The 71,890-nt window shown below is 40.8% G+C and overlaps 3 protein-coding genes across 5 annotated transcripts in view; all 3 read left to right on the top strand.

Annotated features, from left to right (window-relative positions):
* The window catches only part of cass4 (Cas scaffold protein family member 4), a 13,919-nt gene extending 3,443 nt beyond the window's left edge, over positions 1-10,476 (top strand). Inside the window, 7 exon segments of the mRNA XM_054616422.1 lie at positions 5,353-5,775; positions 7,127-7,210; positions 7,313-7,366; positions 7,473-8,667; positions 8,670-8,758; positions 9,449-9,532; positions 9,764-10,476. Of these exon segments, the coding sequence (XP_054472397.1) occupies positions 5,353-5,775; positions 7,127-7,210; positions 7,313-7,366; positions 7,473-8,667; positions 8,670-8,758; positions 9,449-9,532; positions 9,764-10,180 (2,346 nt within the window). The 3' untranslated portion in view covers positions 10,181-10,476.
* A 2,828-nt stretch (positions 10,477-13,304) lies between these two features.
* On the top strand, positions 13,305-36,227 carry LOC129106101 (constitutive coactivator of PPAR-gamma-like protein 1 homolog). The gene is made up of 17 exons (XM_054617430.1): positions 13,305-13,860; positions 15,363-15,609; positions 15,704-15,786; positions 19,481-19,609; positions 21,160-21,250; positions 23,173-23,261; positions 23,354-23,589; positions 25,198-25,291; positions 25,384-25,605; positions 25,818-25,989; positions 26,673-26,922; positions 27,063-27,177; positions 28,502-28,711; positions 32,984-33,173; positions 33,292-33,430; positions 33,510-33,606; positions 34,767-36,227. Exons 1-17 carry the CDS (start codon positions 13,387-13,389, stop codon positions 35,064-35,066), a joined length of 3,138 nt encoding a protein of 1,045 aa, XP_054473405.1. The 5' UTR covers positions 13,305-13,386; the 3' UTR covers positions 35,067-36,227.
* Positions 36,228-37,758: 1,531 nt separating this feature from the next.
* phf2 (PHD finger protein 2) lies at positions 37,759-70,023 on the top strand. Of its 3 annotated transcripts, none has more exons than XM_054616275.1 (22): positions 37,759-38,042; positions 49,063-49,148; positions 49,333-49,447; positions 49,814-49,974; positions 51,377-51,518; positions 51,630-51,816; positions 52,461-52,623; positions 53,718-53,805; positions 54,125-54,231; positions 56,454-56,545; positions 56,631-56,720; positions 57,639-57,992; positions 58,181-58,297; positions 60,115-60,230; positions 60,436-60,614; positions 61,813-61,880; positions 63,112-63,278; positions 64,116-64,429; positions 65,278-65,373; positions 65,467-65,576; positions 65,658-65,973; positions 67,970-70,023. In XM_054616275.1, exons 1-22 carry the CDS (start codon positions 37,945-37,947, stop codon positions 68,056-68,058), a joined length of 3,255 nt encoding a protein of 1,084 aa, XP_054472250.1. In that variant the 5' UTR covers positions 37,759-37,944; the 3' UTR covers positions 68,059-70,023. The 3 variants fall into 3 exon arrangements, with proteins under 3 accessions (XP_054472250.1, XP_054472252.1, XP_054472249.1); XM_054616277.1 differs by having other exon boundaries at positions 63,109-63,278; positions 64,137-64,429; XM_054616274.1 differs by having other exon boundaries at positions 63,109-63,278.
* The last annotated feature ends 1,867 nt before the right edge of the window (positions 70,024-71,890 follow it).

The raw sequence follows: 71,890 nt of genomic DNA, 5'->3' as shown, positions 1-71,890 counted from the left end.
TGTTGTGGTGACTCTCATATTTTAATAAAAAGATTAGCTGTCGATGAGGAATGTTTACTAAAATGTCCTTGGAAGTTTGTGTGTGTGCTTTGGTTTATGATATTTTGACATAGTTCTCACCAGTTTCCATACAGGAAATACCAGGGCAGCTGTAGGGAGTCAGTGTCACTGCCACGGAGCCTGAATCTGTGTCATCTTGGATCCGTTCAGGTTGGCAAAGGTGATTTTCCATGGAGCACATCTGAGGATCTTTTAAGATGATAAAATTGATCGACCTTTGAATGAATTCCCAGAATGTCAGAAAATAATTTACGGGGAAACCAAATCGCTCTCCCAGTGTTTTTCCCTCTATTTGTCTGCCCCCCCCCCCCCTCGTATCTTAAATACTGTGGGAAAGTTTATTATGTCATATTTACAGGATGACTTCCTGTCTGAATTCATGAAATTATCACAAAGATTATCTCAACTATGTGCTCTGCCTCATCTTGAACACTCTGCTCCCTCCGCTCCATCTAGGGAAAAAATAAACTTTTTCTAAATTTTAGTGAACCTTTAGTCGTGTGTGACGGATTGGATCACCACCACCGTGGGTGTCTCCCTGGGCCCGGCATGTGTCTGAATGTATAATGGATGAGATGCTGACCTGACCCCCGGGGTCCTGCCCAGGCTGTCAAAGGGCAAAAGGCCAGTGTGAACCAAGAGGGAGTCGTTCCCACACTGGGAACCACTTCCTGGACTAGTTCCTGTTCCAGTGTCTCTCTGGGATTGAATGCCCTTAGTACGTTGACTCTATAGTGCGTTTTTACAGGTGCTCTCTGATAACATTTTTGGCAATTAACCAACAGCATTGCTCTTTCATATATAGGGACAAACAAACTTTCAGTGAGTTGCTCCAAAACAATTTTGTTAACCTATCAATCGCTTTAAGCTTTAGTATGATAGAAGAAATGACACATTCAAACAGGGAATTCATAAGCCATAAAACATAATCGAGTCCATCTCAACCCATCTCACAGGTGAAGCAGAGTCTTTTTTCGGCTTCAACTAAAAATGCACAGAAAAACTGTGTCGCTGGCCGCAGAGCAAGGGCTGAGCAGCAGATAGGCACTCAGATGTGTGTGCACTGGTAGTTCCGTTAGCTGTTAGCCAAACACATCGTCCAAAACAATAAACCTGAGCCAACTGATTTCCCCCACTATGAGAAAGTGTGGAGTACTGCAGCCACGAGAAGACCTTTAATGAGCATCAAATATGATGCAGTTTGGTGCAGCAGTATGCAAGATTAGATGTGAACAGACACAGAGATGCACGCATATGCACACACACGAGGTGTTGGCGTTACATATGTTACTATGTTTCACTGCTTTATTTTTTTAAATAAACAATGAACAGTTGATTGATTTTGAGTTGTAACAATAATCAGCAGATTAAATCGCCTATGAAAATAATCTGCAGCTGCAGCCATACTTGAATTTTTGGTGTATTGGAAAAAGTTTGACATCATATAACTGCGAGTTAAAACGAAAATCGTCGTGAATACAACAATCCACTCCACATCCACTGCTCTACTGAAGTAACTTAATTTGGGCTGAGGTGATTTACTGTTTGAACAGAAGCTTTTGAAAGTATTTCCTGGGCCGACGTTAATTTGTGAACAGGATGAAGCGGAGAGAGACGGGAGAGGCAGAGACAGCTGTGCAGTTCAAAGTGCTGAGGGCCAGCTGTCAGAGGGCTGATCCACACAAGCAGGCGTGTGCAGGAATCCAAAAGAGTCACAGCTGAATCTGACTTTGTTACTGTACTCGCTGATCAACATGCAGACACACACACAGGGGCAGGAGTAAACACAGCAACAAGTGGCCTGAATTCAATGGGTGTATAGCAAATTTAGACAAAGAGTAACAGAAAGAAAATCAGATCAATAATCAATCAAAAACACGAAACTATGGTTGTTGGTTTAAATGGCCCCTGCAAAAACAGGTGACTGAAACTCATGGCCTGGATTGATAAATTTCTAGTATGAGTGTTTAGTGACGATCAGGAAACCAATCGGCTGCTAACGTCCTCTTTGGGTGGTGCACTTGGATGATTCCAAGGAGAAAGTACAACCGAGTAAATCCTGGTGGTGCGGTCGCTGACTGTCATTTGACCCCATGTATTTCACTTGCATGTCTGTAGCATGACCCTGAGGACTAGGCCGGCCGTTTGCTGAGGCTTGGTGTGTGTGCTGACGGGGGTGGGGGGTGCTGGGGGCTAGTCGGCTGCGGTCAGAGTGCTCCACAGGCCTGCATCCCAACAGGTGCTGAGCGTGTTGGACTCTGATGGTGAATGGGCTCTTTGTTGCAGAAGACAGCAGACACACACTTACACTCATCAGCTGAGGGGTGTGTGTTTGTTTTGCAGAAGGTCTGTCTGTACCATAATTCCTATAGTTTGTTGGATCTTTCTTTATCTCATTCTTGTAGTAACCATGGACCTTTACAAGGGTACCTTTACTCAGGAACTGTTTTCTTTTTTTTTTTATAGTTTTGACAAAAGAAAATCATTGCTTTTTAAGTGATAAACATACAAAAAGCTCACAGAACATATGCCCCCTCCCCCATCATAGAAAAAAATCATAATATAGCAATAACTAAGTGAAATTAAAGAAAACTACAGGGAGGATGGACTAATTGCAGCAAACTCAAATAATACAAGTTTACATGCCCAGTACATGGTGACAACTTCAGTATAATCAATTACACTGAAATAATAGCAGTGGAGTTCACAATGTAAAATAGAGAGAGAAATAACTAAAGAAAAAGGAGAGAGAGATAACTAAAGAGAATTCAGGAGAGACAGTTTTACTCTGGAACTTACAATTCAAACCACTTAATGCTTCAATATGCTTGTACTTCACTATGTTTAAAGGGCCAGTGTGTGGGGAATCTGTTAGCAGAAATGAGGATAATATATATAAAATAACATAACTATGTTCTCATAAGCGTGTCATCACCTTAAACTGAGAATCGTTGTGTTTTCATTAGCTTAGAATGAGCCCTTCATATCTACAATCAAAAGCTTTACACTCGGCGGCTCACTGTTACAAAGTCAGCCACACTGCTAAATGCTACCAAATCCTAAACACTGTCCCTTTAAGAGGAAAATATTCTAGTTTTCATGTATTTGACAGTTATTGTTAGTAGTTCCTTCAACAATTGAATTACCAAACTGTTTAAATATTTACTCAAATTAGCTCCACTACACCTGCAACATTAAAGATCTATTAATGCATCATTAATAATAATGAAATAATAAATATACAAGAAGCTATTGAGCAACATTGGCACGATAAATGTCATTAGGTTTGCAGCTGTTTAGTCATAAAAGCAAAGTATTACAGCTTATCCAGTTGAAAACACAGATGTCTGTTTAGTCATTAAGTAAGTATCGTCTTAAGTTAGTAAGGAATAATGAATGTACAGAATTTTGTGCAATACAACTCCAGTAAAAGTCGAGATAACCCAGTGTGGAGCAAAATGGTTGACCCACCAACCAACAAAGCGTCCCCAGAGCTCTGCCACTATAGTGTGGCTAAAAATGTTTCGTTAATGATTGAACTAAAAAATGGATAACAAAGACTATCAATGAATCAGGCCTCCCAATGTGTAGTCATGCTTTAGTAATAATTTCTTATACTAGCAAGCAGATGGAAGTAAAGTATATTTTAGCTGTACTGTATTACACTGCTGAATCACAATTAAGGCTGCAGAGTTCACTAGAAGTGATTGTAAGTACAATTTGAACACAAAAATATACACAGCTAATATTGTGAGCTGTTGATTTAACTGATATTGTCAAGTAGCTGTTTTGTGTGGACTGTTCTTTGTAGCTACCATACAATTCATAACATATATCTTTTTTCAAATAAGATGTCTGACAATATCCAGCAGAATGCGAGATTAGCAGTGGACAGACAGAGATGCACACGCCCGTACACACAACTGAAAACATAATCTCCTGCTGAAAGAAAGACTCTCTATGTGCTGTGTCAGGGTGCGGTATACGTTACCTTAAATCATGTGCAAGTGGCAGCAGGCCGATACAGAATATACACACTAAGAGAAGCTTCTTTCTATTTATTGAGCTGTTGTGTCAGTGTGATTGGCTTTGCACTGATGAGACCAGTGTTGTGACTGACAGTTTATTTATTAATCAAATTAAAAAAGGTCAACAAGATCAACCTCCTGTTACGCCAAACACACAGCTGGCTCACATTAACCTTAACATAGAGGTTGTTCGTGAGAAGTGAAATAGATGCATCGATGAGATAAGTGTGAACATCAAGTTATCTCTGTGTGGTGACACAGTCAGTCAGACCACAAGCTGCTCACAGCTAGGGGCTGGGCTTTTGAGGCACATTTCATCATTAACAGCTTGTTTCTCATACTGACAGCCTTCACAAAAAGAACCACAACATACAGATGTAGTGCAGACAGCGTGGTTGCACTGGAGCTCCTGGAACAGGCTGGTCTGTAAAAAGAATTGATCTTTCCAAGTAGTTTCTGATTGCTTACTATAAACCGAATATTGTGTAGTCAGGTTCCTTTTTTTTTTTTATCTGCCCCCAAAACTCATCTCTCTCATGGGTTTCCTTTTTTGGGGGTAAAATAGTCAGTAGCAATATTAACAAAATGTTATGCCTATTCTACATAAACTACTCTATAAAAACTTAAAAAAACAAAACTATAAAAACTATTCAATTTCAGTAATATTTTTTTTTATTGTCTGTGGTATGTTTGTCATATTCAGATGCAATGATGATTGTTGGGTTATATGTACGTTTGTGTGGGCGTGTTTAATAACATGTAAATAGCGTGAACAAGGGTCCTTAATAGGCTTTCTCAATGGTCCAATCATAAGAGCGTGCACTAGGGTCCGTCTTATCAGCGCGCACTGGGGCCCGTTGTAACTACCATATGCCAATGCAGCTGTCACACGTTCAATCTGTTTTAAAAGGTGTAGAACAAAATTAACTTGCATTTGCACATTAATGTATTTTTTAAAGCGATGAGATAGGATGCTCGCAAGCCTGCAAGAGGAAGAAGAAACTGATATACCACTTACGTCAATGTAGAAATAGGAAGTGGAATTGTATGATGGCTGAGACTTGTTGCAACATTTTGCAAGAGGAAATGTTGTCATTGGCCTACAGCGGCAAAAGAAATGCATTACGGTTAGTTTTGAGTAAAAACACATGGTTGTGTCAGTTTCAAGTATCTTACTTTAATCATTTAAAGTTTGCCACACACTATCTGCCTACAGGTTTTAACTTCTAATTTTTATTTCCATTATCTCTGTTGTTGATTTTAGAACAAACTTGCGAAGGCGCTCTATGACAACACTGCAGAGTGTGCAGATGAGTTGGCTTTCAGAAGAGGGGACATCGTCACGGTGATGGATCAAAACGTGGCCGGCACCAGTGGATGGTGGATGTGTTCTCTTTATGGACGGCATGGTCTGGCCCCTGCGAACAGGCTGCAGCTTTTACCACAAACTGGAACCACTGCAGGCTCATTACTCCATGACGTAGAAAAAACAAAACTAACTGATGATGGAACTGAAGACAACACGCAAAATATCTACCAGATCCCAAGTGTACCCCGACCCTCCAGCAGCCCAGCTTATGAACGCATGGACATGATCTACAAGGTCCCGTGTACTCCTTTATCAGCTTCAAAAGTTCCATTCCTGCCAGCACTTAGAGACAGCACAGAAGGACCTGATGGATCCAAGGTACAAATTGTTTTTTTACAAGTACTGGATTTCTGTTGAGAGGAGCAAAAGCCTCAATGTATTAGTCAAGGTCTTTACACACTGGGCCTTTTTTTTGTGCGATTAATTCGCGAATTCATATATTTTTAAGTGTATAAGTGTTTTTTACACAAAACACAAATAATTTTTTCATTGGAACCAGGTAGATTTTTCTGAGCTTTCGCACCGAGAACTAAGTCAACAACCAATCACGTTGTGCGGCACAGGTTGAGTTACACATATAATTATGAGGATTACAAATATACAACTCAAAGGATCCATTGACCAAAGCCAAGACGGCAAACTCAATTACTCTTTTAAATCTTGTCAAAGGCAGCACAGACCAAATCAAGTCCTCTCCTTCTTAGGATACTCCGGGGATATGACTAATAAACACGTCGACTTACCAGGGCTTTTATTGTGAAAAGCATGAACGGATTAAGTGGATTTGGTCTGCCGGCCATGTCAATATTAAAAGGAGTAATAAAGTTTACCTTCTTTGTTGCCCCCAAGTTGTTGTTTCATAATCCTCATAGATATAGGCATTACATCAACCTGTTCTGCAAAACGTGATTAGTTATTGACTTTCTTTGCGATGCAAAAGCTCAGAAAAATCTACCTCATTTTGTATTGTACAATTGTATTCATGACATACAACATAAATTCGATAAAATATATTAACGTCGAATTAAAAAAAACGGGGAAAAAAGCTCTCGATGTGTGAAGGCCTTAAACCGGTCTTGTTCTCAGGGGTCAAAGTTGGGCCTCTTCCTTGGGAAGTGTTCACCCTCATGATTAGAGAGGTAGACTGTTGCAGAAATGCAAAGCTGTGAAACCCCTGCTGGAAAAAGAGCTTACAGATGGGGACCAGGGGCCTCTCCATGGGACAGGCATGCAGCACCGGGTCTTTATGAGCCCATAAAAGACCAACAGACACAGACTTCAGACACTTTTAACTACAAACAGCAGCTCATGCCGCCAGGGACCCCAGAAAGACAGAAGTGTCTGTACGTGTGCATGTGCGGCAGAAGGGTGGGGAGAAATAAACCCACATGTTCACGATTTCCTTTCCTGCTCCGGGGGAGTCCTGTTCTCTTCTGCAGTAGCCACCTAATATTCAACGAGCAGCATGGTTTCTATTACAGAGCTGCGTTAATTGGCAAAGTGCATGCATCATGGGGTTATCTTCGGGACTCCCAAAGGAATTCAGAGCAAACACTGTCCCCATAAATGTGTTGATGCAGAGGTCAATGAGGTAGACGCAGCTTTGATCAAAGCAGTGCAAGTGTTACCAGTCAACCCTAATATAACAGCCTGTCTGTCTCGTCTGCAGCCTTCATTCTTCAGTATGGCGTCCCGTCCAACTGGGGAGGTTTATGATGTCCCGAGCCAGGCGAGACGAGCCTCCCTTTTAACTGTGAGCTCCTGGGAATACACACCAAACAAAATGCATCAAACATGTAGTTGCAGTTTGAAGATTTGCTGACCCTTTACTGCTATTGTGATGTTCTATGTGCAGGTGTCAACAACTCCAAGAAATGTGCCGCAGTGCAGCAGTGCAGGAGAGTCTTACGTAAGTTTAAGAAATTTAGAGGGAGTAACGAAGCAAGGAAACTATGATGTGCTCACTTTTAAATGAAGTCAATAGGCCTCTATGACAACTTTGTTTTCATGCGCAGGTGTATGCAGTCCCGCCGCCTTTGCCTCAGGACCCAAACTATGACATCCCTGTTCCCTCGGCCACAGAAGCCCAACAGAAAATGGTGGGTGGATACAATACCCTTCCCAGTCCCCGCAAGCCTGAGTGGATCTATGATGTGCCAATGGGTCCTGAGAGGCAAAGTCCACCCCAAGGCTCCTATGACCCCTCCAAAGCCATTTGCAGGCAACTCTTTGACACTTTTCCAGCACGTGCTTGGCCCATTCAAAGAGGCAGTCCAACTATCCTCTATGATATACCAAAACCCAATTCGCCTGACATCTCAAGTCCACCCAGAGTGCTGCCAAGGGTCTCCATTTACGACAAGCCCCCAACTCAGAGGCTTACAGAGGAGTTGGTTTATGCGGTTCCTCCCCAGGAGGAACCCCTCACTCGACTAATTAGTGATCCCCCCAGTGATCATATACCCCTAGAGTGCAGGGGCGACTCAAGCAGTGCTCATGAACTCGCAAGTGTGCGTCTGCAGCGAATGAGGAACTTCCTGGCCTGCACGACGTTCCGTGAACTTCCTGGAAGCAGGGAGTCGCTGGTGAAGGAGGAAGACGAGCGAGGTAGAACCCTGCGTCTCTCTGCAGCCGACAGTCAAAGGATCAGCACGGCCTCCAGCTCCTCCACCAGCTCCTGTGACTCTCTGCCTCTGAGCTCGTCCTCTCCCGAGCCTCTGCGAGAGGTGATGCTCAGCCAGGACGAGGCCTGCCGCAAACTTCTTGACCTGCGGGACTCCGTTTGCAGGGCCGTGCCCAGTCTAATGGACTTTGTCAGCAGTCACTGGAGGAGCAGAGAACATCTGGAGAAACACCTGAAGGAGATCAAAGAAGCAGCAGAGGTGATTGCATGTTCTTTGTCGTGCTTTCTGAACTTTGCACTGGACGTTAAGGGCAACGCCAGCCATTTGACAGATGCCAACCTTCAGACCCGGCTCTGTAAACAGCTGTCCATCGTAGAAGACTCAGGTGTGATCCTACAACAAACAGTTAGTGCTCTTAACATGGCTGGATGGCCCCTCAACTCACTCTGTCAGGACCCTGGGAAGATCCAGAACCCTGACCAACTGGAGCGCTTCGTCATGGTGGCGCGCACTGTTCCAGAGGACGTCAAGCGCCTGGTGTCCATCATCAATGCCAATGGCAAGCTTCTGTTCAGAGCCCCTCAAAACCTCCAGAGCCAGAGATGAAGAAAAGTCCTGATGAAAGTGAACAAGGAGAGGACTTAGTAGAGGATGACAACGACTACGTAGAGCTACAGGTATGAGCTTCTCGTCTTCTAAGGCCCTGATCGGACAAAGCGTTTTAGCAACCAGGGGTGACTTTTAGTAATTGTTTTCAATGAGAGTGAAGGGTTACGCGTGCTGCAATTGCATTTCTGAGCACCTCGCATTTTTCCGCTTTATGCGCCTCGCTTTTTTGCAGGAGCGCCCTCGAATTAAAAAAAAGTTAAACTCGGAATGGAAAAGCGTCCAACGTCATAAGCGTTAATGTCTCTGAGTGGTGACTTTTGCTGGATACGTGGACCTATTTGACTTTACCAACCATACCTGCCATGATCTGAACAGAAAAAAGCCAGAGGCAAATTAGTGCGGTACTTGAGGTTTCGGGTTAAGTTGTTTTAACTGTAAGTCATTTAAACTGTACAGTTCATGGTTTGCCTTAAGCAAACATTAGCACTCATTTCAGTTGTTGCCTAACAACAATTATAATAAAAAAGACGCAGCAAACAACAACAACAACAACAAAATGGCAGTGCGGTGCGCTTTGTATTTTCAACCTGTAAAACGCTCCACGTCTGATCAGGCCCTGAATCAACACACTTATCGTGAGTTACTATGGTAACTGAATCATGATAAATTATTCAGTTATCATTCAATCAAGGAAAAAACAAAGCATATTTAGTAATATAACTTTAAAACTAATTCATTTGATTTTGACTTTTCCTCAGACTAAGAATGACTTTGAAAAGCAGCAGAAGGAAGTGCCGAAGGAACCAAAAGAAAATGTCCCACCAGTCTCTAACAAGGCACAGGTTGGTATCTCCTATTATTATTATATTATTATAACAATAGGGATATGTTCCTACTTAATGTGCATGACCAAACCACAAAACACCTTTGCCTCTCAGAAAATGTGATCAGCAATGATGATATTCAGGATTTAGGTTTTTCTTCTTAGTCAGAAAAAGACAGAAAACACTGTGGTCCATAAGACATAATATGAGGCCGTCTTCACCTTCTTTTTCTATGTCTCTACTGCTTAGGCTGATAACAAGCGTCACTCCTCCGAGTCCGGCAGCGGCACCGAGGAGCATCAACCAGCCTCCCTGTCAGAGCACTGCCGGCTTTACTTTGGCGCTCTCCAGAAGGCCATCGGGGGATTTGTGGGCAGCCTTCGGGACGGGCAGCCGCCGGAGAAGTTCATCTCGCAAAGCAAGCTGGTGATCATGGTGGGCCAGAGACTGGTGGACACCCTGTACAGGGAGGCCCAACGGGGAGGCTCCTCCCAGAGCCTCCTGTGCAAGAGCAACCACCTGTGTGCTCTCCTGAAGCAGCTGGCCGTGGCCACGAAGAAGGCGGCGCTGCACTTCCCCGACAAGCAAGCCCTGCACGAGGCTCAAGAGTTTGCAAAGGAACTGGCCCAAAGAGCACAGCACTTTCGGATATCGCTTGACCTGTGAGCGTGCACATTTCAGGAGCGCTGATTTGGTTTTACAGCAAAAGACATTGGTTTATTCAGCATCAGTTTCCTTTTACATTCATGCCATATTTAACTATGTTCAAGCTTCACTAGCCAAAAAGATGCTTTCTGCTGAATGCTATTATTTTAATGACTGGTTAAAATGTTAATGATGTAAAAAAAAGGTGCTGGGACGAGCAGAACAATTGAAATATGGAGTTGTATTTTGTACTAGAATAAGACGACTTCACCACAGTGGAGGTCCAAAATAAGTTGCACATTTAGGATACTATACTCAAGCCAATTTTAAAATGCAATTTAAAATATGTAAAGTATAACATAATTTGTTTTATATAATTTACAACATTTTTGTATTTTCTGAATATTTTTTGTTATCTGGATGCTTTTTGTATTTTATTACTTTATTGTGTAAGAGGTACACTCTCCAGGGTAGTAGTTTGATACATTCTACTTTTTATGAATATTTATGTAAATATTCTAAAAAACAAAATGTGTTATGCATTCCCAAACAACACATGTTGGATTTTTATTGATATTAAACTTAAAAACTGAAAACTCTTAATGTTATTTTGTGAATGTCTATCTGAAGCATACAAAGATGCACTTTTAGTGCTCTCTGTAAAAAGGATATAAATGGCATTTAGGTTTACTAGTCATGAGTACTATTCAGTTCATCTGATTATGTCCTCCCAGTAAGTCACCGGAGATGCTGTTAGTGGCATTATGGGAAATGTAGGATCCAGTGTTTTTGGCTCTTGACCCAAACTAGGGGCTAGTTCGATTTTGTCCGTTCTTTTTTAGAAATCCCTTGTGTGTTCCTCATCTTTATGAAAGTGCAATACTAAATAAGTGGAGTTTAAAAGTGTGATTTGTTGTAGCTCACTGTAGTGGAAATATTTTTTTCCACTGTTCCGCCTCCACAGGAAGGTAAGAGGTCAGTGTCATTTCAGAACAGGAACCCTGGTGTTGGTGTAGCTTCAGTTTTGTTGCGTTTTGATTAACCTTTTAACACCCACGAGATTCCAGCACTATGTCAATCAAATGATAGAGGTACAATGACAGCAGAGCAAACAACGAAAGTATGAAATTTGAGGTTACTCCCTACCTTAAAGGCCTTATGGCAATGAATAACCCCTTGAAATGTATGATTTATGAAACTTTAAATCTAAGCAGATGACCCCCTGAAAGAGATGAGTGTTTAAGAGTTAAAAAATCTTTTAAAAAATGTTGCGGCTCTCTGAAAATGTCTGTCATTAAGGCTGCTACGAGGAACTTTCATTTTGTGTTGATTTTGGCGGTCCTTGTGGACAAAAGCGGTAGTGTTTCAGATACCCAGAATCCCTGTAGAAAATCTCTAAGTTTACTGCAGCTGGGTCTGATAGTCTGACCTGCTCAGTCCTGGTTCTGGTTCTCCCGTGCCTCCCTTCCCACCAGCAGGCCCAGCAATTTGGTCTGAGTCTCCTGCAGCGTGGTGTCAGTGCTGGCTCCCAGAGAGGACCAGAGGAGCAGAGAGGGAGGAAATAGACAATCCTCGCTGATGGAGTTAAGAATAACATATAGAAATAGACAATCTTTTCATTATGGTCTACATTATCCTGATGTAGGTCATATAGAGGATCATCTAATAAATTGATTAAACATGCACTGTTTCATTTTGCATGATTACATTAAACATGATTTATGGTGCAAACAATTATTTACATGACATGGACACATGATCTTTTAAAAACAGGGCAAAATGGGTCCCTTAAAGCCCCAGGTTCAATTTGTGTGAAATAGTTGATTCTTTGTAAGTAGCAAGCATTTATATAATGCTTTCATATCTCCCATTTTCAGCCTTTCCAGTACCCATGCTGCCATTCTATTCAGTATGCCAGAAAAAGATTTAGTAAGATAATACATAAAATACCAGGATGTTCTTTTACATCTTGAAGTATGCAAGCCAGCAAGATTTTCTGGCTATTCTGACCCACGATCATCTGCGCTGCAAATAAATGAGCAACAGGGTCAAAGTTCAAGATGCAATGTTATGAAGAAGAGTTTGTCCCAGTTGAATGCATACTGCATGCAATACAGCTACAGTTTGCAATAAATAAAGAAGTCAACCTCTGACTGACTGCTGCACACACAAGCAGTTCCTTACTGCATGCTGCCCTCTAGCAGTGCTGTGTGGATATGATTCTAAACGTGCACGCTTTTTTTCAGGCTAAAGGACATTCTCATTATCTACACTGGATATTTAGAAGTAACTTCACGACTAATCATGTGTACATATCACATTATCCAGTTGTCTAAATTTTTTGGACTGATACACGATGAGGAGATATTCCAGGAAATGATAAAGGTCAAAACAATTGGTCATTGAGGGCTTTTAAAAAACAGCTAAACCTGTTGCATAGCTAGCCTGCCATGTCAAACAGCAGACACATTAAGTCACTTTTAGGTGTGATGTTAGATGACATTAATTACACTTTAAACTATTTTGCCATTGCCGTTTGGGGAAACCGCCAACTTGATGATTGGTTGATTGGCACTAAAAAAAGTCTGAAGATGATCCTATGACCCCCAACCACAAATCAGAAAAAACAACACCCTCAAACACAAAGATTCAAACTTATCAAGATAGTAAATAAACGGGATTAAGTGTTCTGCTTTGTGGGGTTAAATAAATCAGAAAAAACACCACACAGTTATTCATTTGACAGAGTCATATCCACTGACAATAATGCCATGATGTCTTTTTTCAAAAAAACTATTATTGTTTGACAACTGACAGCAGTGCTTTGAGCGCAGGCTTCTGCTTTATTTGGATGAAATCAACTGCGGAAGTTAGCGGCAGTGAACTCTCTTGTTTTCCTCGAGTGCCTCTGTACGTGCCTGTACGTCATGTCGTCATGTGTTTCACTCTCTCTCTCAGGGCAGACTCACAACCTCTGCCATGGCTCCGTGAACCAATACATGGCACCAAGCAGCCATGAACCCCAAAATAATAACTCACCAACAACTGAAGGCCATTAAATAGGATCCTTACTTAGTTTCTTTCAAAATTATTCCACCTCCTGCAATATCCGCAGCTACAAGCCGGCTGTTAGTCACTGTAGGCGGGGGAGAGAGGCGCACTGACTGCAACCACCTTTGGTTTAATTTCTTCCGATATTTCGCTTTGAAGTTTTCCTCACGCTCACCATGGGAGTTCACGGTTTCCAAGAGTACATTGAAAAGCACTGCCCCGGCGCTGTGGTGCCGGTGGAGCTCCAGAAGCTCGCCCGAGGGAGTATTGTTGGAGGCGGCCGGCAGGGACCTCCTCAGAGTCCGCTGAGACTGCTGGTGGACGCCGAGAACTGCCTCCACCGGCTCTACGGAGGCTTCTACACCGACTGGGTCAGCGGGGGCCAGTGGAACCACATGCTGGGCTACCTGGCCGCCCTCTCCAAGGCCTGCTTCCACGGCAACATTGAGCTCCTGGTGTGCTTCAATGGCGCCCTGGAGAAGGGCCGCCTTCACGAGTGGGTCAAGCGGCAGGTGAACGAGAGGCAGACCGCCCAGCAGATCATCAGCCACGTCCAGAACAAGGGCACCCCGCCGCCCAAAGTCTGGTTCCTCCCTCCCGTGTGCATGGCCCACTGCATCCGACTGGCGCTCCTCAAGTTCCGCGTCGGGGTGAGTGATAACTCCGGCCTGGCAACGCCTGTTGAGCGGAGCCACTCCGGACCGCCGCCGACGGACGTTAGCCGGCTTTCTGGTTAGCCCGCTAGCTTGCCCACCATGGCATCTCTGCCAACTTCACCCATGATAAAAAAAAAAGCCGTTTCCACCCGCGGCTAAGCGAACCAGTGTGCCGCCATGAAGACTTAGCATTGGAGTCATTGGCCTGCTTTTTAATACTTCTCTTTTAGTGACCTTACCTCAGACTGTGAATGCATGTGATCAACATTATTATCGGGTTTGATCATTAATCAAAGAAACGACTGACAAACTGAACTGTCCCAGTCTCATAGAGCCAGAAGGGGAGTTTGCAAGAAAAAACAAGTCCACCTAATCATCTTAGTATTTTTTTTTTTTACCCTAATTCACTGCCACAAGCAGATTTTCTTAGCTTTCCATGAAAGTGAATTCACATATATTTTGGGCTAGTCATTTAGAAAAAGTCTCCTTTAGCTGTCAGAATTTTTGATGCTCATCTTTTCACTATTTTCTGAATTTTCTTTAGGCCAAAATGATTAATGCGGAATAAAAAATGGCAGATTAATTGATGTTTTGAATATTACAGAAAAACATCCCCTAAATTTTAGCTATGTAGGACCACTGCAAAATAAAGGAATTCATATTTTTTGTTTATTATCTCTATAAAACAGTACTGCTGCTTCTTTTTCTGCACGCAGAATTATCGAACTGTTATCACACAATAGGGCAAAGATGTGTTCAGATCTTTTCACAATTTGCATGTAAAGATCAGGGAGGCTCCTGTTTACCGTATATTGGTACAGGGTTGATACTGATCTTATAAAAGGATTAATTCAGCCACAAAATGACCATTTGTATAACAATTACCCCTAAATTCTTTGAAGAAAACTTGCAAAAGTGTCTTAAAACTTGCATTCTCTCTACTGTCCATCAGGGGGTGACTCCTCCGGTTGTATAGAAGTCTATGAGAAAATGACCCTACTTCTCTCTTGATTTATTACTACCTCAGTAAACATTGTAAACATGAGTTCATGTCAATTCTTCTTCAATACAGCCTGATGTTCATTTAGTAAATTATGGTCCATATAGAGTCAAATAGCCCATAAAGCAGGGTATGCTTCATGATGACTTAGTCCACTTATATACTGTCTATGGTCGTGTGCTCACTACCGACCAAACACGGGCATCTCCACAAAACCGTTTTTCACACGAGTTTACACTAACTCGTGTGAAGCTCTTTTGTCACATACTCACGGAAACACTTCAGATGTATAGCTTATTATTTCTCTCTTTCATTTGGTTATCCAGTTGACTGCGTAGAGTTTCACACAGAGCAGCTCAAACTAAACCACACCTGGTTTGTGATCCTCTTCCTGTAGCCTGCTCTCAAGTGGCTAATACAGCATGTCTATGTAAGAGGGTTTAGTTTGAGGCTTAAATCATCTTAAGGCCTAATTCTTGTCATGTCCACTCCTCAGGTGGTCCAGAGCATGGAGGACCACCACCTGGAAGTGATGGCCTTATGCAGGGAGAGCGGCGTCCACGGCCTGGTTGCCTACGACTCTGACTACGCCCTGTGCAACATCCCGTGCTACTTCAGCGCCCACGCCCTCAAGCTGAGCCGCAACGGCAAGAGCCTCACCACCAGCCAGTACCTAATGCACGAGGTGGCCCGGCAGCTCGACCTCAACCCAAATCGTTTTGTTGTTTTTGCATCGCTTTTAGGTTGGTGTGATACTGCTGGACAGATTATAACTAGAAAGGCTTTGTTTAAAACAAGGCTAACTAACACCACGATGCTGTTGCATGTTTTTTCTAGGAAATCACATACTGCCTGATGAAGACTTGGCTGCCTTTCACTGGAGCTTACTCGGTCCAGAGCATCCATTAGCATCTCTGAAGGTAAAGATTGAATGGTGTTTTCTCTTTATCATCACAGGGCTGGTAATCTGCTTCGAAATGTACTGTGAGCTTTGTAAGTGAATTAGAGCAGCAGTGGGACAGTTTTCAGCAAGGCGGCACCATCCGATTCTATAAAGTAAAGCCAATGCAGAAGTGCCTTTAACTTGCACTTTCTCTAATGGCCGACAGGGGGCGACTCCTCTGGTTGTATAGAAGTCTATGAGAAAATGACTATTTCTCTCTTGATTTATTCCCTCAGTAAACATAGTAACCATGAGTTTATGGTCTCAATCTCTAGTTTCAAGTCTTCTTCAATACAGCATGATGTTCATTTAGTAAATTATGGTGCATTTAGAGTCAAATAGACCATAGAGCACTGTATGCCTTAGGGCGGGGCTACCTTGTGATTGACAGGTTGCCACCAGAGCGTTATCCAGGTTTTGGGAGTTGTCCGTGTTTTTGTTTTACAACTTGAACCCTTTCACAGTGTGTTTTCAATTCTTGAAAGTTGATTGTAACCTCGCCTATTAATATATTCTGTTGTACTTAGCTCCGTCCTCTTATGTCACATCTGTTGCAAAAACAAAGATGGCGTTGGCCAACAACCAAGATGGCGACAGCAAAAGGGCCAATCTCTCATACTTTTCCCTTTAAAACACCATCTGACTGCAGTATTTAAAGGTTCTATGTACAATATTCAGAGCTATAATACAGCATCAAACAACAATTGTCCATGTAAAGACATAGTGGAGTGATGTCTTATCTGAACTGAGAATGATGTCACTCTCCCTCTGTGTGTGTGTTGTAATCTAAGTTTCTCTGTGCTTTGTTTACATTGCTGCGCCTGTTAGTGGATGCAGGCGTGCACCACTGGCTAGCTAATGGCTCTGGTTCCCCTCAGGTAAACAGTGTCAGCTCCTTTGCCGTTGTTTGCATTGTTAGGGCTGAAAGCGCCGTTAGCTGCTAGCAACCAGCTCAGCCTTTTGTGGAGGCAAAAGATGTGCTCTAAATTTCAAATTGAGCATCCTTAAATAATGTGTAGGTTATAGGCTTTTCTAAGATGGCCATGAGAGCTCAACCCACTACCAATTAGAAACACATTCAAAGAGACAAATGACAGCCAAATACAGAACTGTGTTGCAAGAGGCTCACGGGACATTGGGAAAACTGCAAATTCAAATATCTGACTTAATATACACAACAAATTGTGAAACGGGTGTAGTGTAGCTCCTTTGGGGAATGGCTCAGTGCGTAGTGAGTGTGTGGTCGAGACTGTGGCTCAGAGCACACAGGTCACTGGGTAATTATGTTAGCTATAACATTAATAGTTATCAGAAACGGTAAGAAAGGGACGAGCAGGTTAAACTTCTGGTAGGTTTTGCTGACATGACTTCTAAACTCACTTTGCTTTTTTTGTTTATCGGTTAATTCAATATTTGACCGTTTTTTCATTTCAGAAAGGATTGGTATACATTTTAAATATAATTCATGATGTCAAACTGCAGCCTATTTTGAGTAAAAAATAGAAAACAGACTGTCCAGCTTACTTTGAAGGAAGTCCTTGAATAAGTTGGCAGTCTGAAAACCATCCGAGGTACTCTGATTGAGAGTTAAATGTCCTTTATTAAATCATGGGTCATCGAGAGGAAAACTTATTTAGTTTTAAACCTTTAATTAAACAATTTGCTATTTCTGTTGGTCCTTGAACGTTACTTGATGACAAAACTGAAAGTCACCATAGCCAGCTAACATAATGTTAGTCAGTTTTACAATTAATTGGGTGTAGCTGGACAAATAATTTGAGTTGGCAAAAGGCTCACGCGCCAATATCTTCCAATGAAGTTGCAATAGAGAACCATCAAGAATTTACGTAACATCAAGGCGCAGGAGTTGCAAAAAAATTATACCAAAGATAATTTGATTCACATACAAAACATATGTGGTTGTCAACAAATTGCAGTCTGCAAAATATGTGGTTCCATAATTAAAGAAGGAGACGTTGATGGCACGCATATGGTGAAAAGTGCATTAGTACTTGTTTAGTTTGAGAAACTTAAAGTTAGAATTAGGGACTTGACTTGAAACTTTCCACTCTTGACTTGGGACTTGACTCGGGACTTGCCTGTCTTGAGTTGGGGCTTGATTTGGGACTTGTCTTTCTTGACTTTGGACTTGTCGGTTTTGACTAAGGACTTGACTTGAGACTTGCCTGTCTTGAGCTTGGATTTATTTGACTTGACTTGGAACTTGGCTGTCTTGAATTGGGACTGGAGCGCTACGACTTGAGATTTACTTGTGACTTGCAAACAACAAGTTTATCCCACTTCTGCTCGTTGGACAACAAATCAATCTGAAACTGTTATGGATATTTTTGGAAAAGAAGATTTAGCACCGCTGCATCTCCAAAAGTTGTAAATAAGGAGAACGCTGGGAGCTTCATTTACCACCAGCTGCCAGCACGACTCAGTGACGTTGCTAAATGTTCATGCATGGCCGATGCAGTGCAGGTTAGAGGAATATGATAGTCATGGTTTGGTGAATGGTTGAGTCAAACAGTTGCATGACAGCAGTGCCGGACAGTTTTAGGGCACAGTGTGTAAATGGTTCAGCTGTTAGTTTTGAAATGACTGGCTGTGATTAAACAGAAAGTCATCTGGTTCACATGTGCAGCCTGACTGAGGCTGACCTACCCTCCATCGGTGGCACACAGTCAATCTTAAAAACTAATAATGATAAAAAAAAAGTAGCGTGCAATTTTTACCAAATACAATTTATTATACCGTCATATAAACTTAAAAATAAGCATGGAATTTAAAAAGAACCAATAAATATAGTTAATAGCCAAAATAAATACTAATTTACATAAACATAAATCTCACTTTATTGGCTGCTGTAGTCTTTATTCAACCTGGGACATAAAAGCTCATCAAGAAAAAAAAATATTTCTCATCACATGGACACTGAAAATATTGGTAACCAAAACCGCTGCTATGTTGATATCGATGAAATGATGGCACTCGAGGCGTACAAAGTGTCTTATTCTGCAGCTGCCATCGCGTGGACAGTTGTTTTTTTCATTAATCTGCTTCAGTGTGTAAGGGCTGAGTCAATGAATTTAGCGCTGTTCAATTTCTGTCATTTAGCCAAACACACCGGCCAAGCAAAGTGTGGACTTGGATGCTCAGTGATATGTGGATAGTTACGAGAGGGCCGCAGAGAAAAGCACACGGTTTGTTTAAAACTGTGGCTCGCTGGCAGAACACTATGTCACTGTGCAGGCCGGTGAAATAATAATGACATTTTACTGATTCCTATTAATTCTCCCTACCTTTTTCATCTGTTGTTATTTGCCAAATGTTTATATCTCATATCTGAGGGATATTTAGCAGAATCCCTCTTTTTTTGGAGAGGGGGGTTCTTTTTTCATGTTGTCCGTCCATTTTAGGGTTGGAGGGAATTTCTTCAAATTTGGCACAAACGTCCACCTTGACTCAAAGATGAATTATTTTACAATTTTGTGGTCAAAGGTTACTGTGACCTCACAAAACACGTTTTTGGCCGTAACAGAAGTTTAAAACAGATGTCTTAATAGGTTAAACTGATGAAATGATTTTGGACAGACATGGATGTAAACTGCAACGTATTCCAGTTCTCCCTGTACGACTTAAAAGGTTGACCTGTGATCGTTCCTCAGGTGCGTGCCCACCAACTCGTGCTCCCACCCTGTGATGTCGTCATCAAGGCTGTGGCTGACTACGTCCGCAACATCCCGGACATAGCCGACCTCGAGGCCGTTGCTAAGGACATCTTCAAGCACTCACAGGTATGAAACGTAGCTGATGTGTCAGTGGTGTAGATGCTCACCGTTTGGACGAATGGCTGTAATGCGGGCCGATCACTGACTTGTTGTGGAATGAACTTCACCTTCAAACCTTGTGTTTTTGCTGTAATGCTCTGAGCAGGATGCATCTGAAATATTCAGAAATGAGCTGAATAGATTTAAAGTTTTACAGCACTGCAGAATTATGTAACACAATGAGAAAGAAAGAAAGATCAAATTTAGATTTTTAATTTACATTTTCCATCTGTTTTTTTATAGCACTGCTATGAAACTTCATCTTTGAATTTATACTAGTTCATGTGATTCAAGTGTGAGTCCTGACCCATGCCTTAGTTGTATGACCTTGCTTCATAATGTATACTGTTCGGTATGAAACAGTTGTTGCCTTCACCTATATCGTTAGTTTTGTTGCCTAAACCTATAACGTTCGTTTTGTTGCCTCCGGGAGCTAATTGTTAACTGAGATGTAGGGCTGGGTGATAATTCAATATGATAATTTATCATATTTCATCCACGCCGCGTTTTGGCTTTATGGTTGTGGTTGCCTAAACCTGTCGTTTGCCTAAACCCAGTCGTTTGTTTTGTTGCCTAAACCTGTCCTTTGTTTTGTTGCCTAAACCCGTCGTTGGTTTTGTTGCCTAAACCCGTCGTTTGTTTTGTTGCCTAAACCTGTCCTTTGTTTTGTTGCCTAAACCCGTCGTTGGTTTTGTTGCCTAAACCCGTCGTTGGTTTTGTTGCCTAAACCTATATCGTTCGTTTTGTTGCCTAAACCTTTATCGTTCACTCTGTTGCCTAAACCTATCGTTCACTCTGTTGCCTAAACCTATATCGTTCGCTCTGTTGCCTAAACTTATATCGTTCGTTCTGAATCCTAAACCTAGCGTTTGTTTTGTTGCCTAAATCTAAATGTATGTAGTTATTTTAAGCCCAACCATGATGATTTTCCAAAACCTAACAAAGTGGATATGTGGCCTAAACCTATCTTATTTTCAACGTAATAAAAAAAAATATTTCTGAACGACACAAAATATTGTGCTCTAAAATACTTTTTATTTACCAAGTATTTAAATCACACAAGAGTACACAAAGCACTTACATAATATAGACTATCTATTTATCACATTACCAGAAAACATGCTATATCATGATATAGACGATCATATTTTAGGTTTTGTCCATATCACCCTATGGCAAAGTAGTCTCCTGACGAAACAAAGATAAGAGTTATGTTATTATTTCAACTTTAGATTGAATCCACTAAACATATTATAAATATCAATATGTACACAGACCGTACAACCTCCCGTTATTGTCCCAGTAAACACAGTTTTGCGGATTCTTTACCAGCTGATGGTTAGTAGTTGGATTTCTTGTTAAATAACTGATGACTGTAAATTTAGATTGTATGGTCCCAGTAGTAAAGGAGAAACTCTGAGTCATATTTCTTTAAAGCATTTGAGTTGTTTTTCTTCTTCTGTGGTGTCCTCCGACTGCTGCGTGTGTGTTCATCTTATCTATTGTTTTTCTTTTAGACGTGCACCGATGACAAAGTCCTCCGCTTTAAGAAGGCAGTGGAGTACTACTCGGTGGCCAGAAGCTCCTCCCACTTCCCTCCACAGTTAGGTGGGTTTCTGTCTAATGATGCTGCTGAATCCTGTTGCTGGTGTTTGTTTGTTTTTATACAGAGAAGCTGTCAGATTTGGTCTTTGTTGACCTGGCTAGTACACAAGTTGGATGAATGTGAGATCGGAAACAAACACAGACTGATAAATATCAGATGCCTTTGTGGTGTAAAATGACTAAATATACTCCACTTTCTTTTATGAAAGTGTGCTGGTCATGCCCAAACAAAAAGATCTTCGCAAATAGTGTTTGCTTAATCGCATTCAAACCGTCATCGAGATGTAATGCAGCGCTATTTTTTTTTTGATTGATTTGTTTTTCTTTGCAACAGTAGAGTCTCCATGCTGCTTCCTTAGCTGCAGCAGGAATGCTTAACAACACTTTAACAACCAGAGGTAGAGACACAGTCAGTGTGCACTTTAGTTTGTGTGACTCGTTACATCGCTGACATTTAGATTCATATTTAAATGTTCACACTGGGCCTCTGGTGTGGTAGATTTTATTTAGAAGGTAAATGTGACCTTTGGGCTTTTAGTTATCAGAATATGTTTAGAGTGATACAGCCAGAGGTTCTTTTTGAATTTTCTGACTTTAGTTTGTGTGTGTCATTACTGAACTGACTGGAGATCAGTGAGATTCATTTCGCACCAGGCCCCTTTCTTTTTACACATTTTATTGAAGTTAAGTAATGATGATATTATTACATATACATTCTACTCTGATTGAAGGTTTTTACAGTGCAGTAGCTAAATAAAGATTCACGTTATTCATTTCGATTCACAATTGCGATGAGATCATTTTCTCATATCGTTCAGTCCTAAATAGCTGATAGCTTTCTTACTCAGGTGTGACTTATTTAATATTGGCTGCAGACTGTTGAAGTGCTTTCCATTTCAAAAAGGTTGAGATTGTAATTCCAATATTTTATTTATTCAAATGACTTTTAAAAAAAATTATATTGAGGGCAATTCTTGAATCACTTTATCCTTTTTTCGCTTAAAAGTGATCCATTATTATATTTTAAATTACAGACATCTGCTTTCTGTATATGACGACGGATAAGTCACAAGAAATGTCTGCTCAAACCAGCTTTGAGGTCATTCAGTAACAGCGTCACTAGGGAAGGCTATGGTTAGTCGTAAGTTATTAAAATCTCACTGGAAAAAAACAAAAAATGTCAATCAAACAAATAATATTCCTTTCTAAAAAATGAAGGACCGTGCAGTGCTACTGTAAAACATAGCTGCGGTGGATGAGAGACGGCAGACGGAGCAGATTGAAATATCCATTTTTCTACATGTGTACATGTTCATGCTTTTTGAAAATGTGTATTGATGAAGTATTGGCATTTTACTCATGAAGGTTTGACAGTAACGAGCGTAGTTATCTCCACTTCAGTGTCTCCACCGTGCCTCTCTGCTGCGCTCCATGTCAGTGTTTGTTTGTTTGTGTGTAGTTGGAGGAGCTCAGCCCCGACACAGAGAGCAGAGGAGATGCTCGCTGCAGCGTGATAACAAAGTACACCAACACAAGTACTAATAAAAGATCAGATAACATTGGAGCTTATTAGTACTCCGGTCTTTAGTAATTTAGAACCGGTGGTCGATTAATACCAGGTTTTGGTTCCCATCCCTTAGTGTGACAAGTACATCTAACACTTAGTATGTCTCTATTAAGGCAGATCTAATCATCAGTATCAAGATAGAGATCATGAATTTATGTTAAAAAACATATTAAAGGGTGATATTTTATAACCAGATTTTAATTTTTTTATTTCCTTTATTTAAAAGTAACATCTTATTTTCCCTTTAAATTACCCCCCACTTTTACAAATCCCAAACTTTCAGAAACAAACACAGTACAGCAGGTCCTCTTTCTCTACAGTCTATACGCTGATATTTTTTTCTGTATGTGTCTCATAGTCGGACCAAAACCAATGGGAGTGTCCGCTGCAGTGCCGTTTCCAAAGATGCTTAACATTCCACATGTGCCGCCGCCCGTTAAAGCCGGGGTAAGACCGGGAATCACACTCTGAGCTCAACGATTCAAATCCCGCAGGTGGTTTCGACTTCACAAGAACGTGTGACGTGTTCCACGTTTTAGGTCCAGCACCCGCACCCGGATCTTCTGGTGGAGCGCTGCCCTGCTCCGGACCTCGTGGAGAAAGGCCCCCCGCAGCGGGACAGCTTTGGCAACACTCCTCACGAAGGGAAGCACACGCCGCTGTATGAGAGGTCGACTCCCATCAATCCCCACGACCACCTGGAGGCCGCTCTCTTCAACGCCTCCTCCTCGTCCTCCTCCACGGAGAACGAGGAGAGCTCAGGCACAACTGCCAAGTGAGTACGACGCAACACTTTCCTCTCTGTTACTGGAACTCTTCAGGCTCTGCAGTCCAAACCAAGACTGCAAACTTTATTACTCCTTTCAACATTGACAAAAGCAGACCAGATCCACTCTTTCCATTCCTACCTTTCACAATAAAAGTGTTTACCAGAGGGAACTCAAATACACTCATTTCAATAAAAGGAAACATAATTTCCTGAACAATGAACTGGTGCAAATCTTTTCAGACCTTTCATTGGAAATGAGTTGCAACTCCCGCAACTTCTTATCACTGCCGGTATGAGTAGTCATGACGCAAAATACTCACAGGTGAGTCTTGGACACAAATACAACGAAACCGTCATATCTCATCATGCATCCCTTTCAATAAGATGATGCCATGATGAACGAATCAAATGAAAAAGCAGGAGAGATATTGTACTTGTTATTCCACAAATTCTTCTTTCTTGTTTAACCCTGGTGCCTACGTTACCCACAATGCAACGCCACAGCCGACAGTTCAGCCGATCAGAGATTCAAGCACGTTCAAGGCCCATTTAGAAAGGACATAAGTTTAAATGATTGCTTTAACCCTTTACCTTGCCATGAGACAAGCCTTTTCAACGGGGACAGATGCCGTTCTACTGCTGTTAGTTTGTTTGTTATTGTGTGGCTCTTGGAACAAAACTAATGTGGTGTCCACAGCAGTACATTGCCTAAGGTATCGTGTTTGACTACTGCTACTAGGATGGATCAAATATGTAGCGACGTCATCATGCAGAAACCTACATCAGGTCTCTTTGGACAGAGTTTTTGAAGGGATTGGGAGAGGAGCAATTTGACACTAAAACAAACGTACTTCAACCAAAATGTGAATGTTCGGATTTGCATTCATAAGGAACACCATTGGGAAGATACAGAATGATATAAAAACCTAAAAAATCTAGAAATAACAATGGACATGTCTTTTCAGGGGAGTTCAGTGCAAACACCTAGTGGAAATTCCCCTTGCATTAAGAATATTTGCCCTAAGCAGCAACTGGAAGAACTATTTCCTTTTTAGTAGCATTTATTTCCTTCCGCTATCAACCATGATAAATTAATAAACAATATTGCTCCCTGTTGTAGAAGTGCTATCCAATGACTTTGTGTGTAACCGCACCGCACGACAAATCTGATGAGCAGCGGGCCCCAGAGGTCTGTTACACTCACACCTTTCTTTTCTTTTGTGGAGCTGGTTGCTGTTTAAGTTTCCCCTCCTCAGATCTCAGGAACATTGCTCTGACTCTTCTTTCACGGCGTGAAGCTCCATTCACAGTGTTTGCCCACTTTAGTTTAGGATGTTAAAATTATTTCCCTGCCTCCTGTGGATAAAGATAAGGCCGCTGTCGTTTTAATTTAAGATATCACAGTGAGTGGATGTTTTGTGTTGAGTCCTTCTCTGTCATTTTGGATCGCAGACAAAGGTAGATCTCTACAGAAACGCTAAATGCTCCAGAAGTCATTATCAAACAAATGAGACTCAAAGAATGTCAAACTAATCTTTCCTGTTGATACGAAAAAGTGACACTGCCTATTATCATCATGGAGTTGTACTGAACCATAAGTTTCTGTTTCTTCAGTCATGCTGGTGACCATAAGGGAGGATGGGGGAAAAACGGACATGCTCCACATTCTGAAATCACGCCAGGAGGAGAATCGGGGGACAGGACAAAAGTGAGTGGAACGTCAGCAACACATGATCTGAAATCTCACAAGGAGACTGATGTGAAAGCGCCGTGTGTCCCGTCTGTCCCGTCTGTCCTCAGGGCCACCTCTGTGGGACCCCAGCTGCGGGCCCGGGGTCAGGGGCCGAGGGTCTCCACGGCCTGAGAGCTCAGATCCCCTCGCTGCTCTCCATGCCCACCAGGAACCACATGGACGTCACCATCCCGGCCCTCCCCGCCGTGGCCCCCGAGGTCCTGCGGGTGGCTGAGCACAGACACCAGAAGGGCCTCATGTACCCCTACATCTACCACACTCTCACCAAGGTCAGGGAGTTGGACTCCTCTGGTCACATTCTGATTCGTGTTTTGGATTCGAAGCTGCTCGTATCTTGTGTTTTGTAACAACAGCCTTTGAATGTAAAGCTAAAGGAAAAATACAACCAGAAGTTTTTACATTTCTAGTCAAAGTCATGCTAGGCATACACACCCTACATTAGTGAGTGGATTCTGATTTGGGTAATGGTGTTTGTGTGTAGGGAGAGATCAAGCTGTCCGTTACCATCGAAGATGAAGCCAACAAAGACCTGCCTTCAGCAGTGCAGCTGTTTCGGCCAATCCGCCAGTACGTTTATGGAGTGCTCTTCAGCCTGGCCGAGGCCAGGAAGAAGGCCGAGAGGCTCGCCATGAGGAAGAACTGCCTCCCTGAATGTGAGTCCCACGGTTGGAAAGCTCTTTTAAGTCTTGCATCCTGTACGGAGGTTTCTGGGCCTGTATTTGTAACAGTGAAACATGTCTGTTATGATTTCCAAAATGATGTCTTCAAATTATCTGAAACAATCCATCACCCCAAGATATTCAGTTTACAGTGATGTTAACCAACATCATTTTAGCTCAAACATATGATCATTAACTTCTCCTCAAATTTGTTTCTAATTGATTTCATGTTGATCAACTAATTGATTAATTTACTTTTTAGTGCAGCTCCAATGTTTTGCATTTAACATTTTACCACCGTTTAATACTCCAAACACATTGCATTTATTTTATTTAATACTGAAACTGAAAAAGGAAAAAAAATTATGTGAATATATATATTTTCTTTTTTTAATTTTTTTTAAATATTTATACACACAAAAGGATTTTATTTTTTTATATATATATATATATATATATATATTTTACATTAAATTTTTTCTTTCACTTGATATTTAAAAGTCACAAAGATCCATTGTTAGAAATATATATTTTTAATTATAATGAATTATTCATTATGTCTATAAAGTAATTACATTAAATGATCGTGATCTTAATATTGACCGATATACCATGATAATGATTTTTCCCATAATGGAACAGCCTGCCTGATCTCTTTCAAATGTTGTCCCCTCCAGATACACATGTCATGGTCAAAGAATGGGCTGCCTACAAAGGCAAGTCTCCCCACACTCCAGAGCTGGTGGAGGCTCTGCCCTTCAGGGAGTGGACCTGCCCCAACCTGAAGAAGCTGTGGCTGGGGAAGGCCGTGGAGGACAAGAACCGCAGGATGAGAGCGTTTCTGGCCTGCATGCGCTCCGACACCCCAGCCATGCTGAACCCCGCCAGCGTCCCCACGCCCCTCTTGGTTCTCTGCTGTGTGCTGCGGTGAGTAGACAGACAAACTACCTAGATTTCACTTTCACTGTGAGAAGTCCAGTGTGAAGTTTAATTAAAGGGAGCGAGGCTTTCTGAAGACAGTTCTTTTGGTATTTGTAACGCTGTTAACCTTCTGTGTTTTGCTTCAGGTTTATGTTACATTGGCCAGGAGTAAGAATTTTGCGTCGTAACGAACTTGACGCTTTCCTAGCCCAAGCACTTTCTCCTAAACTTTATGAGCCTGACCAGCTGCAGGAACTGAAGGTGATTGTGTAGCGTTTATTATATGGGGAGTGTCTGAGAAACAAACGCAGCGTCATGAATATCCGGGCCTTTATCTGCCATCCTGTCAACGACCTCCAATTGGTCTGTGTGTATTTAACAGCTGTACATGTCAGATAGGCTGTGGATACACTTGTCTTTTGTCCTCATACCAGGACGCGTTTACTCTCAAGTCTGTCTCGGAGATCAGATTATGATCGCATTGGGACCTGATCAGCCAGACCACATGCCGAGGTGACCTGGCTCACATTGAGTTCTGATCTCAGTGAGGTGTGGACAGCATGTGGGCACAATCCAGACTATTTATGAAATGCAGGTCTCCATCACCCGCCCCCCCTAATTGGGAGGAAAACCGGGCTGGAGTGCAGCTGAAACCTGCTGTCTGAGTCCTGTTGAGGTACTGCTGATTAAAATGAAACCTTTTCCAGATTTTTTTCTGGTTCCTTCAAAATAAAAGCTTTTGTATTAAAAGATTATGGGGGACTTTTATTGTGAAGCATCAATAGGAAAATGTGTTCATCACTAAATTGGCAAAACTTTGTTAGCAATGAAACAAGTCTGCTAATATTGCAGGAAGAAAAAAATAACAGAAGCTTTTATTGTGAAAACCATATAGGAAATTAGGTGTGTTTGTCCACCATTTTACAGCGGCCCCTTTGAGCCTCCGATCTGGCCGGTCTCATTGAAGTCTCAACTGGACACACATGAAAAAACTGCTGTATTCCGATTTTACGCATCCAATCTCAAAAGTCACACTGAGAACACAAGCTTAACCACGGCCTCAGTTTTTTGAGATTTGGCCCACTCCTGTTCATGTTGTTCTGTTTCGCTGGACACTCCTCATATTCTGACTATTAAACAACTTTCTCGTCAAAACACAGTTTTGTACGGGCATGTTGTTCCTGAAGCCGTAGCTTTTTTCGCTAAAATTATGCTCTGAGTGACTTGGAGGGGTTCTCCTGTCACGTGTGGATGGTTTATCTACTCCAATGTCTTAGTTTTGACCGAGCTCACTTCTCATTTGTCCCCTATTGTTAATGTAAACCATCCACAGGAGCTGTGCGCTTTGGTCCCTGTGGTCTGTCTGTGTGCATCTCTGTCGACCTGTCTGCTGTACGCTGTGCCAGAGCGTCCAGTTTGTGCACCGCTGTATTTCTGCAGCCGGGAGTGAATGGGCTGCTTTCGCTTGCTCTGTGCTTTGCTTTGCACTTCGTTAATGTGAATGCTCTGTTGGGCTGTTGGAAGAACATATAGTTTTTTTAATTCATCTGGAAAGTTCACAAGTGTGGATGTTTCTCCTCTACAGATCGACAACCTGGACCCTCGAGGAGTCCAGCTGGCCGCTCTGTTCATGAGCGGCGTGGACATGGCCCTGTTTGCCAACGACGCATGCGGACAGCCTATTCCCTGGGAGCACTGCTGTCCCTGGATGTACTTTGATGGCAAGCTGCTGCAGAGTAAACTCATCAGGGCCAACCGGGAGAACGCCCAGCTCATTGACCTCTGTGATGGTCAGGTACATCCACACCACCCATACATGCTCCGACCAAAGGCCTCGGCGTAATTGCACCATGTCTACAGACCCACAGTAAATGTGGATTGAAAAATGTAATGGCTATAGAACGCCAGCATCTGAGTTTGGATTGGTTCCCCATAAGCCTCGCTGTCTTGATACATTTCTGTCTGCCATCTGGTCACCATCTCTCTTGAAAATGAAAGCTTAAGGGCAGACGCTGCCAAATGTTTATAACAGAAACACTTTGGTGTTTTTTTCTTTATTTATCACAGAACTGGGATCAGGGTTTCTAGTTAAACTGTGGATTCTTAGGGCTGTTTCTTGCTTTTTGAATGAATCAGGCTGCTAAGGTGAGCCATGTTGCTACTGCTAGCATTTTGCTTGCTGCCAGAAAACAAATCAGGAGCCACAAGGAAGCCAGGCCCAAAAATAGATGCTAGTGTTAGACAGTGTTGGCCATATTGCTAATACTACCCCTAGCTATTTCTAGCAGCTAGAAAACGAATTAGGAGTGATATGGAAACCAGGACCAGCCAGGAACAAAAGTAGATGCGAACGTTAGCGACTAGCACTAGCTGCCAGAAACATGTTGTAAACCAGCATTAGTTAGCACTAGCATCATGGCAGAGGTGTAAAATTAGATGCTGGCGTTGGCTAGCGTTAGTCATGATGGTAATGCTAACGCTAGAATTATCCGTCAGAAACGGACACCTCATCATCGTTTGATAATCTAAACAAATAACTTTTTTTTGCGCTGGACTTTCTAGAATGAGCAGTGGTGAAACTTTGCCTACTACATTCTGTTCTATCTAATCCGGTTGTGTTTGCAACAGGCTCTTACATTCTTCATAAACAAACAAAATATAATATTTATACAAAAAAAGGTCAGATACCTGCTAAAGTATAAGTACAAGGTGGTCACAAGGTGGTATTTTATTTACAAGTTTTGACACTTAAAGTTTTAATATGTAATACCTAGCCAAATGCTCCGAAAGAATAGGGGGCAGCATTTCACTTCTTCACAACCTAAATTTAGAGGCATCAACTCTTCTAACTAACAGAAGGGCAAGAATTTGACCAAACTGCTGAAACTCTGATAGCCAGTCAAAATAACAATGCTGTCTTTTTTTTTTTTTTTTTTTACTTCACTCCGCTGGGAGGAGGGCAGTCGGCAGCTACCTTTTTGATGCTGGAGTCTCAAAATGTGTAAATACGAGTTGTTTGCTTATTTGGAAAAAAGGCGAGGAAGAAGATGGCCAGCTGACGATGCAAATCATGCAGGTTCATATTCAAACAATTCAATTCAATTCAGTTTATTTTGTATAGCCCAGAATCACAAATTACAAATTTGCCTCAGAGGGCTTTACAATCTGTGCACATGCGACATCCTCTGTCCTTCCCTCACATCGGCACAGGAAAAACTCCCCTAAAAAACCCCTTTAACAGGGAGAAAAAAGGAAGAAACCTATGGGAGAACGACAGAGGAGGGATCCTTCTCCCAGGATGGACAGAATGCAATAGATGTCATGTGTACAGAATGAGCAGCATAACAGTTCTTAGATACAACACATTCAATGTATATGACATAAATGATTCATATAATAAGACTACTTATAATAACAGCAGCAATTATTACAGTAGAATTATAGCCATGAAAATAGGGATAGTAATGTGACTAATAATAATAATCGAAGTAGCAGTGGGTGTCAGTCGGCTCACAGCAGGAGGCACGACTACGGTCCAGGTACCACAACGATTCATGGAAACCTGCAGAACGAGAAAGCAAAAGGGCTTCAGGGTGGAAGTAAAGCTAAAATGCTTAATGGTACAGGTAATAGTAATAGTAATGTGACTAGTAATAATAATAATGGTGGTAGCAGTCGGTGTCAGCAGGGCCGTGGGATGCAGGTCCAGGTACAGCCAAAATGAAGCTTAATGGGTAGAAGCAAGTCAATAAGCGTAATAGTACAGGCAATAATAATAGTAATGTGACTAATAATGATAGTGGTAGTAGTAGTGGGTGTCAGCAGGGCCTCAGTAGGTGGCACGATGACAGTCCAAATATAACCCCGATTCCTGGGAACCTGCGAGGCGAGAAAGCACAAGAACTCCGGGGAAGAAGCAAAATCAGTAATGTGCATAAATAGGAGATTAATACATAAAGAAGGAGGGAGAGAAGAGGAGAGAGGAGCTCAAACAGCCAGTGTTTCAAAAGTGTTATGCATTCAGCGCATTGTTATGCCTTGATGATGCACACGGTGGTTTGTGATGGAAGCACCAAAAGGGCAGGACATTTTCTGTCTCGCTCCAGTCGTCCCTGAGCTCTTGAATCATCTTTTACACAAGTACAACAAGTACGATCATCACAATGTAAATAATGGCTAACCTCCATAAAGATTTGATCAAACGACTATTATGTTCTGGAACATCAGGTTCTCCAGCAGTAAAAGCACCGCAGTCTGTTAACCCTCTGAGAGCTGCAGCATCGTCGCTGATCCGGGCCGACATAACTGTCTTTAAAAGGCTGTAGTGGGCTGAAAGCTAGACCGAAGACAACGGTATCATATGAAACTAAACATGACGAATCCACTGGTTCCAATCATATCATGCTAGCTTGTCGGGAAGGAGGCTAAATAATGCTACATTATTAGGCTACATTTTTGACGAGGGAAAACGGGAGTAGCGATTTTTCGCAAGGGTCCCCTAACCTCTCACTTCAGGTTATGTGAATGAAAAATGGGTTCTATGCTACCCTTGAATCTCCACTTTACAGACAAGTCCACTTTATGATAATCACAAGACGTTTGGGGCAAAAACTTGTTGTTTGAAGTTGTTTGAATGCAGTATAAATGTTATTTTTGCCTTATTTAAAAATGGTGTATTTTGATATTTCTACATACTTGGGTCCCTCAACAGTCTTTGAATTGTATACATTTAGTTTGACTGGAAAGCTAAGTCTTTTGTAGATCCAGTGAATCCAGTTGTATTAATGTGCTATGATGTCAGTCCTCAAAGTAGCCATTTCTTTGTAGTGAGACCATTTTTTCATCACAGCCTCCTGAAGCTTTGACCTCCACTAACTAAAAGACCTAGAACATTCAGAGGATGTATGGCTTTGATAGGTATATTGATAATAAGGGGGTTTCTGAGCTGTTTCCAGAAAATAAGTGCTTTTCTGCAGTAAACTCCAAATGTCAAAGTTTTAGACTCAAAATCACAGCATGGGTAATTCTATTGTGTTCCTCAACGTCTTGCTGCCTTAATCTGGTAGTTTAGAGGTATTTTGGATAATTTCTATCAGTTCTCAATTGGTCAATTTATTTTTAAATTTAGCACTAAATCTATGTAATAAATGGTATCAAGACATAAGTCAATCATAATGTTCGAAGACTTTTTACATTTAAACAATTTATTTTAATTATTAAATTAAAAGAAATCAGATTTTATGACTAGAATAACTTGGAGATGAGGCGCCCCACGTGAAGCTGTAAAGGGGACAGCTACTGACCTGAGGCGACACCAACCTGTCACCCAAAGAGGCCACGCCCTCAATTATGCCTAATTTTAAGCCTTAATATTATTTAAAAATGCGAGTCATATAAAAATGTAACTCCGTACAGTCCTCATGAACGGGTAAATTAGCTCTAGAGACCAAAACTGTGTTTTGTACCCGGCTGTAAACATGTTTATTTCTGCTGTTAAATTGGTCATTTTAACATAGAGGTCTATGGAGATTAACTCCCTTTTGGGGTCAGCCTCAGGTGGCCATTTGAGGAACTGCAGTTTTTGGCACTTCGCGCTGGCTTCACTCATTAGCACGGGAGGTTTGCCGTTTGAGTGGGAACTACATGGCCCTCGCCTTGTGGTGCTCAAAGAGCAAAAAGAATACATTTGAAAAACTCTACAGCAATGTCCATTTCCGGAAACCATAACCCGGCTACTCAAGACGATCCACAGATCTTTGTCGTGAGCACTTTCATAGGGGAACTATTTCCTTTCTACCAAACAACAACCGTATCACCACGCAGAAGTGTTTTTTCTTCTTGTAGGAAGTCTATACAACGCCATTTGTGCAACGATGATGGTAGCCTCTTCTTTTACAAACTTGGTCCTCATTTCGGACACAAGTGGGTTATATTTTGAAAAAGCCAGAAAACTGGGCACAACAATAATTAATTCCCGTCTGTTAATGGCCGTCATTTGGGCGTATCTGAAGTCCTCTAAATGTTGACAGTAGAGATGGTTAACAAGCGTTGGTCTGTTTCCCTTCAGCCTGAGCTGGCTGCCAAGGTGGAGAAGATGCGTCAGAGCATCCTGGAAGGTCTCAACTTCACTCGGCCGCCTCATCCTCCTCCGTTTCCCCCACCGCCACCTTGTGGGATGCCTTTCTACCCCCTTCCCGGCTCCTTCTACCCCCCGCCCCCTATGATGCCCCCTCAGGGGAGAGGCAGAGTGGTGCCTGGTGAGTACAGTGCCTTGAGCTAAACCAGGTACCAAGACTAGAACTAAATCGGGGTGAATGGCGCAGCACAGCGGATGCACCTTGCTCAGATGCATTGTTTTTTTCTCTCTCCCACAAGGACTCGAAGGAATTTCATCGCAGGGTGGGAAGCTGGAGATAGCCGGCACTGTGGTGGGCCAGTGGGCGGGAACTCGACGCCCCCGAGGAAGAGGAGGCTTCCCCTTTCAGGTGGTGTCTGTCGGTGGACCAAACAGAGGGTGAGCACAGAGAGAAGGAGGTGCGTACTTTATGAGTATTTATTTGTGAATCATGTGGACTCTTTTGTGTCTTCTGCAGTCGTCCCAGAGGTGTGATTTCCACGCCTGTCATCAGGTCGTTCGGTCGGGGAGGCAGGTACCACACTCGAGTCTTCAAAAGTCAGCTAGCTTACCTGGTGAGTGAGTGATGAGTCACGCAGATTGTACATTTTCCCTTTCTGTCCTTCTGTCGTTCATTATTTTGCAGCTTGTCACTGCATGCATTGGTTTTCATTTTGGAGTACATTTTTGTTCACTAAGCAAAATGTTTTCTTGACAGACTTGCAAGCCATGGCTTGTTTAAAGCATAAACTGTATAAAATGAGTGGTCACCGTGACTTCAGCCATTGGTTTGTGCACTTTGAATTTGAAGCTTCAAGTTCAGCATTTTGGCCATCGCCATCTTGTTGACACAAGAGGGTGGAGCTAAGTACAACTGAAGGCTGACTTTTTTTGGTGACCAAAATGTTACAATTAATTTTCAAGAAGTGAAAGACGGAAGGTTAAAGTATTGCTTTAAGCTTACAATGTTGGAACTTTAAAGTAAATTCCAAATTTTGAGCAACAATATAGCAGGAAAAAACTGTTTGCCATGTAAAGACATAGTGGAGTAATGTCTGCCTGAGAAGAGAATGAAGCCACTCTTCCTCTGTTTGTTGTCTGAGCTTCTTTGTGCATTGTTGACATCCCCGTGTTGGTCACGTGTGCTGTAAGTGCATATTAGCGTGCACTGCTTTCATACAGTGTTTACAGTTGATAACACTGTACATAATAACCGTTAGCATCGCTAGCTGCTAGCTGCCGGCTCAGCCGTCTCCATGTCGAGAGCCGTGTGGAAGGAAATACCTCAATCATAGATAGCATGCTCTGTATTCCTTATTGAGCACTTTAAATTTAAATGGATTTATTCAGAGATGGGTGAAATATAAATTCCTCAAAAACTGGGAAAATTACCTCTAGTACCCTTTTATTTTTTTTAAGGAATGTGAGATAATCATATAAGTTGTGTTTGTGCTTCAACATGGACTACATGTGCTTCACAAAGATCAAAATACAGCTGTTGTTCTTTTCACTGTTTAATCACAGGGCAATGACAATTGGATGCGTGGGAACTAAACGGCCCCTCAGCCGGTCTTCTGTTTAACACCCTTTAATCTTACTCATAATTAATTTCTTGTTTGTCACCAGGACTTACAGCCCACATCTGGATTTTCTCTGTGTTGCACATGATTTAAAGAAGAGCCCTTGCAGTCACTGTCGCACTTTCAAATCCTTTTTTTTGTCCTTTCTCCAACAGAGTAAGCCTGCTCATAAGCCTGCTCTTAAGTCTGGACACAATGCAGCGAAGGAGAGCAAGAAGCCCGAGACAGAGGAGAGGAAATCCTCCCCAGCCACAGAGAACGGCGTGGAGAACGAGGAGCCGGACCAGCTCAACGGAGATAAAGAGGAACGCGGGGCTCTCATCAAACCTGAAAGTGCCTTTAGCAGCGACTCCAAGACGCGCAATTCTAATCCTCACTTAAATGCACTAAACGTAGATGGCGGCTGCCGCAGAGAGGAGTTTCTGGAGGCCGTCGTCTTAAAAGCAGAAGAGTAAGCCTATTTTTCTAGCGAGGGTGAAGGATGAAAGGTGGAACAGGGTTCGGATGTCTGAGAATTTCGAAAGCCTACAGTCAACGTACCCTTTGCCTGTCAGATAAAAAGATGAAATTCTCAGTAAAACACATGAGATACACACAACTGCTAGTTTAAGCAATCGGTCGCTCCATCACTGAGATTTTAAATGTTTGTGGGAATGATACTTTTCTTTTTCACTAGAATATTAAAGAAGCTGTCATTTGGAAATATTTTACTTCTTCTAGGTTGACACGTCAAGGTAGTATCTGTTATCAATTTTGTGTTGTGTTTGGGTTTCAAACAAAGCAACTCGGTCCAATTGTTCAGTCATTTAGCTGTAGGCAACATTTCAACACCCTAAAAATCCGACCCAAAAAGAAACTCTTAACACTCAACTTGGTTCCTTTGAGTACCACAAACCCCCTTCTGCATGGTTCACAGTGTCAGAGGTGTGTAGTTATTATGCATGACGCCCTTTTTTCCTTCTATCTTCACATAGCACCGGGTCCATTCACAAACTAATGGATGGCGATGTAAACGGTATAAAACAAAAAAAAAAGTTTGATTTGTTCTGACCTTGGAGTTCTACCTACTTTGGAAGTAGCGTATTCACACAATGTTGTTCTGTCATTTTTTGCATTAGTCAAATATCTGAGAGAAAAGGGGAAAAAAAGAATTGCATAAAAGCTTTGATTAATCTTTTTGTAGCTTAAAGAAACATACTCCAGCTTCTAATTAAGACCCAAGCCGTCAAACCAGTAATCGGTTTTAACTTCAGTGTTGTTTTCACACTTTTCACACTCATTTAACAGTTTTACCCTCCTATTCAGCTTTGCATTTTCATTAATGATCACAGAAATGCCCCCTCCCCCCTCCCCGCCAGAGCTAAATAGGTTACCTTCAATGTAAGTGGATCAGTTTCTTCCTAACTCATGGATTGTCATAAGAATGAACTTCTGTTGGGTCTGATTGAATATCGATGGATTGATTGTGGCGCGGTGTGTTTGAAGGCTACTTAGCGAAGCAATTAATAAAACTCTATTCTTTTAGTACAAGTTTGTTGCTTGTTTGTTTATACCTCATCACACTGTAACAGCATGTAGGCATTAATATTTCACCTTTTCCCCCTGGCTCGCCGACTTGACTCTCTGCATATTTAAATTGCTGCATTCATTTTTTAAAAGTGAGCAAATCTGCTCCAAAGGCAAAACGGGCCAAATTACAAAATGATGGCTTGTAAGATTTTTCTTTTCTTTTAGAAATGGAAAGCTGATCCTCTGATCTTAACCAGTTCAGGCAGAAGATATAATAAATACATTGGCATCACAGAGTTCAACCTATGTTTACATGATTATACTGTTATAAATAATAAAACAATCCCAACTATCTTTTTACAGAGCTTTCCACCACATTAGAAGAGATGATTCTTGTCATATTCTAAAGTGATGGGTGTGGGTGAACTTTGACCTTCAGCAATACATATTTGAGAACGCTCTATCCACATAGGGACCCATAGCTTTCATAATTCCGGACACTTCTCAAAGACATTCTGAGACTAGTCGTAGGATTTATTTGACAATACCGTAATGCCTCTGCAAATCATCCAAAATGATGTATTAGACTGTTAATATTATTGTGAAGCCAGAGATGTGGCTGACGCCATATCATTTTCCAGTAATGCCCAATCCTTACACAGTAGGACTACATGTGTAACGTGTTTATTGGAAAGCCCTTAAATGTCCAAACATTACTGATCCATGACCTGTTTCCCCATTGCTAACTAAGACCCTGCCCCCCAAAAAGTCATAATAAATTGACATCATATATTTTATTTAGTCATGATACTTGACAAAAATGGCGAATCAATAAAAAGTTTCTGCAATGACATAATACATTTGATTCAAGATCTAATACATAACACATGCTCAATAAACTAGCCCTTAAATGGAATTCAGTTGTTACAGCAGCACAAAGGATGGAATAAATACATTTAAATAGAAAAGTAAACATTCAAAATAAAACAGGTTTTACACACACATATATTTCTGAGTATATATGTATACATACACATAAATCTGTATATATATATATATGTATACGTTTATAGAAATATAGACGTGTGTGTATATATATATATTTTTTTTTATATATAATATAATATTTTTATTATATACAAACATATATATATATGTTTGTTTATAATGATATGTAATTATTATATTGCACTTTTTAAATCTCGTTATTTTATTGGTTTATATATTTATCACCTAAACTCAATTACGTAATGGCATAAGAATCTCCATTTAGCTGATGGCAGAATGTAATATTTATTAAATGTCTATTCATTGTAATAAAAGCTTTTATTTTGCCTGTATTTGTTCGATGGAGGCTGTTGTGAGGAAACCCCAAAAAAAATAAATCCAATTTGCAGTGTTGATTGATCCGGACATTCATTCATCTGATTTGAGCTCCGCTAATTTAAACCTGCTCCCTGACGCAACTTTCACATTTATTTATTTTTGTTATTATTTATTTATTTCGCCACGACATCGAGGCTACGTTTTCCTCCTAGCTCCTTAATGTGACCGCCTTGGTGCCGTGCAGTCACCAGGGGGCATGCACATAGTAATAATAATAATAATGCATTTTCAGGAAAGCCTGCTACACGACGAGCCTCCATCGTTTCCACCACACGGCCGTGGTGTGATGGAGCTGCGCGTTTAGGGCTTCATGTGTCCGGCGGGTCTGCCCCTGGCTTTTTTTTTTCTCGGGGAAGATCATATTGGATCATATTGTTTGCAGGACGCCGTTCCTCCTGCAGCCCCCCCAGTCCATCCCGACGTAGTTGTGAATTGAACATGGCGACTGTACCAGTATATTGCATCTGCAGATTACCTTACGACGTGACCCAGTTTATGATCGAGTGCGACGCTTGCAAGGACTGGTTCCACGGCAGGTAAGACCGGATTGCTCGCCCTACTTCTGCTGGTTGTGGTGGTGGTTGTGTGTTTTTTGTGTGTGTGGCGGTTTGCATTTGTTTTAAACAAACAAAAATGGCGAGGTCTCGGCGCGTTTGACAGCTTTGTGGCTCTCGGTCGCCCCGTCTACATCTGAAGAGAGGCCGCTCGGAGAAGGAGAAGAAGAAGGCGGAGTTAAAAATATAGCCGAGCGGGGTTGTGACATTATTAAGCGAATAACACTAAACATATTTCTGTTTTTAAAAAAGTTCCGGTGGTTTATGGAGATGTGTCGGTGCGGGCTTCTTCTATTAATTGCGCTTAGCGGGTATTTCACATCCCGCATAGCGCTGAACTAATCCTCCGCTGTGGCGGGCGGGCAGCCTCGGCGGACTCGCCGCTCGTTTTGTCTCCCGTTTGACTCGCTCAAAAGCCGCTTTCATGGCCGACATTTCGTGTGCATTGTCTGTGTGAATGTCACAGCGAGAACCGCTCTACGTGCTTTCGCCGAGTGTGGTTTTCTGTTTTCTGTAAATCACGACCCGAGTCTGAGCTCAGCCCCCGTCCCAGCCTTCCTTGGCAGGCGGCAGCTATGGCTGACAATAGCCCGTACAGGATGCCCTTTAAGCTTCAGCAAATGCAACGCGGACGTTAACATTCGCCGACATTTATTTGTCTGCTCTGTGAGTTTAGCACGTCGGTGTTTTTGATTCACTGCGATTTTAAACGGGGGGGGGGGACGTCTCGTCCGCCGCCGCTCATCACTTTCCCCGCCGCGTATAAAGCTGCAATGATCCGGTCTGAATGTCTGTTATCACCGCGCTACATTTCCCTCCCGCCGTCGCAGTTTAGTTGCTACTGTCTGTCCCTGCACTCGGGGCTTTGTGTTTGTCATGTTTCACGCTGTTCGGCTTGTCTTTTTTGGGGGGAAGAGATCGTTTTGCTAATCGTGGTTTTTTTTTTCTCTTCGTTCGGCGAACAGCTCGTTCAGTATTTACGCGCCTGAACGTTAACCCTTTAATGCTCCGAGCTGCTCGGGCTGTACAGGTCGCTTTATCACATTACTGTATGCAATGTGGTGAATTCAATTCCGGGGGGGGGGGTCACGCGTCAGCATAAACCAATCAGACAGGGTAATGAAGAAAACCCCAACCTTTTAAATTTAGATCCTAAATGTTCCCACATCAGCTTAATACTGTTTACTACATCATTTATAATTTACATTCTATGAGTTCAACTCTGTAAGGTTATATCCCCTGATAAACGACAAAAAAATGTTTTTGTTAAGATAAATGTGTGGCTCTTACATCCCTGCTTATAATAAAATCCTATCATTCAGGATCCTGAGCTTGACCTCTATTAAGGGTTAAATTGAGTCATTGTGGGCTGCAGAGTGGTGTGGTGACTAGCACTGTTGCCCCACAGCAAGAAGGGCCCTGGGTTAGATTTCCAGGGCTGGACGTCCCCTCTGTGTGGAGTTTACATGTCCTCCATTGTCAGCGTGGGTTCCCTCCGGTTCTCCGGCTTCCTCCCACAGTCCAAAGACATGCAGCTCAGGGTTAATTGATTAATTATTGAATATTTTATTTCATTAATTAATAGGTTAATTGCCCGTAGGTGTGAATGTGAGCGTGAAAGGTTGTCTGTCTTGATGTGGTGGTCCTGCGATAGTCTGACGATAAGGGCTTAAAGATAACGAATAGATTAAGTAATTGAACTCAAATTACAAAATATATACTATATATATATATATATATATATATAATACAAACATATTCTATGTACCTACATGATATTATGTTCTTAGATGAGATGTGGATGTAATGGAGATACAGCACCTACATTTGCACTTTGTGTCCACATGCATGTGGCAAGAGGAGGTAATAACTGGTAATAACATTGTCAGATCATAGAAAACAGAGTGGGTAGTTTGTGCAGTGTGGATATAAGATATATTAAGATAAGATATGATAGCACACGGGTATGTGGTAGTGAGCATGTAGTAGTTATGTAGCCAAAATGAGGTAAATCAAGTCAAAATATTTTGGGGAACAATCTTATTTGCTGTCATAGAGTCAGATAAGAACACTTGAATCAGTTTCTTTTTCGAGACTGAGGTGTAAGCTTCACAAAGACACACAGTAGGGGGGGGGGCACTGCTAGACCAGCGCCATCAAAACTAGAAAAAAGACACTTTCCCACAACTTCTAAGCTGTGTTATTTAGGAGTCATCTTGGTATTGACCGCATTTGAGTCACAACAGTGACCAGGAGAGGTTCTTTTCCAGATGCTGCTTGCAGTTGTTGTGCCCATCTGTTGTTGATCTTACTGCTCCTAAAACCACAAAGACTTGTTTCTACTGTACGTCTCTGTTTTCAATGAACCGTCCAAAAGGCCGTGGATGTGCTTGTGTATTCAATGCGACTTCTGTGATCAAATGCGCCAGATCGGAACTCAGCATGTATCTGCATGCGTGTGTCCAGTTGAAACGGTGGATCAACGCTTTTAATTTCCTTAAAATTCTTCCCAATAAAAGCCTGGGTTATTTTTGCTGCTTGTTTTTCCTCCCTGCAGTATTAGTAGACTTCTTTCATTGAAGAATAGCTGCTGACAAAGTTCTGCTAATTCAGTGATGAACAAACTTTCCTTTAATGGAAAAAAAAATAGGAAATGTTGGGTTTTCATGAGCAGTAACAGGACTCAGAAGGCAGGTATAGCTGTTAGCTAAGCTCTGCTAATTAGGTGTAGAACACATTTTCTTATAAGTCCTTCACAATAAAAGTCTTCAAGGTGGTTTTGTAATTTAAAAGGTTTTATTTTGAAGGAACATAATAAATGTTGGGTTTTCATAAGCATTAACTGAACAGGTCTCAGAGAGCAAGTCTCAGCTGTGCTCAGGCCCTGGTTTTCCTACACTCTTCGCTTTGCTCTTCTCTGGAGAGGAACACCATAAGGGAGACATACGTTTGATACATTGAAAAAATGCTCAATGAGAGGTGGCATTTAGTTACAGAAGCTAGTGGCACTGTGACTCTATATTATCACCTTATAAAGTTGCAGAGGTGAACGTGTTAGCCTAGAGTGGCCCACTTACACCTCCAGCAGACAAGGAGCAAGATTATCCTCCCACTGACATTGTGTTTCTGGCCACCAGACAAATGGAATTTCAGGATTCACATTTCTTTTATCTCTGTTTGGTCTCCAGGAGCCTCATTGGGAATGTCTTAGCCACTGTGTGGGACACAACGACAGTAAATGGGTCGTAAAAACAAAACATGAGCTAAAACAGCTTATTCTCTGTGGTTTTGTTACAATGAGCAACCCCCTTTTAACACACACAATGTTAGCTTAGCGTAATTTCTGTCATTTGACTTACTGTAAATAAGGTAGAACTGCAGGGTAACTGTGCACAGTAAACAGACTTAGTATTTTCAGTTGAGAAGCAATTGTCAAAGAGTAGTTAGCGGCCAAGCATAAAATAAGTCAACACTTCCTGCTTCTGCTTCAAAATAAAAGCCTCCTGGTAGTTCACCGTAAAAGGTAGAAAGTAGTAGTGAAAATTCCAACCAAACATTAACCGCAACGTTGCATATAGGAGCTACAAAACTACTTTTAAAAATCTGTTCTCTGTGCATTGTTCACGTAGCCGGTCTGGCTGAGCATGCATGTTAGTGCATGTAAGTCTGAGTGAGCCTGCCCCACTGGCTAGCGAATAACTGCAGTTCTGCACTGCGCTGATACAGCAGTTAACGCTGATAATGCCGCCATGAACCCACAGTGTCGTATGAAAGCGTAGCACCAATTCTCCATTTCCCTCTGAGGTTAACACTCTTAGCTCTGTCAGCACCGTTGCCGTTGTTTGCACTCTTCATTTGGAATTTTGGAGTTTTGTCCCCCATGCATCCAAAAGTTACATACGGTAAGAAGATTTTTTTTAAATCAAGGTACGCCCATAAAAGAAACACTCCATAAATTCCCAGGTTTTTATTTAAAATAAAATAACTGAATAGCATCAGTCGATATGAAAACACAGTAGGCTGTTCCTCATCACTACAGTCTGTGACTCACCTGTAGACTATATTTCGAGATTGATAGATATATGCTGGAGATGCACAATGAAAACAGTTTGTGTAAGTTAACTACAATGTGTTCCTTTCATATCGGTTCCTGTTTGTCAGAAGCACTTATGGATCTGTCTTGACTTGACGTCAACAAGTCCTGACTGTCAGTGGATTAGCTCTGGGCTTTCACCACTCTGACATCGCAGTGTTGGTTCTGGCTGTTATTCAGCTACTGTATTGATAAAGTGTTAACGGTTACAGCTTAAGCTTAGTTTTTACTAAACAAATGGTTGCCGCACTCGGTCGTGCACCTCAGATATTTTGTACCTTGGCGCGCGGAACACGCTCACGTTTCTAAAAGTTAACTGATAAAAGGACTTTTACCAAGTTTAGGGATTATATCTAAATGCTATAGAAAAAAGTGGTCCTAAAAATCTTCATTTGAGAAAGTATTTTGCAGCCAAATCAAATAGTTAACAGGATATTAAACATTCGTTTCTATATAATGAATGTTATATTTGATTTTTTTCTTTACAGGGCTTGTAAAAGGCATCAAGTAGTCCATGAATTTGAGATATGAGTTTACAGAGAATTACAATCCTTCCTCAACATTGTGGAGGTTGGTTTATGGCTTTTTGCAGGTTACACCGATAGTCTATAGGCATACCTCTGGGTTAAAATCGTTGTCTTTTTGATTCTTTACAGTTCATTTTGTTTGTATGCCCTCTGGTGTTTCAGTGAATAATTCAGCGCACAGAGTATAAACGCCTCTGTTCATGTTAGTTTTATTTGCAGGGGGTTTTGCGATATCTGACAGTTTAAAATAATCCAAAAGCAATATGTATAATGTGTCTTGCCATAAAAAGTGAAGCACTGTAAACTGAATTCCATGGGAGCTAATGTCTATAACTATCTCTCCTTATCCTTACAAGTCATTTTTTCAGCATCAAGTAACAAGCTTTAGTGGAAATGATCCGGGTGATGCTCTGTTAGCCATATTGGACATCACAGGTCAGCTTTATTGTACATATCGGCTGTCCTGATAATAATGATCCTATCCTTGTATCGAGTACAGACATCCCTAGAGATCCTTTCCCACTGGACAAAATAAAGTAACTAACACTCCCTTATAACTGGCTTTTTTCTGCAGTGGGAAAGGTTACAATTGGCATTAATTCCAGGGACAAATGACTCAGATGATTAAAAAACATGCATATGCGCGCTCATTTTGCTGGAAAACGGTATATTGTTCTTGTTGTTTTGAGTAGTGACAACTCATTTCCCTGACTATATCGCTTTTTTCATATTAATTATACTTTCTGTGTGTATGCATAGTAGCTGACATTGCCCAGTGTGCATCAAATGACTGCATTTTACAGACATTTACTAGCTAACCCATGAACTGGCTAGTGACTAGCTAGCGCTACTATCTGGCTTCTCTCTAATGAGGCTAAAGAGACGACTCGTTTTGAAACAGAATCTCCTTCATGAGATCATTCACTTTGGAATACACTAGAACATGACTACATAATTTCACTCCCACGAAACATACACTGTTCTGTAATAGCACAGGTGGCTAATACTAGCAAACAACCTCCCAAAATGGCACTGGGAGAGCCTCTATGGTCTGTGAGGTACAACAGGATGGTAATGATACTGACAGAGGTCACTGAGCTAATGCAAGCTAAAGGCTCAAACATGCTAATAGTGCTATTGGAGCTATAATTTCACTGTTCAAAAATGAAAGAAATTCTGTAAAAGTAGAACTGCGATATAGATATGAAAGCTGTCCAAAAGGGATTACTACATGTAGCTGTCACTATTGATTTTCGTGTTTGCATAGAAAAAGAGTCGCATTTCAACGAGAGCTAGCGTCCAATTTTTATTGAGCTAAAGGTTGTCTTCACCCTAAATTATTTCTACATTCAAAAAATGTTGTAATGATTACATTTGAAATCCCAGAAACATTATTTGTGTCAATAAGCATTTTTTGCCATTCATGTATTTTTTATGATCATTTTGAAGTAGCGCCTTAGATAAGCTATATGAAAACTGCAATATTTTATTCAATTTCCCTTAATCGCCCAAAACATGTTCTTGGCACTAAATGGGATAAAGAGGTGCCTTTGCTGAATAAGTTCTGACATAGCCAATATTTAGCTCACATGATAAGCTGTTTCAGCTGTATGCTTCTTACCTGATATTACCGTAACGCGCAAATTCTTCGTCTTCGGACAGCTTGAAACATGGCAGATACCAGCTGACATGAAAGAACAATTCAAATTTGTCCAATTGAAACAAATTCCTGGAAACCTCTCTCCATTTGAGTTATTATGGCCATGGTGACTTTTTTTTTTCTTCATATTAGCAACCTCTACTTCTTCTACTGTGTTTACTGGCCGATTACAGCCATGTGTAGCCTATAGAGCCAACTTCTGACCATGCGTACTACGCTGCAGTCAAGTCTATTCGCTCATAACCAGTTGATGGAAACAAGCCTGAATCCCATTTCCTCTTTTGCGAAATTTCAATAGGTCATTTAAAATTTGCTTAGTGATTAAATGGAAACACGGTAAATATAAAAACTATTGTAGTACAAGGAAAGAAACGCCTCAGGTTGTTCGACAAACATGCAGCTTGGAAAAAGGACAGTCGTGTTGTTTGTTTCTCTACTGATTTGCGAGCTTGCGCGTCAACCAATGCCTTTGGTTGGTCACATAAACCTCACCTTGTTAGCGGTCGAAGCATATACCCCGAGCAAATGTAATTACATACTATTTACCTGTATTGTGTTCAATTATAATCAATCATATGTCAATCAAATAGCAAGCACTATTATTAGATGTCCCTGGGGATATCACAGTTTTATAAATCTCCTTTAAAAAAAATAAAAAATAGTATCAGCTTCCATTGAATTAGATTTTACATGTTGGTGTTTTGGAGTATAAACACAATGCATACTAAAAAGACTATTATGTAGTGTGGATGTGGGACACAGTCATTGTTTGTTTGTGGTTCAGTGATGTTATTATTAGTAGTCGTCGTAGTAATAGTAGTAGTATAATTATTGATCACAAATATGTGTTTTTTAGTAATACAAGCCTCCCAAATTCCCAACACTCTAATGTTAACTGATGGTATCATGTTATTGATGGTTTGTAGTTGGTATAACATGGACTTCAACATTTGTTCAATTACTTTTGTATTCATAGCATTTATTGTTCATCATGATTCATTCTTAACTTCTGCTTAGTCTGAACGGACTGAATCAAATTTAGCATGATTTCCTGAATGCTTTAATGAAGAATTTTAATTTAAAGCAAGAATTGAGTGGTAATATTTGATTTGTCTGGGATATGTTGGATAGTTGATGGTAGAGAAACAGCAATGATTTGACAGAGAATGAGGAGTGATGGTAGTAATGAAGAGACCCGTAGCTCTATGCATGACTGTTTCTAGCATGTCCATCTCAGTTTAATGAAGGCCTTTGATTTCACCTCCTACAGCATGTTATGATCAGACCTGCAGTATGTAATGTAGCCTGACCTTTAGTACTTACTGAGCAGCAGATATGGCAATGAATCTGTTTAAGGGCTACTCACCATTGCACTTTGAGAGAGAGAGAGAGAGAGACAGACTTTTTAAAAGAATGATCAAAATCAAAGCTGCTGAGGCCGAGATGTCCTGTCTTTTAGTATGGACCAAGCGCCAAACAACTGAATCCTACACTTCCCATCATGCTTCTCATTTGTGTATGTGTTTTTTTTTAACCTCTCCCTGCCTGGTAAACACTAAAATCTTTCGAAATTCCGTGCAACTCTGTTTGTAACACTAAATTTGCTGCTGTAATCCTGCAAATTTCCCCGCTGCGGGACTAATAAAGACTAATAAAAGATAATCTTATTTTATCTTACCTTATCTTAACTATGTATTCAAATTTGTAGAAATCAAAACCCAAATTGAGATAACTCTGATGACATCATCATGACATCATCATCAGTGCATTTTCTTACTTTAGAAAGCTCCACAGAAGATGTTATACAACCATTTTCACATACTGAGTAGTACAAACCGCTGATGACTTAAACTACGACTTAAGTGTAAAAATTTGTGGAGTGTGCCTTTAAATGGCTTTGTAAACCTGTCTTTACTACAGTGTAAGTGTTTACAGAGTGTATGATAATCCCCACACATAGATCTTTACCAACATTAGTGGCATAACAGTGATATACATACATCATGTATTATCGAGGCAGCAACCTCCGGTTCTGTCTAGTGAAGCCAATGAGGAAGGATCTTAAAACTTGCATTCTCTCTATTGGCCAGCAGGGGGCGACTTCCTGGTTATAAAAGGAAGTCTGGTTGTATAGAAGTCTAGGAGAAAATACTACTTGTTACTTAATTTATTTCCTCAGTAAACATTGTAAACATGAGTTTATGGTCTCAATCTCTAGTTTCAAGTCTTCTTCAATACAGCATGATGTTCATTTAGTAAATGATGGTCCATTTAGAGTCAAATAGACCATAAAGCAGAGCATGCTTTAGGGCGGGTCTACTGTGACTGACAGGTCTCTACCAGATCCACAGACGGCGTCTTTACGTCCGCATTCAAATTATGGTAACCTCTGTTCATTGGTTGCAAAAAAACAACATCCAAGATGGCGACAGCGAAACTGCCGAACTCAAAGCTTCAAAACGACAAACCAATGGGTGAAGTCCACTTCTTATATACAGTCTGTGGTGTTTTCACATAAAAAAAAGTGCAGAAACGTATCACATGACATTTTATCAGTCTCTGCAGAGGATAAGTCATTTCTCTTGCACCCCGAAGAGGAAGGTAAAAGGTCCAAGTCAGTTTCAGAAGTGTTCATGGACATCACACAGCGTTATGAAACAACTCAGATGTGTCGTATACTCAAGAAAACCATTCTGAAACCAACACAGCAGCAACAATGTAGAGAAGTTGAAGTGGAGGTAACCTGATCCTATGATCTGCATTTAGTCTCAAACCAGAAACTTGTCAGCTATTCTGGAGCTGCGCCACAGCTTTACTGTAGTCAAGGTGAGATGCATATAAAGTTCTCAGTCTTACTGAAACTCAAACTTCCTCCTTAGGTGGTTAAAAAAAAACATGTCCTAACCAAGAACTTTGTCCCGCTACTTGATGTGACCACACCTCGCTAAATTCTAAATGGACTCCTTGATACCACAAAAAGCTGTCAGTGAGAGAGAAAACATCTGTTTTTTTTTATGTACGTTTCATATTTAGTATGAATTGTAAGAGCTCTCCTCGGGGCCAGCGAGTCGAGGATCATGAGCAGGCATTTCCACGATGTCCTCCTCACACACTAGCCCGCCCGCTCTGGTATTTGCACTCAGTGAAAGAGAGCAGGCGGTTGTAGTAAAGCGTTGGAGTTCACAGGGGGGGAGAGGAAGCATTCTGGGGAAACTCCCGGCTCATCTGAGCTTGAGAGCAGGAATTTGCTTGTGCAAAAAAAGACGACCGCGACAGCTGCTGTTTGGAACAGTGGGAAGAGCGGTGCGTTCACTGTCATCTTTTCAAACACTTGATTTCAAATCAATTGACTGGACTTGTCCTGTGTTTGCCTTCATTTATATCTCTCGGGCAGTTTCCTGCACCAGATTGTTGTGTTGGCGAACACATTGAAGTCAAAACATTGCGAGTATGATCCCCCTCCATACGGAACTTGCGCACTCCTGCACAGTCTCACGCTACAGCGCTAAGCGCAAGTATACAGGGCTCGAGTCTCCGGCTGATGTGGAGGAGCGGAATACGCTGACCAATTAGAGCAGACTGGGCTTTCTTAAAGAGACAGGTGCTAAAGCAGAGCGTTTAAGACAAAGGATGCATATAGGTATATTCAGACAGACAGTATGAGAAAAAGTAAAGTGTTTTTTTTTAACATTAAAGCTTGCTCAAGGTTTGTGTGTTTCAGATTTTAAATGTGTTTTTTCTTCCTGGCCATCTTCTTTATAGATACTTTGTTGTTTTTTTAAAGAAAGCCGAAATTGTATTTTTTGGAACGGTTTGGTGATATCAGGTCAGAATTTTTGGATACATTTGATCTTTCAATTACAGCTGACATAATTAGTGGATTCATAAATTCATTGATTGACAGAAAATGAATCAAAAACGACTTTGATGATCAGTTAATTGTAGATTTGTTGTTTTGTTTTTAAAGCAGCAGCTCTAAACGTTCTCTGGTTCCAGCTGTTTTTTCTAAATGTCTTTGGGTTTCGGACTGCTTATCAGATTGTGGGCTTCAGCACAGTGTGATGGGTGCTCTTTGTCAGATGAATTGATCCTGAAATAATGGTTAGTTACTTTGTAACTTTGTGACAAAAATAAAAGCGTATATGGTATCTTCAATTTGAATTCTCTTTCAGGCAAGTTTGATTTTTATTCTTCCTCCTCCTGTTATTCAGAGGCATCCATTGTCAATCCCTCTGTCTGTTACTTTGTCCATCCGTCTGTCCGTCCGGTCTCGTGAAAGCGATATCTCAGGAACACTTGTAGGCAATTTCTTCAAATTTGGCACAAACCTCCACCTGGGCTGATTTTGGAGGTCAAAGGTCACAGGTCACTGTGACTTCTTGTCCGTCCCAATTCTCACGATATCTCTAGAATGCCTTGAGTGAACTTCTTCACATTTGGCACAAACATACACTTGCCCTCAAGTATGAACTGAGTCGAATTTTGAGGTAAAAGGTCAAGGTCACATTTTTGGCCGCAACTCAAAAAATTCGTACAAATATCTAATAGGATAAATGTTGGTTGATTGAGGTGTACAACGGCGAGGCGGTACTTCTAGTTTATACTTCAGGGGAGTGGAGAGAGAGAGCAAAGGGAACCTAACAAACTTCCACATGCTTTGGAAAGACAGGGGCCTTTAAGGTCAGATTCCTTGACATGAAAAAATGTTTTGTGTTGTTTCAGCTGTGTTGAGGTGGATGAAGATGACGCCCCAGATATCGACATATATCACTGTCCAAACTGCGAGAAGACCCACGGCAAATCGACACGTAAGTAACAAGTCATTTCACTGCTCCTCAACTTCCTGTCACCTGACAGTAAAACTCTCAACAGAACAGAGGAAACAAGATTTTATGTCTGAGTTTGGAACTAACTCATTTGTCATCTGTTTGGTACTACTGTTTTGGTACTAAGTGTTTTTTATTTTATTTTGTTTTTCCTTCTGTTCTTCAGTGAAAAAGAAAAAGAACTGGAGCAAACATGACACAGGGCAAAGCACAGACATTAAAGCTGTTCAGAACGGCAGTCAGGTGTTCATAAAGGAGCTTCGCAGTAGGACCTTTCCAAGGTAAGAGACATTTTATTCAAACGCAGACACTGTTCATGTTTTTGTACAACTCTTTGTTGAACCGTCCAACTGTCAACACCACAAATGTTGAAATCATGGGAGATAAAGCGTAAACCTTCTATAAATTGAAATAATCAGACTTACTTAATTGGGATCAACTTTAATGGATCTAATTGAAATCACATTAAATGATATGTCATGATGATTTGTCCTCTGTCAATAATATTCCTCACATTATTAATAAGCCCACTAGAGGGCACTGTCTAATAACTAATAACTGGATCAGCCTTCATGTAGCTTCACATGTTTCTGGCACAGTAATCACACCTCATTGCATTTCTTTTGACTCCCTCTGTGTGCGTTCAGCGCTGACGATGTGGTGGTGAAGCTGAGCGGTGGTCAGCTGACCATGGACTACCTGGAGGAGGGCGGCTTCAACGAGCCCATCCTGGTTCCGAAGAAGGACGGCCTGGGCATGTCCATGCCCGCTCCCACCTTCTACATCAGCGACGTGGAGAACTATGTCGGTAAGGACCGCCGTGACTCCTGTTACCACGACTACCGCTGCCATTACTCTTCTTACTGCTATAAGGCTTTGACATCACTGCTGCTGATACTACTGCTACTGCAGTATTACCACTACTAGATAAGATAAGATAATCCTTTATTAGTCCCGCAGCGGGGAAATTTGCAATTTGCTGCATTATATAACTACTACTAGTGCTTTTACTATAACTTATACTGCTGCTGCTAGTGCACTACTGCAACTACTGCTTTTACTACCTCCGTTACTGCAATAATCAGCACTAATATTTCTGCTTTTGCTGCTACTGTACTACTTTTTGTTATTGTACTCGCTGTGGCCTCATATTCCTGTCCTGCCCCTCTATGAAAACAGAAACATGGAGTGAGCCCAAACAGGTCTTTAGTGCAGTATAACACAGTTATAATAACACAAATTGAATTCAATTTCTCTTGCAAAACTTGAAAAAAGAAAAAAAATTAACTATTTACATTTTCAACTCTACCTGCGAACTCTGTTACTTTTTACCCGGTGCAAACAGCCTGCAGTTCAGTCAAATTTCAAAGTTCTGGTCTGGTGACTGTTGTGTAAATGTTTTTTAGAGGAAGTGGTTCTTGCAAACGGTTTATTTTTAGAAAAAAATAAAATGACACATTATTGAAATATCACTAGTTTAAGCCTATATTTTGTTGCATTTATGGAATGACGCATTTGTCACACATGATACATTCAAGGACTGTTGGAAATTTTAAAATTGACAATAAATTCTGTATTTAAAGCCTCTGGCTATGATATGTTTGGGCGTTTTAAAAAAACAACAACATGCTTTTCAAACCTGCCAGCTGGTTGTATTAACTAATACTATCACTGCTACTACTGCTACTATTACCACAGTTACTGTTGCTATTAATATTACTGGAATTAGTGATATGAGTAAAATTATCACTACTTCTACTACTACTACTGCTGCCACTCCTATTATAGCTGTAATTAATTGTACAGCAACACTAAAGGTAGTACTACTGTGGTTACTACTAGTGCTGTTAACTGCTATCACACTACTACTAAAACTACTGTTGCTGATACTAGCACTGTGCTAGTACTACAACTGGTCTTCTGAAGTACTACACTGTACAGATGGATGTATTGTGTTTATCAGGAAAACAAAAATACAGACAATGAACTATACCATTTTCTTTTCAATAGGGGGCGCATCTGTCCTTTATTTTCCCTGTGCACTGGTGCTCAGTGATGACATCACTTGTTAGACATCAACAGCACACTGCTGCTGCAGACATATTTTGTTCACCGGTTTCCTGTTTAAAGAAAATGTTTAGCTTGCAGGCGGTCAGTGTTTCTCCAGCTTGTTTTACCGTGTCTTCTGTGTCCCTCTGTCACCGTCCCAGGTCCCGATGTTGGCGTGGACGTCGTTGACGTCACCAAACAGACGGACTACAAGATGAAGCTCAAGGAGTTTGTCGACTATTACTACAGCACAAACAGAAAGAAAGTGTTAAACGTCATCAACCTGGAGTTCTCTGACGCGAGGTAGGCGCTCCAGTGGTGACGTGTGAAACGGAGTGACATTTTTTGGCATGTGAATATGGCAGTCTAGAAAACCCCTGGTACTGATTTACTTGTTCTCTTTTTCTGGGACAGGATGAATTCGATAGTGGAGAGTCCGCAGATCGTGCGGCGGTTGTCTTGGGTGGAAAACTACTGGCCCGACGACGCTCTCCTCGGGAAGCCAAAAGTCACCAAGTACTGTCTCATCTGTGTCAAAGACAGCTACACAGACTTCCACATTGAGTGCGGCGGCGCCTCCGTCTGGTACCATGTCCTGAAGGTCTGTCACACTTCTGCTAAGATGTGATTAGTAACATCATTTATATTAGGGCTGTGTGTTCGGCAAGGATCTGGTGCTACGATATGTATCGTGGTACTGGGGTTATAATTCACAGACACTGTAAGCAAGGCAATATATATTGCCATTTTTTTAAATGTTATTTAGGAAAACTGTGTTAGTATATTTTATTATATTATCTATATATGCAATTAAAACAGTTTGCATTTATCACAATTCCCTGTAACATCATAGCACGACATTCTGTGAAATCTAAACAACGGAATTAACAATTGCCTACCAGTTAAAGAAAATGGAACAAAAGTGCTTTGAGTAGACAAATTAAGTAAATAAAAAAAATGTAAACAGACCTTGTTTAACTATTGAATGAAAATCTATAGTGTTTTTGATAATCGATACATTATCATGAGAAAAATATGGTACTCATGTACATCTGCATTTTCTTACACCCCTAGTTTATACAACTCTGATTTTCTTTCAAGACGTAATGTGGAATTCATTCAACTTCAACTCTCATACAATGATGATGATGATGATGATGATGATGGGGATGGTGATGATGATGATGATGATGATGATGATGATGATGATGGTGGTGCAAGAAACGGTGATGTCTGTATTTGCAGGGGGAAAAGATCTTCTTCCTCATCAAGCCCACCTCCGCCAACCTGTCTCTGTACGAGCGCTGGAGATCGTCGTCCAATCACAGCGAGATGTTCTTCGCCGACCAGGTGGACAAGTGTTACAAATGCATCCTGAAGCAGGGGCAGACGCTGTTCATCCCATCAGGTCAGAGCTGCACACAACCCGTGACCGTAGCAGAACCTGAATTAGAGGAACACCCAGTAATGTAGATGATGCTGCTCCGTCACTGCAACCCTGCGTCCGTAAATGGGTTTAAAGAGATTAAAATATAGTAGTTTTTAGATGGTGTATTTTTTACAATTATTTATTAATACTTAACAAAATAGAAATAACATGCATTCTCCATCACATTATATGTTATTTTATGTAACAGTATTACTGTGCCTTGTGAAAATCCAGTGACAGACTTGTTTACGGACAGAATAGCAAGAATAATAAATATAGCTAACAAATAGCTAATGAAATATCTGACTAATCAAAGTAGGATATATAACAGAACATCATCGTCATAAATAAGTGCTGCTTGTTGATTCACAGTTGTGTCCTCATTGGTCCAACACAGACAGGGTTGTTAAAGAGAGAGCTCCTCCAGTATAAATTATGTAGAGTCTCTGAAGATAGCCATCCCCTTCTGTTCATCACCAAGTGTTCCTATGTGGTGAGGGGACACTTGATAAATCGATTAATCAATCAAAACACCAGAGAAAGAATTCTTTCATAATGATGGTTTCCCCTCTCTTATTTATATATATATATATATATATATTGTTTTTATTAACTTAATTCATGAATATCTTTATTGTAAATCCAAACACTTTTTTACTTTATGTTTGGCTATTTATTTATTTCCAAGTGATCATATTTATCATTATAATCATTATTATTATAATAATAATAATAATAATAATCATTAATATTATTGTTGTTATTATTATTATTATTATATCCACAGCCATATGTTCAATTTGGGGGAAGGTTAAGTTAAGTATGCACAATGTGTTAAATGTATAAAATCAATAAATATATTAAAAAAACAATTGCATAATGGTAATAATAGTGTCATAATGTGATAGTAAAAGTGGGATTATAGAATGATGTAGTGGTTTTGGAAAGGTAGAGAGCAGTTTTTCTTTCATCGTTCATTAAAAAATATTGCATTAATTAATATCTCTATTATTTACGCTAACTGGATTTGATTTGATTTTAATTTTGTTGTTTAAATATGATCATCTCCTCAGGTTGGATCAATGCAATACTGACTCCGGTGGACTGCCTGGCGTTCTCTGGACACTTCGTCCACAACTTGAGTGTGGAGATGCAGATGAGGTTTGGACACCTGTCTTAATAGACACACACACACACACACACACACACACACACCCTTCAAATTAGACAGTCGTGTCCTAATTTGGGGAGTCAAGTGTGACTTGAAGATGTTGCGTATTTGTCCTTGGCTGATCTTACACATTAGTTTCAAATGGATTCTCCGTTTAGGACTTTGTTTTTAACTCCAAATTCCACCGATCTGATGATGAATCCTTCACATTTGGAAAAATTCCTTGTGCATTGCATAGTTTGTTACAGTAAACCTGTTGGTAATGCATGACGATGTTTAGCTGAAAATTGTCGGTTTATTCCTCCTCAGAGCGTATGAAATCGAGAAGCGGCTAAAGGTCAAAACTCTCAACCCCTTCCCCAACTATGAGACGGCGTGCTGGTATGTGGGACGACATCTCCTCGAGCGATTCAAAGGTAAACTCTTAAATCAGTCGGATGTATTTATAGATTCTTTTTTTTTTCTCTTATCTGTGGTATTTCAATGTAAATGTTAAATCCTCATTGAACTCCCATCTATCCAGAAGAATGCGTGGAAGCAGAGAAAGCACAAACACTGTCAAAAGTACGGCTGCATGTCTGCTGCGCAGATGAGGAGCTGGATGCTCTTAATATTATTACAGTCATTAAATCGGTGAAATCGCCGAGTTCACAGATGATTAGCTTCAAACGGTTTGGCCCAGCTAGAATCACTTGCTCCATTACAAGCCTGTGTTTAAACTCCCCTCAGCTGGCTCGGGCCAATCTGTTTATGTTTCCACCATTTTCTGTGTATGTGCGTGCTTGTTAGAGCCAGATTGCTTTGTGTGTGATGCACACTTAACTACAATATAATGTTATTTTCTTTTAACTTCAAGGTCAGTTCTTTCAGTGCAGGAAAAAAAACGACTTATTTATTCCCTCGGTGTTATGAATATTTTCCTGTTTTGGTTATAAATCCACTTCAGTTGATAGAACTGCTTCGATGTTCAGTGCTTTTAAACTGAAATTAAAGAGGATATCCACATCGGCATAAAAGCTTCAATATTTCACATTTTGACTGATGAGTCTTTGCCAAAAGTTACAATTAAAATAGTGAATTTAAAGTAAAACTAGATCCCCCCTTCCATTGTATTCTGCCAGTCAGTGTCTTTGAGTTGCGTATTTACTAACGTTATTATACAGTTTCAGAAAAACTTTTTTTTGTGGATTTTGGAATACAAAACCTACTTTTTTAAGCTGTCAATGGTGTTGAAAGCTGCAATCGGTAGATGTGCTAAATACTGAAATAATTGTCCCCCATCCTGATGAAAAAGCCTATGGTGTATGTATAAGCGAATACATATGTGCATTAATGAACGTGCCGCACACTTAAGGCTTCCGGTTTGGGGTCACCCTTAGTTAGCTTCATTTGTAAGGTGCTTAAGTAATTCATATTAACTTTGATATTAATTTTGTTACTAATTTGGATAGCGAAAAACAGGCTTTTTCGTAATGTAATTCAACAAAAAAATGAAGAGTAGACTCCTCAGAGTGTCCATTAGTACAACGAGCTAAGCTAACAAGTCAGTTATGGTGAGCATAGACACTGATACCGGCTAATCAGTGCTAACATGTCTAAGGAATAAGGTAATACTAATTTCACTCACCAAAAGAATGGAGCACAGACTTCCTGGAAGCTGTGTTAGTACAATCAACTGCACAGATAGCAATATTATTTGTCAGGTATTTGCATGAAACATTCTCAACAACACCACGACCACGGCCGAGCTAGCATTTAGCATGTGACGCCACACACCTGTCACTCAAATCAGTCATTCCCTTAACATTGCTTTAAAACTAGTGGATTATATAACGATTCATCGCCCTAGAGTTTTCATGAACAGTGATATCAGCTCTTGAGACCAACACTGTTTTTTGTACCAGGCTGTAAACATGTTTGTTTCTGCGGTATAGTTTGGCATTTTATCATAGAGGTCTATGGAGATTGACTCATTTTGGAGCCAGCCTCGAGTGGCCATTTAAGGAATTGCAGTTATTTGGCACTTTATTGATGGCAATATGTTTCAGCTGCGGACGTTGCTGTTCGCTGTGGCAATTGAATACAGAAAGCAGTCAGGAAGTCAAAGTGTATCTGTTTTTCCTAGATTTCAGTCTGACATAAAACATACAAAACCACACTTTATAGTAGTAGTATGTTGTATAGTATACTGTATATTCCTTTAAATAGGCTTTACAGGAAAACTCACTCATTGTAGTTCCATATGACATTTCAGTAATGGAGCTAATGCACTGTGATGCCGAGTGAGTGAGTGAGTGAGTGAGTGAGTGAGTGAGTGAGTGAGTGAGTGAGTGAGTGAGTGAGTGAGTGAGTGAGTGAGTGACCGGGAGATGTTGATTGTGTTCCTCAAGATCTTTTACATGTCACTTGGCTGTTTGGGTGCTAGCAGGACAGTTTGTCCAAACACACAGTCACCCAGTTGACAGAACTTCACATGGCGTCTCTTCTTCAGCTCATCTTTTCTTGTGTTTGCGAGCGGCTCGTTCAGTTACATCTTGTAAATCTCTCCAGTGCTCTGAGCATGTACATAACTAAATGGCCTTGACTTTCCAAAGTTCAAAAGTCAGGTTTCATTAATTTGCATTTTCTTTTTCTGCAGGTTTACACAAAGCAAATAAGCAGCCAGCCCCATACCTGATACATGGTGCCAAAATCATCAATGGAGCGTTCAGAGCTTGGACTAAAAAACAGGTACGGCCACGTTGGGATGTTTGTGTGTGTGTCAGCTGTCCATCGAAGCTGCTATGAAAAGCACTGACAGTTTTGTACTTAACAGGCCCTCTTGGAACATGAAGACGAGCTTCCAGAGAACATGAAACCATCACAGCTCATTAAGGATCTTGCCAAAGAGATCAGACTGTCAGAGGTATTCCGATTGAATCTTGGCATACACATGATCAACTGCCCCCTTAAAGTTCCAGTTGGTTTTTCCACTTTGGTGGCCCCGAGTGGCGGGAAGAGATGAAGGTTTCACATTTTTACATCAAGACGGTGATGTTGTCTGGGTTTGCAACAAGAAAGTCTCTCAATCACTGCTGTTGAGACTGCAATAACTGCATCAATCTACTGTGGATATTTATGGTCCCTAATGATTCTGATGAGTCCGCCGCCTTTTGTTGTCACCAAAGTCAACTAAAACATATTTTTTGATATTGGTCAATGCAGGGTATTAAAGTGGGATTTGTCACTAATATCACAGGATCAATAACATTTGCCAGAAATTTACGCTCCCCGGAGGACGAGCCCCTTTCATTTTAATGTCCTCCATCGCTTTAATCTACTGTCACCAACAGGATTAAGACGCTTGTAACTAGCTTTAGCATTTTAACATTTAGCAAGGTGTGAAAATAAGAAGAGTGGTCATCAATTACTCACCCCCGAGAATTCTTGAAGAAGACGTTTTTCTCGCATGCGAGAAATGCGAGAAAGAAAAAAAGTGACAAAAGTTACTGGCAGACCCGAGGTTCCCAGACATTAGGTCTGCAGTTGGACACCAATTTAAAACCATAACTTAAATTGGGAAAATAAAAAATATATAAAAACAGAGGTGTCAAACTTCATTATGTAAATTAAATATTGATTAATATGATGATTTACTTGTATAATGTCTTTATTAATGAAGTTATTTATTTTAATGTCTTTTTTTTCTTTATTTTTCAACTAATTGATCAATTAACTACCAATTTCAGTGGTAGTTCAGTGGGGCTTTAATTGTCTCGGTTGGGGTTTGATTGCCGATAACAAAACTGTAGCTCACTTCACAGTTTCGTGCTTTTATTTCTAGAATGCAACAAAAGCCATTAAGAGTGAGCCCAGCATTAAGGTACCGGTGGAGGAGCCCCCGTCCACCCACTCCGAGCCTGAAGAGCCTGTTTCCCCGGCCCACGTCCCCTCGCCCAGCAGAGAGAAGGCCAGAAAGAAAGCTTCCAAACCCCCCAAACCTCCCAAGCCTCCCAAACCCCCGAAGATGCCCAAGGCCCCTAAGCCTCCGAAGGTGCCCAAGGTCAAGGAAGGGGGGAAGAAGAAAGCGAAGAAGGGGAAAGAGTCGTCGCCGCCTCCTAAACCCTCTAGCTTCGCAGCTCTTGAGTCCCATGCAAAAGACATCTTGAGTAAAATGGACCAGCCGAAAAAGACAAAGGTGAGTGGATGGTATAGTTAGCGGTTACGAAACTGTTCTTATTTTGAGTAATGATTATTTGTATCCTCAGTCTCACTTTACATGAGCCATTTTGAATCCCCTCCAGCTTGTCGAATTCAACCATTTGCAGAACAGTAAAAGCCACCCACAGTAGTTGTCTTTCTGTTAACAACTCTGTCTTTCTTCAGGCTGTAAAGAACGTCCTGAGTATATCGGAGAAGGAAATGTCAAAGCAGAACAACATGGAGAAGTTTGACATCAGAGAGCAGAATAAAAACAAGACTGAAGCAAAATGGAAGTATAAGGTAAGAGCGTTTAAGCTGAGTCAGTGGAATGGCTGCTTGTTACAGGCCAAAGTAAATAATATAACAATCCTTCACATGTTCAAATAAATCCTTAGTAAAGAAGACTCAAACAGTTTTGAAGGTTACGAGCCAAGCGGTTGGGCAGAAAGAAAAAAAAAATGCAGGTTGATCCAAAAGTGATTTGCACACTTCACTTCAAAGCAATCATCAAAAATAATGATGTGGGCCCCCGAGTCACACATTTGAGGCCTGCAGCTCATCAAGAGCTGTTCCAGAAACATCCACAATCCCTTTTTTCTAATGGAATTAGGCCGCCTCCATATCCTCTACCTTCAGTCTGAGTATTTACATCTGCCCTCATCTTTATAAAGAAAATAAAAAATATTTGTTTTATTGCTGAACTACAGGGAGGGGATGGGGGTTGTGTGATTTTTTTTTTTTAATGGAAGTCATGCTTGGGTTTTGGTTTTGTGGGAAGTTCAATGCCAAACTGCTATGGAATGCTCGCAGTTCCTCCAAGGACCTCCATCCAACTGCTCCTTCACATCCGGCCAAGCATTCGCAGATGGAGCTAGAGACCCCTGTTAGATGTTCACCAAGGTCACCAGAGGCGACATCTTCGCTCGTGATCAGCGTCGAATAAAGTAAAAAGTTCACTGCTCCTCTGCGCTGTGTGCAGGGCAGTGAAATAACCCAAATTAACTGTCGGCTTCAGGTTACACTGCGTCGTTACATGCCTTTAAGTCCAAATGGTTGCGGGAGTGAATATTTAAAAATGCATATTCTTGGGTTTCTGTTAATTACACTCGGCTCAGTGGTGATTCTTCTATGGCAGCAGTATTGCATTCCTCTCAGTTCAATTTAAATTGGGTCAGACAATCTAACGAGAGAATATCATCTGTGGAGATTTACATCATTATGATTTCAGTCTTTTTTTAACAGATACGGTTTTACCTTAATCAAATGACTCTTCCAACTATTTTACAGAATTGTGTTTGTATTGTGTGTTTTAAAATGAGTTAATTAGAAAGGTACTGATAATATATTTATGATAATGACAATTTTCGAGTCAAATAACAGCCGTTAAAAAGACCTCAGTTAAAAGGATACTGGGGTGAATTGGGTAAAACTAATAGATATCACCAATAAACTTAATATGTGCATATTTGCATACATTTCTAAATAAATAAATAAAAATCTGAACATTGGATGAAGCCAGGTTCTAAATTCTTGTTTCTAATTGTTGACAAATTTTACCGTCAAGTGAAAAAAAATTATCGATTTTGACCATGTTTTTGAAAATAACATTTTGTATTAATCAGGCTATGAATGATATATGAACTGATCTCCTCTGTGAAAACCTTTAGAATATAGATAGTAATGAAACTGTAAAGTTTGGTGAATGTAAGTGTTACTGAAGTGGAGATTTCTGGATCAGAGTCTGAGAGAAAACTAATTTAGAGAAATGGACTTTAAATATATCTGTTGTAAAATGACAAAAAATAGGGTAAAAAATAACTAATAGATATCACTATGAAACCTTTCTGTATTACAAGTTTTCTGAAATGTTGTGCTTAAATATGCAAATGAGGCATTATCTAAAGGTAAATGTGTATTTTTGAGACTAAAGTCTCTAAAATGACCAGCGCATGAAAAACAATGATTTGTCTGAGGTGTCGCACCTTAAATTAATTTTATGAAATGTCAACGTGGAGACTTTGATTCTTGTCACTCAAAATGCTGTGATGTCATAAGTGATGATGGTGATTTCATTTGCGTATGTACTCAACTGACATGATGTCCCCTTCCCTCTACAGAATAGTAAACCAGATTCCCTGCTGAAAATGGAGGAAGAGGGCAAATTTGACAGAACACCGCTGTCAGGCAATAAAGACAGATTCAGCTTCAGCATGTCTCACAAGAAAACTCTCGGGTACGTATGGAAAGCGTTTTGTGAAAAAAAAATGTTTTTTGAGAGGAGAGCGTGTTAACCTTCTCATGTAGTGTGTTCTGGTGATTATAGAGCTATGTGGCTATCAGCACCGTAGCCATTAGAGCCAATTCAAGGACTTCTCCCGGAGAGTGCCCAGCTGAGACTCGCATCAACTCCCTCATTGTCCTGTGGTTTTCCTTTTCAGCTCCAAGACGCTGAAACCTCAGACCAACTCAAGTGTTTTTGGATCATTACAAAACCTAAAAGAGGACAAATCCAAGCCGGTGAGAGACGAGTATGAGTACGTCTCCGATGAGGGGGAGCTGAAGATTGACGAATTCCCTATCAGGCGGAAAAAGAACACCGTCAAGAGGGATCTGTCCTGTGAGTGTTCCGTGTAGTGTTTCAGTTTGTTTGAACTATCGTCTAGGGCTGGGTATCAAACCTCAACACTTTTTTTTATTGGTGGCTGAAATGTGTCAGTGGAATTGAGTTAAGGAAAAAGTGTTGAAAATCAGCGTTAAATGATTGGTCAGATTATTAGATTTATTTATTCTTTAATCTGATATTTCCTGTTTTAAATTAGGGAATTTATTAAACTCAAGTGTATATATTTTACATTTAGGTTTATTAAAAAAGGGTTCAAAAAAATTCCTGTTTGGATAAATAAATTGACCAATCAAAGCTTTGTAGGCGGAATTAAGAGTTGAGACCTCGTCTTCCTACACAGCTAGCACGCTACGTAGCTACACCCACTAAAAATAGCCACAGAAAGATACACGGGGGAGATCGTCGCAGCCGTACATGTTGTTGATTTACAGAAATAGCAACTCCTTAATAGACACAATTCCTTGATCAGCATAAAAATAAGCTCCTAGCATTAGTTACCGTAGCCTTACGCAACATACATGTATTTGTCAAAAGTTATGATATTGGGGGAATCTATTAGCAGATATTTAATATGATAACTATGTTTTCATTATTCACAATTCACAATTGTAACATTTTGGTCGCCTAAAAATGTCTTAGTCAACGTTCAGTTGTACTTAGATTCTGGTAGATTCTGGCTGCAAATAAACCAGATGGCCACGGCCAAAAACCAAGATGTTGGCAGCCGAAATGCCAAACTCCAGGCTTCAAAACCATAAAACCACAAAACAATGGGTGACGTTACAGTGACTATCGATTATTACCTGAAGGCCGCCGTAGTTATCGACCAAACCCATTGTAAAGCAAGCCGCCGCGAGTTTTGTTGCTTCCTAAGTAGAGTGTTTTGATTAAAGGATGGCCCTGAAACAAACCACAACATCCCCCCGGTTTTGCACTCTGCTGCAGACATTACCAGAGTCGTAGAAAGGGAGCAGTGAGCGGAGGGGTTTCAGTTGGTTGCAGCCTAAAACCACACTACTAGATGCCACTATATCCTACACGCTGGTCTTTATGTATTGCTTTGTTATGATTACCAAAGATCAGGTATTGTTTTAGCACTGATACCCCGCCCGACTATTAATGAAAACATATAATTTTGATTAACAAAGTTTGTTTTAGCAATTGCTTTATGGTAAATGTTTTTTTTCTCCAGTTTTGTCAGACATCAAAGAACCCATTCAGCCAGCCAAGAAACCAAAGTTCCAACCCTTGGTGACCAAGGTACGTACCACATGACACTTGACAATAACCAAACGTTCCGATGCTAAATTGCTCGTATTCGAGCAGTGGTACTGCGATTATACTACTCTTTATACATGAAGGGACTGTTCAGTGAGGGATGAGACATTGGACTCAGCCAGCTACGTCCTCTTATGAGCTCTAACAAGATTTTTAAAAGTGAATTCTAAGTCTATCAGAAGAAGAATCTGAGGACAGCCACACACTGATGAGGGAAATAGCTGTGGCATGTATGGAGGAAAAAGAAGAAACAGACTCATACCAGATGTTTTTGTGTTAACTAGTGGGAGGTCACTGAAAAAAAAGTCTAATAGTTGACTTTAGATCCTCTGGGGTCTCTGAAGCCCCAGTTTTATTGTGCATCTCTTATTTTGTGCTCGTTTCATTAAATGCGAATTAGTTTGGGAATATCACATGATACAAGGCCTTGTGGCAACTGTATTGTTACCCATTTTGTCTATATTTTTCCAAAATGTATATGGTACAAATTTAAAATAGCCGAAGGCCCCCTAGTGGGTCATTTTGGCCGAGGTCACATAACAAACAATGAAACTGCAGGAAAATCAGGCAGTTATCTCCTGTTCTGAGAGGGAAGCCAATGCAGAAGTGCCTTCAACCTGCATTGTTTCTATGTCCATCAGGGGGCGACTCCTCTGATTGTATAGAAGAGAAAACTTCTCTCTTGATTTATTACCTCAGTAAACACTGTAAACATGAGTTTATGGTCCCAATCTCTAGTTTCAAGTCTTCTTCAATACACCATGATGTTCATTTAGTAAATGATGGTCCATCTAGAGTCAAATAGACCATAAAGCGGGGTTAGCTTTAGGGCGTGGCTACACAGTGATTGACAGGTCGTTAGCCAGTCTGGAAGTTTAACCCTTTCACAGTGTTTTTTAACTTCATGAGAGTTGATTGTCACATTTTTGTTTCCTAAAAATGTCTTATTCAGCGTTGAGTTATACTTAGCTCCACCCCCTTGTGTCAAAAACCAAGTTGGCGATGGCCAAATTAACGAACTCTAGGCTTAAAAACCGTAGTACATAAATCAGTGGTTGACATCACCTGATTACGTCCACTTCTTATTTACAGTTTATGAGGGAAAACATTAGACATTATTACACAGGGACCCTAAACAGGACGATTTGGCTGCAAATGTCTGTCTCTCTCATGTCTACATTGTTCTAATCTGTCCACCTTGTCCCACAAGCAGAGTGTGGAGTCCTCAGACGAAGAAACTCTGCACATAGACACGGAGGCCAAGCCCGAGGTGAAAAGTCGCAACTCTAAGGTCAAGAAAAAGGGCGGCAGCGCTGCAGGGATTCTCGACCTTCTGCAGGCGAGCAAGCAAGTGGGAGGGATTGACTACAGCGCCAACAGGTAGACTGACCTCCGCCTGACCTCGATCTGTCCCTTAAGCACTGATCCAAACACACTTAGGTTGCGGCACATGCGTTACTCTCTGAATGGACCCTGCGAGGGCCCTTTTTTTTCTCTCTCAGCAAATTCATTTTCAAGTCATCCGCTCCATAATGGGGCAACCCACTGACAAACAAACAGCAGGCTCAACGATGATATAAAAAGCAGAATTTTACAACTTCGCTTCAAGCTGCAAAATCAACTTGCAACCGAAGCAACAATATACGCATGTTCTGTCGGCAGTTTGTGTAGAGTCAGTGTTTGTTTTGTTACGCTGCAATCTATCAAACACCGCGTTGCTCCAGGCTCTTCCCTTTGCCTTCTGCTGTTTGCTGTTGGCTTCGGCCCTTGATGGTCCATTTCCACCACACTGAAAGCTACAAATGAGCAGTGAAAAAAGACAGAAACATCGGAAATTATGTTCATTTCTCAGACTGTTTTGGGGTCTTTGAAGAGGGAGCATGGTGACTGCGGGGAATGTAGCGACCACGGTTCACCATAGTGGTGTTTGACAGTCACTTTGCTCGCTGTTGCAGCTCAGCAGTTAATAGCTTAGTAGGTGTGTGAAGATATATCAGTTACTGCTTCTTAAAGTGATCACACCTCCGTGGAGAACATTTCAATTTCACAGCTTTGCTCCACTCCAGACTCCGTACAAATTATAACGGTGCTAAATAGCAATTGAAAGACTTCAAAGCCTTTTTTAAAATAATTTCTCTCACTCTACACCTCTTGCCAGCGTGCCGACTGCTGTGTAATGGCTGTGTTGTTGTGTATTTTTTATTGACGTACTTACAGTCAGCCACCTGCATCTCCCAGCACACAGGAGGCCATTCAGGGCATGCTGTCCATGGCCAACCTGTCGTCTTCAGACAGCTTGCAGCAGCCGTGGAGCAACAGCCAATCCAAGAACAACAGCCAGTCCAAGAACAATAGCCAGTCCAAGAGCAACTCACACGGTGCGCCGGCCGGCAAGAAGGGCGGTGCCGGAAACAGCAAGCGGCCCACCAAGAGGCTCCCGAAGAAACCCAGGAAGAGCAGCAGTATCGAGAGTCTGGATTACGACGACGACCAGGACCACATGGACGCGTGCTTCAAGGACTCCGACTACGGTGAGCGCCAGAAGCAGACTCATTCCTTTTGTTTCTGTTTGAGTAGATTTATTTTTAAAAGATGCTCCAGATGACTGGGGCTCCCCAGGGTCAGGCCAGTGTCACGGGGTTACTTCTTTAAGCAAACGAATGACAAAATAGTTATCTGCCACGCCCGATTCTCACCCCTGCTAACAGGTGCTATTAAAACAGATTGACCCTTGATGGATCAACATGTGGCTCTTGAGTTCTAAATTTGGCTTGGAACTTTTCATTAGGAGAAGATGATAGGGTTTGTGTTTATTTTTCCTGCCTCCTTTCCAAATCCACCCTTTCGTGTTGCTCCAATTTGTGATCCCCCCCTTGAACGTTTTCTTTGTGAGCCCCGTCCAAACACAGTTGAATGACCCCTCCCAGCTTGTTAATAAGCCATTAAGGAGTGGGAATTGTTATTTTACATGCTTTTTGAACTTCTAATTGGCGCCTAATTAGTTGTTCGTAGCACGAACATTCTCGGGCTGCAATCCTTGGGCCAGCGTGAAGCTTTCCTAACACACTGGTACTTTTTTTCTTTCTTTTTATTTTTATCTTGATCATCCAATCATCAAATATTAAATATCTTAGATGGAATTTGGGCCGTGAGCAGAGGAAGGAAAGGGGGCAGTTCCCAGCTGTCTCACAGCTGTCCTGCATGCTGTCACTGGAAACTTTTAGATACATGGAAAGCAGAAATGAGTGCACTTAAGTCACATTCTATGCTTTACATATGTGACAATAATTGGCCGGTAATGTTTAATTTCCTACATCCTATTGTCAGGAACCTTACATGCCTGACGTGTTAGTAATTGGTTACATCTTTTCCATGTTAGTTTACCCCTCGCTGGAGTCCGAAGAGGATAACCCCGTCTTCAAATCCAGATCGAAAAAACGGAAAAGCAGTGACGACACTCCGTACAGCCCGACGGGTAAATACCTGCACTGCTAATGTAAATGTAATGTACACATTAAAGTTTTAGGAAGTAAATGGGTTCTAAGCTTTTACATGGATGTCATCACAGCACGCGTTGGACCCTCGGTTCCTCGGCAGGAGCGGCCGGCGAGAGACGGAGCCCGAGTGGCTTCCATAGAAACGGGACTGGCCGCGGCCGCAGCGAAGCTTTCTCATCAGGTATGCCATGACAACATTTTCACATAGTAACAGTAAGAATGTCCGTAAGCAGTGCTCAACAAAAAAAGTATATGTCCTTAGGAGGAGCAGCAGAAAACTAAGAAGAAGAAGAAAAGCACCAAAAAGAAGGCAATAGTAGTCGAGGAGCCCCCGAAAATCTCTCAGGACAGTAGCTCACCGGAGCACAATCTGGACTCCCAAGACGGCAGCCTGACGGACCACGAGTTCAACACTGGAACGGTCAAGTCGCCGGGGGGGCCACAGCCCATGGCCCCAGGGGTTTTTCTCAGCCAGAGGCGACCGTCTATGTCTTCTCCCAACAACAGCACCAACACAACGAGCACCAACAGCAGCAGCGCGGCGAAGGTGGAGCGAGCGGTGTCAGCAGACGCCAAAGGTGAGTCGTAAACACAGCAACGTAAGGCTGGTTGGACTGCTTCCTTTTGGGGCAGAAGAGAATTCTAACAAATGCCTTCAATCAGTGGAAGACTTATGCTTAACTAGAGTTGTTTTGAAACCAATACCAGCATAGTAAATGCCTCCGATACGGCCTAAAATGCTGGATCGGGTATCGGCGAGTCGATCTGATATCAGGTTATCATATAATTCATCAGCTCGTTTACGCTACACAGTTACAACAACAACATGTGACACGTTTATGACAGTAGACCCACCACTTTGGTCCAGACTGAAATATCCCAACAGCTATTGGGTGAGTTGCCATTAGATTTGATTTGAGATGTTAATATCCTCCACATAATGAAATGTGATAACTCTGGTGATCCCCTGACTTGTCATCCAGGCCACCATTAGGTCAAATGTCTTTGGCTTGAGACTAAACATCTCCAAAACTAAAGACTCTTCCATCAGCCTCAGCTACACTTCACATGCTAATATTTCACATCCAAACGTATTCATAGTGGCCCATGATAGTTCGCAACTGGGTCTAGGGCTTTTATGTGAAGGGTAAGAACGGAGTGGAGAAAGCGGTGGTTCTGGTCCATGCTGCCACTGTCAAGGTTGAAGAAGCAGTACAAATTGGTTGATTCCTTCATAAGCTTTATTGAAGTTCAGAACAAGAGCAAGGAAAAGCATTACATCACTTTTTGGACATGTAATATTTTGTTTTGTGTGAAAGGATGGCAAAAGTATAATGAAGTATTACTTAGGATCAAACAGAGCAGCTCTTTTAAAGAAAATATTTATTTCCCTATAGAATAAAATTCCTTTCAGGAAACTTCTAGGGAATACTTAGGAAATCACTGGCTCATAAAATAAAGCACTACTGGAATGGAATGAGTAATAAACAGTATGGTTTAGCAGCTGCTGCCTTTCATGCTTGCAAAGCGTATTCATCTTATTAGACAGTTTATATGAACTGCAGATGTGTAGATGATTGGATGAAGAGAACACAAACCTTCAGATTAATGCACCTTGTTTTAAGGTTTCCAAGGTACTCTGAGAAAGCCTCTGAACCTGAACTAAATGTGCATGGACTGACCGGTTAAAGCATTTAATAAATGCATTTCAACATTACATGTATCTGTATTCATAATCAAACATGAAATTACCTCAAATAACTATCTTTCTCTAAATTAAAAGGACCATTACTAATTGGTGAAAATGATATACCTCTACTGGCAGCAGAGAGGAATTACAACACAAATGACTGTCTAAAGTGTTTTAGCTTAAAGGTACCCTGTGGCGTTTTTTGGAAAACTAGAGGCTCTGTGGAACAAATTTATTAAGAGAAGCACACCCATTCATACCAATATCACGTTGTTCCACTGATCGATAGGTGTTGGATTAATGACTGATGATGATTCATTTACGCCCGTTAATTCAATAATGTAACAAATAGAGGTGTAGAAAATATCAATGCACTTGAATATTGTCTTGTAATACCGCTTTCAAAACCATATCCATTTTTAATTAAAAGTTTACATGCAAAGGTTTGTGGTTCATCAATCTTGCTTACAGTATCGCAATATATCGCAATATATTGAAACGTAACCCCTGTTTTATGATACGTATAATATCGCCAGATTCTAGCCAATACACAGCCCTAATAACAAACAGTTCCTATTTTAAGCCAAAACATTATGTTTTACTAAACATGGTTTTGTTGCGTTTTTGTTTTGTTTTAATTTCTAAGCCACATGTTTGATACTGCAACTGGATAAAATATGTTTCCCTCGAAACGTAATTGAGAATGCTGTTAGGTTGAACGGGAACGTTATTTTATAGGAGCATGCCTGTAGACAAGGCGAGTAGTAGCATGTATTATTTTTCTCTATAAGGGAGTAAGGATTTTATTTAAAAAAAAAATGTAATCAGTTGTAAGTTAATACTGCAGCGGGAACACTAACACTCTTTTCTTGTTCTCTTCGCAGCTAAGCGGCTAAAGAAAGGCATGGCGACAGCAAAACAGAGACTTGGAAAGATTTTAAAGATCCATAGAAATGGAAAGCTCCTCCTGTAGCATGCAGCAGACTGCTGTAGGACTGGGAATTCATGAGCTGGGTCCCTCCCAACCTCACCCCTGGTCACTGATTGAAGCCAACAATGGAGAAAAAAAACAAAAAAAATCAAGAAAATCATGCATTTTTCAATTTGTAAGAAGAACATCACTCAAATAGGTTTTTGCCTCTACTTATACTTTATAACTTTCAGATATTAAAGTGTACAGAACCTACTATAAATATTTTTTAAGAGAACATGTCTCATTTTACTACAGCTGTCAGTTTATCAGGGGTCGCTAAAAACATGAAGTAGAAGGACATTGCAGTCATTCCAAGATTTTTGAAAGTATCCCTTGCATGTATTCAGTTGCATGTTCCGCTTGGGTCAGGGTTGGGGGATTTTACATATTAATTCCTACTATATGGATGCAGCTTATCATTGCCACGCTGGATGATCGACGGGTTGACATAGGAATAAAAAAAAAGATAAGAAAAACTCACAGCCAAGATTGTCTGTGCATCGCTGGCTGCGCTTTTTTTGACTGGAGACAACTTGAGCAGTTATGTCTTTGGGTTTGGGTCACTTGGGTTTGCAGAGCACTATCAGCGCTGATATTTATTTATTCGTGTCAAGTTCATAGATAGGAAGTGAGACTTGGAGGAACTTCTGTAAAGCACAAAGTGAATCATGTGTAACGCTGCGCATGGAACAGCAGCAGCTAGGCTAGCATAGGACTGAATGTGTTTAGGATTGTGACACTACGGGGGACCTGTGGCCAATGATAAGCCTCATCCATGTCAGGTCTGCAGTTACATGGGGATACTTTCTCTCTCTTCCTTTGCTTTCACAGGCAGCACCGACCACCTCCACTCATTTCTGCGTTTCTACGTCTTCACACAGTACAGTATGTAGAATGTAGCTTGTACATAGCCTTTTAAATTACTACTTTTTGTATCCTTTCCCCTTAAGGCTTAATTCTACATTTTTACCGGTTTTGCTAATTATGGATAAATGAATACAAATATATATATGGATATACAGTATAGGCCTTTTTTCCACTTTTGTTATAGTGCAGAGATTCATTTTTAACTTTTTTATTTTTTTCCGTTAGATTTAAAAGGTGTTGCCTGGAAAACAACTGAAGAAATAATGCATTTTATTGTCATATGGCCTTACATACACAAAGCTAATTGTATTGTGATTCTGTTTGAACAAGAGACGAAGCTTTGAGGGGGAAAAATTATATATAAAAAAAAAAAAAAAAAAAAAAAAAAAAGACCACTTAAAGTTTCTCTGACCAGCCTCTTGTTCGAGTTCTAGTATCCTGAAGGGTTTTCGGAATTATTTTACTAGCACCTTGTGAAGTGTTTGTGTGTCAGTGATGTAATTTATTAATGTTTGTAGCTTTTTTATACTTGTACAATTCTTAAAGAGTTTTTTGTTCTGTTTTTGAATATCTCATCAACTTGTGAAATTACCCTTTTTTTTTGTTTTTCTCGAGTTGTGTGTGTGTGTTTGGAACATTTTACACACTAGCATCTACTTTAGCAAAAAAATTTTATCTCCATTCTGTCTTCACTCAATGTCAATGTTGTCATGGGAAACATTTCCAATGTGTTATTATTATTATTATTGTTAATATTATAGTTCTAAGCAGCATCACACCGTTTTCTTTCGGTCAGGACATTTTGACTTCATGTACACCATGCGTCCTCTTCTCCTGAGGGAAATGCGCTCCGATCAAACTGTCAGTGGGACACATTTGTTCAGGTTTTTATTTTGTACAATATACGTGTGTTGCTTTGTTGTGGTTTATTTTTCTATGTCCGACCTATTAAAACGCGTCCACTGTGCCAGGGCAGTGAACGCGACCTGTCGTAGCCGTCTTCCGTCACTGTTATTCGCAGTACTAGTAAGTATTTACAATCCTTTCTGACCCGAATCTATATTTTTCTGTATTTAGACGATTCTGTTCGAGGTCATGGCTCACTTTTTTTTTTTTTTTTTTTTTTTTTTTTTTTTTTTTTTAAAAGACATGGAAGAAATGGTAAAATTCTGAGGAACAAGCATATTGTTGTTGGATGATATGACTGTCCGCCTTGTTTACTTTTGCAATACAGTTACTGTGGAAAACCAGTCCTACTTTGTGACGTGTTCCTCCCCCACAGTGTGACGGCTCCTGTGCTGAACACTAAACATGTTGGGGTTTTTCTCCACTGCTTCACATGCCGTTGTGCTTTTGAAGTCGCATCAAATTTAGCATCACACTCTTCACAAACAGGTTTTTTTTTTTAAATTATTATTTACAAAAAAAAAGAGCCCGGCTTTCGGCTTCTGGACTCACTTTGAAGGTTCTCGCGCTCCGGAGCTCGAGCAGCTGCTTTGGCCAAGTCATTAATTAAAACCAAGCCAAAGTCCACACCATTAGAAATGTATTAACGTTAAAAGTACTCTTAAGTATCCGGACTGTTTTACTCCAGGACGGCCGTTCCCTGCTCAGTCGGGGGGGGGGGGGGGGGGAGTATATATGTATATATTTTTTTTAAATAACAGACATATATATATAATATATATATTAATGCAACGGCAAGTCTACGCAACTAGATGTCCAGAAATGTATAAATATATAGCAATTCATTTATTTTTATTGATATGTATATATCTATAATTACATACAGATATTTACATATATATTTTTTAAAATACTTTTAGTTTTATATATATATACTGAAGCAACGGCAAGTCTACGCCACTAGGTGGAGTCCAGAAATATATGAATATAGCAACTGTATGCATGTTTTCAAATCATCTTCACGTTGAAGCATTCAGCTGTGTTTCAGGTCGATCTGCATGTTTAGACTCTATAATCTTTATACAATAGAATGTATAAGTACAGAGAAGGGCACATTTTGTGAGCATATATGAGGAGATTAAAGGACAACGAGTCGCAGCACCTCTTAAATTGGAGTCGCCCAACAAAAAGAAGGCCATTAACCGTGTCATTAAAGAGCGATGGGGTAGTTATGTGCTTGTGTTGGCCTAATGACACATCTGGACACACGGAGAAAATCAGACGCGTACACCGACCTTCATGGGTATCTTCATCTCGTCTCTGTATCGCATCCCATGGGTGTGTGAATGAGATGTGGGCGTGCGGTGAAGGCGCGCGGCTGTTTAAGAGGTCGCGACCCCGCTTCCACCCTGGTTAGAATCAAAGTGAGTTGTTATTGTTCGCTAATTGTTAACACAAGAATGCGAAGTGCTCCGACTTCAACGAAATGAAGCAATCACATCATTTGTCCTCTCAGCATCATTTTCTCACACGTCGACTCTCACTGCAGTCTGATGGATTTATTCTGAGACTGTCTGCAGTGGAATGAAAAGGAAATATCTTAAACTGAAGCTAAACTACCACGTATTGAGACCATTGTAGGCAGAAAAAAATATTAATTGAGGTTTTATTCCAGAATTTAAATTTAAAATTGTACATAAAAAAAACTGATAATCTCTGAGATTTAAATCGTTAATTATAAAAAAGCAACACAAAAAATCGTATATTCTCTGAGATTAAAGAAGTAAATTCACAAGAAAATATGAATAGGCCTTAATGATAATATGGTGATTTGGGGATAAAATAAAAACAAAAGTATTGTTTATGACTTTCCAAATTTATGACTTTATATCTCAGAGAATATTATTTTTTCTTGTCAATTTTTTTGTCAATTTTAACTTAAATTTACCCCTTAAATGTAATAGAACATCCACGTCTCATAAAATATTTTTTTTCTCAGAAAATAACCCCCCACTTTCCCCGGTTTAACCTACAATGGCCCTATGAAGTATATTATAAG

This window comes from Anoplopoma fimbria, chromosome 17 (genome assembly GCF_027596085.1).
Source record: "Anoplopoma fimbria isolate UVic2021 breed Golden Eagle Sablefish chromosome 17, Afim_UVic_2022, whole genome shotgun sequence".
In the NCBI taxonomy this organism is placed as follows: domain Eukaryota; kingdom Metazoa; phylum Chordata; class Actinopteri; order Perciformes; family Anoplopomatidae; genus Anoplopoma; species Anoplopoma fimbria.
The sequence above is the reverse complement of the archived record's forward strand: the minus strand, read 5'-3'. Positions and strand labels throughout refer to the sequence as shown.

Coding starts and splice junctions, on each gene's coding strand:
- LOC129106101 (XM_054617430.1), top strand. CDS start 13,387: ATGGGAGTTCACGGTTTCCAAGAGTACATTGAAAAGCACTGCCCCGGC. Junction 26,923..27,062: donor GTTCTCTGCTGTGTGCTGCG/GTGAGTAGACAG, acceptor GTTTTGCTTCAG/GTTTATGTTACATTGGCCAG. Junction 28,712..32,983: donor TTGACCTCTGTGATGGTCAG/GTACATCCACAC, acceptor GTTTCCCTTCAG/CCTGAGCTGGCTGCCAAGGT.
- phf2 (XM_054616274.1), top strand. CDS start 37,945: ATGGCGACTGTACCAGTATATTGCATCTGCAGATTACCTTACGACGTG. Junction 60,615..61,812: donor CGTCAAGAGGGATCTGTCCT/GTGAGTGTTCCG, acceptor TTTTTTCTCCAG/TTTTGTCAGACATCAAAGAA. Junction 61,881..63,108: donor TCCAACCCTTGGTGACCAAG/GTACGTACCACA, acceptor TTGTCCCACAAG/CAGAGTGTGGAGTCCTCAGA.